We start from the raw sequence: 72,089 nt of genomic DNA on the forward strand, positions 1-72,089 counted from the left end.
TGTTTTTGGCATTTTGTAATAACGTTTAACGTGTATCATTGAATAGTGTTCCGTTGATGTACCTATCGCATTATTAAACTTCCCATCTTAAGAAAATAAAATAAATGAAAGTTTAAAGGCCACATTTAGCGGCGAGTGCGACATGTAGTGAGGTTGACACATTTAGCAGCGAGTGCGACACGTAGTGAGGTTGCCACATTTAGCAGCGAGTGCGGCATGTAGTGAGGTTGCCACATTTAGCGGCCAGTTCGACATGTAGTGAGGTTGCCACATTTAGGAGCGAGTGCGACATGTAGTGGTGTTGCCACATTTAGCGGTCAGTGCGACATGTAGTGAGGTTGCCAGATTTAGCGGCGAAAGCGATATAAAGTAAGGTTGCGATATTTAGTGGCGAGTGCGACATGTAGTGGTGTTGCCACATTTAGCGGCGAGTGCGACATGTAGTGAGTATGCCACATTTAGTGGCGAGAGCGACATGTAGTGAGGTTGCCACATTTAGCAGCGAGAGCGATATAAAGTAAGGTTGCGACATTTAGTGGCGAGGTGCGACATGTAGTAGGGTTGCCACATTTAGCGGCCAGTGCGACATGTAGTGAGGTTGCCACATTTAGCAGCGAGAGCGATATAAAGTAAGGTTGACACATTTAGCGGCGAGTGCGACATGTAAAGAGGTTGCCACATTTAGAAATTTCATGATTGTCTCCCAACCCATGCCCTGCGTAACATCAGCAAAATTTTATACAATAAGCATTTAAATGGCAATGGCTTTGTTATTCTTAGTTATTTTGACGCTTATTTGATTTTACTTTGTACGGAAATTGACGAAATGTGTCGAATTTCAACAAATCTTGATTGCCCATGACTCGCCATTACTTTTTTTTAATTTAAAAATGACTTGATTGACGTAGGTAGAATTTATTTTTCTCCGACTAATGTATCCTTAAAGAGTTAAGCATATAAACAAAGCAAAGGTTAGAAATGTAGAAAACTAAGGCCCGTGTACTTGAAAAATAATACGTTTCTAATTTGTCAAATACTGTAAATTAAAATTGTATACAACCTAAACTCAAACCATCCTTTGTGATAAGCCGTTAATTCTACTTCCGTATTAACGACTCCACCTTTGACGTAACTTCCTGTGATGACGCCATTAACGACCTATAAGCCGTCAACGTCTTCGTTTGGCTTTACTTGTGCATTATAAGGGTCACCACAGACACCACATCTACCATCATTTTGGTTCCACTGTACCTGAGAGAAAAATGCATGCTATTTGTCAAACAGACTCTGCAAAGGATATACTACAAACTTTTGAATAAATAATAATAATAATAATAATGATTATAAATAAATACATAATAATGATAATAATAAAAAGAATGATAATAATAATAATAATAATAATAATAATAATTATTATAACAATAACAGTAATATAAATAAAAAATAATACCAAAACTTCAATACATTGTATAAATGTTTGTTGTTCGATTTTAAGTCAAAAGTCATAAGGCGATTTTTTTCAGTTTTACTATTAAAGGGATTCAAACCCATATCGTAAAAGTGTACGAGTCCAATAAAATCATTACTTACACTGCTAAATTTCAAGAGGACAATGCATCACATTGAAGGAAACACTAAAAAACAAGTGTTTGTTTTTTCTCTTGTCTTTCTTTTTGTTTTATACAGAATACGAATAAAGCTACAGCAGATATAATGTGACTGATATAAGAGTCTCGAATATTATAGAAAGAGATAACTCGTACAAGAATGAAGAACACATAAACATCTAAGCCATATTATTTTATCCTTTATTTGGGCACTGTTTTCATCTGACATCTTAAATCCAAATAACGCATCGCACTAATTTGAAATGTTATCCGCCGTGCTTGCCTCTGATAAAACTTGAGAATTCGATTGTTCATCATCAATTGAACTCACTTTGTTTTGACGTTTTCTACAGACTGATATAAAATGATTCTTTTTATGACAGCAGTTACATTCCTTTCCGATAGCAGGGCAACGTGATTTATGGGGATACTTTCCTCCACTATTTAGATTTCTAGATATTTTCTACTTTATTCTTGAGGATTATTTCGCCTTCCTGACGAGGAGCTTGCTTCTGGGACATTTTGATATGAACGTTACTGCGAACTACGGAATGCCAATAGGGCCATCGCCTATGAATGTGACACAAAGATAGCTTACAGCTTCTACTGTCAAAATTGAACTACTGAATGGTGATTTATATGAATATGTTGGATTTAATTGATTTTAGAAAACTCACTTGGCCTTTTGGGCATTTTAAACAGCCATTTTGGGAATTTAACATTGGAAATTGGGAATTTTAATGTCTATTTTCTATTGGGAATGGTACCGTTTTAGGGTAGTAGTTATATAAAGAAAAAAAACCACTGCTGTGTTGATCTGAAACGTGATATTCGATAGTACGATGGTGAAAACGCGAAATCACGAAACTACGATGGTGAAAACGCGAAAGTACGATGATGAAAACGCGATAGTACTATGATGAAAACGCGATAGCACGATGATGAAAACACGACAGTACGATGATGAAAACGCGATAGTACGATGGTGAAAACACGATAGTACGATACTACGATGATGAAAACGCGAAATCACGAAACTACGATGGTGAAAACGCGACAGTACGATGGAGAAAACACGAAAGTTTATCGCATTTTCATCATCGTAGTATCGTATTGTCGCGTTTTCATCATCGTACTATCGCGATTTCGTCATCGTACTTTCGCGTTTTCACCATCGTAGTTTCGTGATTTCGCGTTTTCATCATCGTAATATCGACTATCGCGTTTCAGATAAACACATGCATAGGCGATGGCCCTTACGGCATTCCGTAACAAACGTCTCTGTCTAAATTCCTTTGATTTCTGACTAATTTGGGGATTGCTTAGTACTCTAATTTATCTTGTACTCCCAGATAATTTTCATCACAATAAACATCGGACTTTGGAAAAACAGGTAAATTTTCCATTGTCAAATCTGCTCATAATACAGAGTCAGTCTAGATTTATCCATAGTTATTTTTTTTAATATCGTAGCCAATGTAACATTTATATTATATTTCGATGGCTTACTGGCACAACAAAATAAACAAGACACAAATGATGGTTTATATATTATAATATTATATTATATTAAATTATATGCATCCAAGTATATACTTAGAAACACCCAAACATCAAATAAACATATACAAAGTTACAATAACGATATTTGATATCAAAGGCTTAATCTATCTTTTAGACTATCTTACTACACCAACAGCCCACTACGTTGAACAGGCATGCTGCTGTGGCACAACAGCGTGCAAGCTATTGCCGGTTAGAACACTTTAGCCAGCCGATGTTCTTGGTGTGGAGAATTGGGGCTGGCTAGCCTAATTAATAAAGCGTGGAAGGTTTGACCCATTTAACTCCTACTATAAAACCGTTACGCCTACTTTATATGTCATTTTTACACATGGGAAATCAGAAAACATCAAAAAATCAAAAGACAATTAATATATTAATTACATACTATATATTTTGTTATTTATCTTAGGGTTTTTCAAATAAACTTTATATTTCTAATGGTAAAACCCTGCCGATCTCGATCAAAACTGTATTAAATTCCCTGAACGCATACAAAAGACTTATTCCAGCGAGTCTAATATGTATTTTAAAAAGACGCCCGCTTTACTGCGGAATGACACGATTGATTTAGCGAGTTACCTATAAAACGACAAATACATAAAAACATTCACATACATCAGCTTTACACTTCTTGGCCAATTTTAAATTTCTGGCTTTTTTGCAATACATATTTATTTATATTTTCTTCATATGGAAATACAATATGTTTTCTAATCTCCGTCTACAAATAATTGATTGTGCAATTGTTTGTAATTAAAAGAGATTTAACATCGTGGAACAAGGATAAAATTAAATCATACGTATACACGTTGTCTCATCTAAACGGAAACTTTTTTTGCATTTTGACAAAACGCATCGGTGTAAGAGCTGTTGAATTGCATTGTCATAAATATTTCTGAATTGGTCAATATATCTATTTAATGACTTTAAGTAAGAAGGAAAGAAATTCGTTTTAAAGAATTTTTTTTATAAAGTCAAGTATTTTTCTTTTGGTTGATCTTGACAGTGATCTTGTTTCAAAAGCAGCCGCTTTTTATTTAGTAAAGCGAAGCCACAAGTGTGCAGTTTTATTTTGGTTAGATTTGGTAACGGGTCTTGTGTCTTTAATGTCTTTTATACTACGTTTATGCTCAAATTTGATGTTTTTTCGTTGCGCATTGCTTATTTAAATTTTTTATATTTTTTAATCGGGATATAATTGATTAATGTTCAAAGCATTATGATAAACCATTACGAGCTAGACTGTCTATATATAAATCAGACACATTGACGGATTCTTGGCGCATTACGACATTTACTGAAGCGTACCAGTCCAGCCGAAAGATTACTACTAGTACGGACGTATTGAAATGCTTGTGCCTTAACGCTTTCACTTTACTTGCAACAACCAGACATTCACCTAGGCAGCAGTTTATTCGGCTCTTCAAAACGTATACAAGACAGTTGACCATTCCTTGGCAGCCATTTTACGCGTGGGTAAGTCTCGTTTTTTATTTGTATTGTAAACTATATCTTTGGCGGATTTTAAAACCCGATTTCTGTTGAGAGAAAATTTTAGTTTGTTATGCGTCTTCAGTTCTTTATTGAAAATTTGTGTAAAAACAGATATCTATGTGGTAAAGTGGACCTTTCTTTTATTGCTCCAACAAACCTTATAATTGGTAAGTGTCCGTGTAGAAAAATGCAATTAAAGATATATCGCCTGTTCAAAAATATATCGATGTCTCTTTGACAAGTTTAATTAGTTGAACTAAGGGCTGGCATGCTCGATAATGGCGTGTCATAAGAATGTTGTTCACAAAGGGGAATGACGGTCCAGTTATAAGGATACAGTTTAACGAGCACAAATGATAGTAGAACTATGGTATAACAATGTATTCTACACATGATCAATCTTAAAGAAATACAAAATACTCGTTAATGTGAATAACTGTAATAACAATTGTATCATAGTTTGGGGACCTTTCTGTTGAAAAAGTGTCAGAGTTAAATCGTAAACATATACATGCACAGTGCGGTAACTGGAGTGCGGGTATCAGTTACCCGCACTCCAGATAATGCCCGTTGATTGGTTCATTTTTGCTGGGGTTTACATATTGTGACGGCAGAGAAAGGGAAAGGGGCAGAAATATCATATTCAAATGCTCGTTCATTGGTTATTTTTTTCTGGGGTTTCATAAATTATGACAACAGGGAACGTGCTGTCATGTTTGACTATGATACAAAAGAGAAAGAACACCAAAACACTCGGCAATCTGATTTATACTCGGGGGCTACGCCCCCTCGTACAAATCAGATAGCCTCGTGTTTCGGTGCTCTTTCTATTACGTATACCAAAGAAACGAACGAATAAAAAGTGTAGTCTGATAAAACATAGAAGAAGAAGAATCTTTATTTTGCTAATTAACTCTCAAAAGAGTCATGTACAAGCATTCATAATATATACAATAACATGTATGCATAAGTAAATAAATAATTACATAGCAAGATGACGTGACTGCAATTATTTCTTTTCTTTCATTATTATAATGGTTACCATTGATTATATATTTAATTTACAAGTTATTTACTTTTTGAGAGATTCTACATTCAAATATTTAATAATAAGAAATACTTCGTGTATGTATTAGGCTTGCAATCACGGGAGAGACATTGTCAGCATCTATTACATAGTATACTTTCAATTCTCTTCTATACACTGGTCTTTGTATTACATTTACCAATCTAAGCTATATGGTTTTGATTTATTGTAATAGAAATATGGCACAAAATATCGAAATTATACAAACAAAACAAAACAAATGTTATTTCTAAACTATACTTTGAACACATATAATGCTTCAAACTTGATACAAGTAAGACCAGAGTATGATTTGAAACTTACAAATTTATAGCCTTTATAATCATCGTGTTATTACTTAACCTATTATACATAATTATAATACACAAAGAATTGCAATGTATCAATAATACATCTATATACAATTACATGACAGCTAATATTCGTACATTACATACATAGAAGTACAATACAATGTGTCAATTATCTTCTATGTACGTTTGCATGGGGCTTGATATTCGATTCGCATAAAACATATATATAAAACTTTAAACTAAACATTTTTGTATCTTTACACGAGAATTGTTTGTAACTGTTGTCTAATATGGAAGGCATGGTATATAAACATAGCTAAATTTCTAATATCATGTACATTATCGCTTGTAACCAACTGAACAAATTTAAACATGCTAGGAAACCTCCAGTAATATTTCTTTAAAAATCTTGTTCGGAGTTCCTGATAAATAGGACATAAAATGACAAAATGGAACTCGTCCTCTAACTGATTACATGCTACACAGACTCTATCATTTAAAGGTACACTGTGGGGTTTTCTCCATCTACCCACCTCTATTTCTAGACGATGAGAAGATATTCTTAAACGTGACATAGCTATTCTATACTTTTTAATATCAACTATATCGAAATATCTACTAAAACTGAAATCATTAAAAGTGTGGTAAAATAGTGCTCTGGAAGAATTACTGATGCGAGCATTTAAATCCTGTTTCCATGTGTCTCTATCTCTCTGGTTAAATACTTTAAGAAAAATTTTACCATGCGTAACTCCTTGGTTTTGCCATACATTGTTAAAACCTAATCTAGACAATAATGATCTTACGTTCGAAACCCAATTTATTTTCCTACTATTATTTTCACAATCTGCTTTTAGTAGTAAATATGCATGTTTAGTATACTTGTTGTCTTCTGACATACACAATTTCAACCAATATCTGATTATTGAACATAATCTGTAAACTTCTAGATTAAATCTGCCCAGTTCACTATATACAAAATCATTTTGAGTAGGTATCTTAACACCAATTAACGTTTTACAGAAATGCAAAAATGTTCGTTCTACCTGTATACCTTTGTAAAACCCCAGACTTCTGAGGAATAACACAAAATTGGTAAAATCAACTTATCAAAAAGTTCTAAATGGTGTTTTACAGAAAGATCTGTGAATTTATATACATATTTATTCATTTTGTATATTGCTTTTTAAAGCTTGTCCTGATAACATTACATCGTGTTCTCTAAATGACCCTCCTGTGGTAAACAATGTTCCTAAGTATTTAAATTTTGAAACAATTTCGATAAGACTGTCTTTGTACAAAAATTCTAAATTTCGAGGCAACAATCCACTTTTTCTAAATACCATTACTTTTGTCTTATCAACATTTACTGTAAGCTTCCATCTATCACAATATTCAGATAAGATGTTCAAGGCATGTTGTAAACCTTCAGCCGTTTTAGAGAAAATAGTTATATCGTCCGCATACAGTAATAAACATATCTTAAAAATACCAGTATCTATGCCCTCGACTCCTTTAGCTAAAAACACATCTTCAAGATCATTCAGATACATGCTAAATAAAAATGGGGACAGGCTCTCACCTTGTCTTACTCCTAAATTACAAGTAAAAGCTTCACTAATATAATCAAAATGTTTAACTCTTGAGGAAATGCCTTCATACATGCTCTGTATAACTTTGAGAATATTACCAGTCACTCCGTATTTTATTAATTTGTACCAAAGTACATCTCTAACTACGAAATCAAAAGCTTTTTTAAAATCAACAAAAGCTACATATAGCTTTTCATTTTTGTTCAAACAATGTGAAATAAGAGCATTTAAAATAAAAACATTATCAACAGTACCCATATTTTTTCGAAAACCTGCCTGGGCCTCTACATAAACACCATAGGATTCAGCCCAGTCATCTAATCTAGTATTCAATATTCTAGTAAATAATTTTCCGAGAGAACTTAACAATGTAACACCTCTATAGTTCGATGGTTGATCAACATCACCCCCTTTATGTATTGGTACTATATAACCTTCACTCCATACATTCGGAAAATGTCCTAATTTCAAACAAGCATTGAACAATTTATGCAAATATGGTAACAGATCATCAACTCCATGAATAAATAATTCGTTCACATACAAATCAGGTCCAGCCGCTTTATTGCCCTTCAATTGTTTAATAGCTCTATATATTTCATCAACAGTTATATCTATGTTCAATTCATCAAAAATATCTTGTATATTATCATTCAAGAAATTCTCATTGAAACGTAAAACATCTTCATCAGCTTGGTAAAAAACATCTTCAGGATTATTTATAGCTTTAAAATAGTCAACAAAAGTATCTAATTTAGGTTGTTTAGGGTCATTGTTACAAACGGTATCTTTCAGCATTTGCCAATATAGCCTTGCATTTTTAACTCTTGCATTTAACAGTTTATCAGTGTTTTCTCTTCGAGATGAATATTTTTTGCTTCTAATAAGTTTTTTATATTTTTGCCTAGCCTCACACAAATTTATTAAATTTTCATCAGATTCATTATATTTAAATCTGTTTTGACAGACATAAAAATCATTTTTTGCAGTTTTACATTCTACGTCATACCATGCATTTTCATTTGTCTGCTTTTTTCGTTTCAAAACGTTTCTGCCAAATAAAGGTGAACAAACAGTATGCATGACCTGAGAGAAAGAGTTAAGACTACTATCTATACAAGAAGAAGTATCATTATTTTCTAACTCCGTTACAAGCCTGTTAATAGATTCAACAAAAGTTTCAGACTGAAGACTTTCTTTATAAATATTTAACTTAGATTTATTCCATTTGTATTTTATTCAAATTCCTTTTCATGCATGTTTGGAAATAGTTTTATAGTTTCAAGGTAAACGGTGTTATTTTGGTTTGTAACTTTGTTTGTTGTTCTTTTTCTGTCAGGAAAAAATATGGTTCCTACTTGTGCATATTTATAAATAGTTTTGTAATTGTAGTACACAACTAGGTTATCTTTTTTATACCATGGTATTTTTTTTCATTTGTTTAAACAACATGATTCCTAAAAGTATAGCCCGATATGCATACAAGATCAGTTCGGTAAACTATTTTTTTTTATCATTTTGGCAACATAATCAACATTTAAAATTTTAGCATGATGAATATAATGGTCTCAGTGGCCTCCCTTGCAAAACTTATTCATATATATCAAACAAAAAAGAAACAAAAGTAATTAACAACATAACAACCAATAAATTACCTAGCAAACAGTGACTACCAAAGGAACCAATGACTTTCATAGGAACCATTAACTTTGTCAAGCAACCATTGATTTTCATAGCAACAGAATACTTCCCATAGAATACATTGACAAACATAGACCACTGTCTTTCCATATCAACCATTGCCTTATCACCCTCAGCAGTGATATATTTTATAGATTACATTGACTTTCATATCAACCAGTGGCTTCTTATAACAACCAGTTACCAAATTGCAACCACTGATTTTCCATAGCAACCATAGACTTTGAAAAGCAACCAGTAACCACTAGTGCAAGAAATAACTCTCCATAGCAAGTATTGTCTTCAATAACAACCACTTACTTTTAATAGCTTTCCGTCGCAGTCAGTGGATTTCCATAGCAACCATTAACTCAGACTATAAGTGACTTCCTATAGCAACCACTAATTATCATAGCAACAATTAACTTACATAAGAACCATTGACATTCCTTGGTTATTGTCATTACGCCGCCTGTCAATCAAACTGGCAGGGATCACAGAGATAAGTCAATCAGCGATCGTTATCAGTTACATGCAAAGATGCCTGCTAAGTCCACCGTTTTCCTTAGACAAGCAACTTGTATAAGACAATGGCGCAGAAGTTATTTAGATTGAAATTGTTTTAATTTCTGTCAATTTAAAGGTATGTAATTGGAAAATTAATTAAGTCACTAAATGAACCGATAGAGTAAGTAAGTTTATTATACAAAAAGTCAATAAATTGTAACATATGGAAATTTATATGTTTTGTAGTAGGTACGAAACGCTTAGCTCGGCTATAAAACAGTGCATTGAAAACGGAAAAGGTTTAAATAAATCAACTTTTTATTACCATTCTATCTAATATATTATAATGTACAAGAATATCTAGAATATATGACATTTTTCGTTTATAAAAACAGTCCTAAAATGCAAATGTAATGCGTAAATACAATAAAAAAAATGGGTGAAACTATCTAACCTGAATATTTCTATTAAATGTTAAAACAAAATCAGATAAATAATCAAATAGGTACGCCTAATACGAAACTATTAGAATAGTTACGAAAAGTTACGCTAGCGCATGCAGTTTTCTCAATCAATTTTAACAATTCATGAACAAATTATTGTATTATATAAACTAAATTCCACACATACCCGAACAATTATTTTAAATTTTATTGTGTCACATATATAATTTTTTTTGTTTCGCTACTTCAATTTCAAAATTAAACAATCATATCATTATCATACTCTTTAGTACATATAACCTTTCTTTTAATTTGTAAGATATAATGATATTTTGACAGTTTAAAATTGTCATTTTCATTTTACATTTATACATTGAATAATACTATTTAATAAAACCATGAAAAGTATAAAAAAAATTATATGAACAAAAAAAATTTATAGGGTCAATTTACTCATTAGTAGCATAACAGTTTTTCAAAAACAGCGGTACCAATATTTTGTCTAAGGTTTCTTACTGACCGGAGTAGTATAGGGGTCTCTTTGGCGTCACGATTGCGCATGCGCGACGCCATATTGAATTATATTTTAAGAATGCCATCATCGTTCTATTTTTAGAATGTGATCATCCGTCTATTTTTAGAAATTTATTTTTAATATCCCGGAAGTATACGAAGCGGACTCGTATACCCGAACTAGGGCTTGAATCGCGGACATTGTAGGTCAGGTCCTCAGACCTTGACGGAGAGATAATCACCATCATTACAGATACAAGGAATGTTTGTAAATAGATACGTGCTTAACATTTTAATTTATAAATTAAAAAAAAAAACAAATAATTTCTAATATGTTCAAAATAAATAATATTAATACATTGCAACCTAGCAACATAGCAACCAGTGACTTTTTATAACAACCAGTGCATGTTTGTAGCAACCATTCACTTTGCATGACAAGCAGTGACTTTTTATAACAACAAGTGACTTGCCATAGTAACATTTGACTTCTCATGATCAGTGACTTACATAGGAATAATTATCTTTCCATTGCAGCCATGAACCATTTAAGCAGTCTGTGACTTTCCATAACAACACTTGACTTCCATGGCAACCACTGACTTCACATGGCAGACAATGACTTTCCATAGAAACCAATGACTTCTATAGTAACCAGTGACTTTCCATAGCAACCAGTGACTTCTAATAACAAGCAGTGCGTTACCTCAAAGAAACCATTGACTTTCCATTGCATCCATTACCGTTCCATAATAACCAGTAACCAATATAATATAGACTATCTTTACAAAAATTGCCTTCCAACAGGAACCAGTGACTCACATTGTAACTAGTGACTTTAAATTGCAAATTTAGACCTCTTTAGTACACAGTTACTTGAAATAGCAACCATTTCCATACACAAGCAATCAGTGACTTCTATTGCAACCATTGACTTCCATAGCAGACATTGACTTCCACCACAACAACCGATGACTTTCTACAGCAATCATTGATTCCATAGCAAACGGTAAATTCAAATAGCAATAAGTGACTATAAAGCAACCATTGACTTTCCCAAGCAACCATTGACTTTTCATATGAACCATGTGGTTTCCATAAGAATAATTGACTTTCCATAGGAACGGATCGCTTTCCATAGCAACCATTGACTTCTGTATCACCCAGTGACCTTATAGCGGCCATTGACTTTTCATAACAAATTGTACATATCGATTGCAATCAGTGACTTACATAAAAAAAACATTGGCTTTTTTACATAGAAACCAGTGATTTCTATAGCAAACATTTACTTTTCTAAGCTATGAGTGAACCACTATTGGATTTCATAGTGTTCAGTAACTGCCAAGGGAACCATTGATATCGTAAAGCAACCAGTGACTAATTTAGTAACTATTGTTTCCCAAAAGCCAATAATGTTTTAACACGTGTATTTTTTTTCAAATACAAATACAAAGTTTTTAATAACAGTTTGAGATTGATATTTTATATCTATTTTCGCTTATATTTTACAATATGACTCTTCCTTGTCTTTAAGAGTATATATATTTAGGTGAGCAATATGAGCAATAGTAGGGTTATCATGGAACTCTTGTTGTCAAAAACGTGTGGAAAAAATGTTTACTATCATGGAAAAAATCAGTCTACTACGCGCTCTTGCTGAATAATGCCCCCGTTGATACTTTGCTTTCGTATACAGCCCAACACTGAGAAACGTCGAGTGTGCTGACCGAGTACTTGTCTTGCTCGTATATCCCGCCTTGTCGCGATGTTCCTGGGCCTCCATGGTGAAACAGTTAAAGCACCGGACTTCACAAATGTTGCAAATTACAACTCCTGGAAGGTAACTAGTACGCGATTAAGCTTTCCAGCTGGTTTTGGATGGTCAGTTATTAAACTCGAGTTCGTAACATAATGCAAGGAGGGAAAGATGCCACTTGACCATTAAGTGTTGGTGTGACTTAAACGTATTGACATACTTCAAGTATAAAAGATTAACCTTACTTTTCAACATTAAAAACAAACTTATTACTAATTACAAAACCCGACTAGGAACTGAAGTACTTGAGCTCAAGCGTTGGAAATATACTTGCAGCGATATTAAAATTTATAATAGAATGTCAATCGTCTATCGTTTGTTGTCTCTAACGTCTACAATTGGTTTGTTTACGCTTTGGTGGTCATATTTTCCCCTCAATTCTCACAAACCTTTGTCAGAATGTTTGCTGTATGTAATTTCCGGGTCGAGGTTATATATGACTTCGGTGTTGTTTTATTTTTCTGGTCTTTCGGGATCATTGATGCCAGCACTATCAGAGTTGAGAATTGAGTACCTCTCAAGTCGGTGCTAGGGAAGTGAGGAATGTTTCAACTTTTTTATCCCTCATGTACAGACTCAATCAAACCGAGTCTGCAATTTTCATGTATATTTTGCGATTAATGCTTCCAAGGGTTCTCTTTGTTTTAAGATTTTTTTTACCTCGAATGACTCAAAAATAGAAAAAAAACTTATCAAAACTTAGTGGTAACATTTTTCAGCCCATCTATCCAAACAATTTGTCAGAAAAGTTGTTTTGATAATGTCAAGCTCAATAATGAATAAGGGTCATCTGGGGGGTGTTAAAAACAAGGCCTTACTGCCAGAATAGATATAAAACAAACTTGTTAACTCTCTATATGTAACATTTTATGTCTAAATCTTTTGAAAATTTGTCAGATACGATTTTTCCATTATTTTAAAGTCAGGTTTTAATATGCGTCATCTGGTATCAAAAACTAAATCACACAGCTCAAATATGAAACAAAAACCCAATTCAAACTCTTAAAATAAAAAAATTAAACTCAAATTACTTTGACTTTTGTCAGAAATGTTGCTGAGATGATTTCTAGGTTAAACTCGAATATGATTCTTACAGATTAAAAAACTAGATCACATAGCTCAAATATTGAAAAACCTTGTTAAACATTTTCAGCCCAAATATCTGTGAAAATGGTCAGAAAAGTTTTCTTGTTTTGATACTTTTTACCTCAAATTTATTGTTCATTTGGGGTCAATTACAAGGTCAATTTTCAAAATGCCATGTAAATATGTTGAAAAATTTGTTTAAAGAATTTCTAGCTATTGTTTATATATAGTCCATCTGGGATGAAATATAGGTCATTCAGTTAAAAAGGAAAAATCTTGTTTACATTTGTTGTATTTTCGAAGTAAATAAGGTTAATAAGGATTAGTCAATGAAATTTCATTTAACAGTTTATCATAGTTAGACTTAATGTTAGATTGAGTTTTGTTTTACTGATACTACTTTTCGTTTCAACATCAATCAAGTGGACTTTACTTTAGAAATAGAAAAACAAACTCTGAAACATTTGTTTTTCTACATTTAAGGGACGTTCGTCACCCTAATTTCTCCTCCTGGACCCTCCATGCCTACAGCAAAGTGATATTTCTTGTCATTCATCCATTTACCATGAATCTGAAAACAAACACACATCACAATTACAAGAAAATCAGAATTAAACAAAAAAACAACAACAACAATATAACATGTTTATGAACAATAACGAAAAATCACATCCTTCAACAAGTACAAGAGAACCAATATTTATGATTCACCATATCATACGACCTGAAATGGAGAAACAATATCAGCAAGATTACCAAGAAATAAAAAAAGTCCTTACTCGATCTTTATATTCATTTTACATACCTATACATGTCTTCAGCATCAACATGTTTATTGTTTTAATTATGACAGTTCTCTGTCATTTTAGATTATTTAGAGGAACGCAGACAACATTATATTGTATTAAATTTATTTAGTATTTTGACGAAGAAACAATTCATATAGCAAATCCATTATATTGAGTTATCGTAAATGGATTTTATAGCTTTACAAGAAAAGCATTGATGCATAGCATCAAAGGCGACGCAATAAAAATTTGATCAAGTTTTGCACCTAAATACTTAACAAAACATATATCCTTTATAGCATTGCCATTACATGTGACCTGGGGCTAGGCCCAGTTTAAGTTGAAACTTAAACCAAAGAGAATTATAGACTCTGTCTTGCCATGATGCAAAGACAATTTATAGTCAATTAACCAATCTTATAAGACTCATGCCATAAGAGAGAATTTCTTCAGATTTATTTTACCAGATACAAGGATACCTGAGTCATCAGCATATAATAAAAGCTTATAGCTTAGGGTTGCAGACATGTCATTGACATATATTGGACATAAAAGAGGACCTAAAATGAACCTCAAGGGGACACCATAGGTACTCGGAGCAGTAGTAGAATGAGTACCAGCCACATTCACCAGCTGCTGTCTATCAGAGATAAGACTTAAATCATGTAAGAATGTCATTACCTATGGCAGATTGAAGAAGAAAAAGAAGAAGCATTTCTTCATGTGCAATATAGTGTGATCAACTGTACCAAATGCCTTTTGTAGATCTAAAAGTATCATGCAATACTGCTTTTGTCCATTTCAAATTTAATACAATCTGTTAAATGAATCAAACATGTGTCAGTTGGAAAACCACTTCTAAACCCTGACTGAAATAGCCTGACCATGACTCAAATCCATGACTGTCAGAAAACCAACTTAGCTATCCGGCCGGCTACACATTTTCTCTTTAGTAATGCAACAGTTCTTAACCACAACGTATTTCTCCACTATATTGATTTGTGTCCTTGAATTTCCTGATGTTTACAGAGCGTAGTGAATTAAACTCCGGGTTATATGCAGTCACAAGATGAGAAAAACTCTCAAAACTCTCAGCTTGACCAGAACTCGAACCTATGACCCACAGAATAATGTACCACGGCTGTAGCGATTGACCTATCTGGCCCCTCATACATTTTCTCCCCTAAATAGTGAACAGTTCTAAACCGTGACAGATACTATTAGATTTTGAGATTAACAGGTAGATTAATTATTTCTTAAATTAACAGGTAGACTAATTCTTTATTAAACAAATAAGGAAAAAAATTATATACTCATAGTCTTAATCAAAATTACAATTATTATATTGTATAATTATTTTATTAAAAGGGCTTAGACAGTTATTAGTTGTGCCATTATTTATAACAGGTCAATTTGAAAGTGAACTCAACAAAAAACTAACCTTTTTTTTTCTATGATAAGAAATTTTATGAAGGCTGATTTGTATTTTGCACCAGGGGCACCGGGCGAAAACATGAAAATGCAACAAAGGAACCACTTTGTGGTAGATTGTATTTTCATGTTTTCATCTGGCGCCCGGTTACTTTTTGTACTTTGATGATTTTCATGTGGCACCCATTATAAAATTAAGTGCAAAAATTTATTCAAGGGCAAGTAACAATCTACTCTATGAAAAGTCTGTTGTCAGGTTGACTCTGCTAGAGACCTAAGACAGATGTCCCTCCGTTACAATAAATAAGACAGAAGCTGTCCTTTTCAAACTACAGTATGCACATGTAAGCAAAACATTTAGAATAACTTTTCAGAATATGATTTTTTGAGACTTTATTAATTATATTGCTTGATCCAAGTCTTAGGACTACATGTATTATCATTTATAACTTTAAATGAAAGCGCATCCCTTTAATAATAATGTCATAACTGTAACTATTTAAATACATAACTATTATAAGTCTCATCATATCAATATACTAAGATATACATGTATGCACATAACACAAATAATATATGGACATGAACACCTGTATGCATAGCTTTAATTTTCCAAATGTCTACCTTTCATTTTTACCAAAGATTATTTTATTAACAATTTATATACAAACACATAGTGATTAGACGATTCCTGTTGCAGAATACCTGTAGGTATGTATACTGACTGAACAAACTAGAAAAATCCAGTCTAAGGTATATAACGCCAGCAAAAAAAATATATCAATATTCACTTCTCAGGGCCTCTAAGCTTTTGATGACCTTACAACTGGTAAATTTTATACAACAAAAATAGTCATTAATACCTAAGATAGACAGAAAAGAACAAATAATTTAGTAAACATTAGTTACTTCCCCTTAAACTAGAGGAAACCTGAAACCCAAAAGAACACCCTAAACAGAAAAATTATGAAATGATGCAGGCTCAGTTTTATTAAGCCATGCAAAGTAATATTAAAGTATTCATAAAAAGTTAGATGGCCATGTGACAGCAGTAATTGCAGAAAATCAGATAGCTTTCAACATCCGGATACTCGTACACTTTGTAAAAACAATCATTATGTGCAATAGATAAACGTAATATGGATAAAATCAATAGGATAATCGTTTACAAAAGTTCAATTACCTATCCTTATACTCATTTGCAGGTGAACGTTCTTCTTGTAAGAAAATTTTGAAATTATATAAATGAATGAAAAAGAATACAGCATCAATGTAGCCCACAACGATATTCGAAAACCGGGTTTTAGTACTGCCAATAAAGCTAAGGGACAAGCTGTTAAACTGAGTCTGCAATTTTGCAAAAAAAATATCACAATGCACATTTTTTTTTACATAAAGTTATTAGATACAAATATAACAATATATTTGTTAACTTGATTTTTACGAATCAAAATAAAACTAATTAACACAACATGACATTAACTGCTAATAATAACAGCTTCTTCCATAGGCAAAAATAAAAAACATTTCATAAGAGATGACGCCGCTCACCGGCGTCGCCAATAAATCTTATTTTACATAATTATCCGTGTTTAATTGATAATATTAAAATTTCTTGTTAAATGTAATTGTGATCATATACACATAATTATCTTCAAAACGAACGTCCGATACTTGGCACCATAAAAACTTGTTATATTTGCCTTCATAAAACGTTGATACTGTGTCTATACAATTTGAAGAGTACCTTGTAATACGATTATTCCAAATTACTAGTAAAAACGCCTTAACATTTGCCGTGTGACTTTAATTGCTAATTTTATGCACTAAATTTTACTGCATACTTTCACTGTTTGTATACATGTATTTAAATTGTATAATCAAAAATGTATATTTATGTCATTAATTATGAAAAAGGGTGATACCTTTGTTGTAAAGAATTTGGTTATACTTTAACAATATGTATGTGTTTATAATGTTGATTATATCAGTTCAATTCAATGTAACATTGGATTAATTTTTTAAAGGTTCTTACCACTTTCCGGTTGTTTGTAAATATTAGACGCCATCTGAAAGATAAAAGAAAATCTATTAGAAAAATTCTAGTACAAATATGAAAAGCTAGTATTGTGTGTTACAATGTTATTTCATGAGTGTAATGCCTGTTCTGTTCCTTTTACTATGTGATTTATAAATCTTGTTTCCTTAAATTAAAGTCACTGACCATTAATCAGTATACAGCTGTATAACATAACTATTATTTCACCAGTCTTAACATTAAAGTACTGTCACAATAATAAAAAGCGAATTAATTGGAATTAACATTGTATGGCATAACTAATGCAGTGACGTGCAATTCGAATGTGTATGAATGATGAAGCCGCATTAATGTTTGTAAATGTGATTCTAAGAAGTAAAACCATTGGCAGCTTGTTCCGACGATGCATATTTACTTTAAAAGGAGAAAATCCGTCTCGCATTTAATACATCCCAGAATTTTTAAGACATTCATTTTAGCATCCGTGTGTTTGTATTTAATAACTTTTAGGACTAGACTTGTGTACAGATGTGAGCTTTCTATCATACCCGCTAAGTTCAATTCTTAACTCACAATTATATGTATTAAGCCTTATACCAGGTATTATGTCAACTTGTGTATCTCATAAATGATTCGGGCAACATCCGAATAAAAGTTTTAAAGATATATAAGTATTTGTTTATTAATTTGAAAGCTAAATTCATTGTTTTTTGTTGTGTTTTATATTAATCAATATCTGGCATGTAATTTATTAATTATACATGTAAATTGCAATGTATGTATATCGTATATTCAGTTCAGATGAAAATGACACAGAAATTGTATCTAGTACAGTTACTATTGTTATTAGCAAAAAGATTAGATAAATATAATAGAAAGACATAATTATTTATAAACAATTTAATAAAAAGGCTGAAGTGATTGAATATAATTAGAATAAGTAAAATTTAATGCTATTATTTACTTTTGATAATTATGATTTCCATTTTGTTTGTAAACATTTTAATTGCTTAAAGGTCAAGCATTGATAACAATAAAGAACAACACATGTTCAAGAATTGAATGGCATGTGTAAAATTATCTTCATAAATAGCTTGAACTGCTTTTCTTTTTTCTAAACAATAAAAGTTACAATATGCTTAGACTATTTTATAGTATTGATAACTTTGCTATTGGTTTCAAATACCTAAAGATTTTTTTTTCTAATTTGGCCACGACAAAACATTTATGAAAAACAGTGACAAATTGAAGTAACCCTTAACAACCTTTCTAAATGTCATCTTAAAAATCCCATAAATAGTGCAAAAATAGTATTTATAATTAATGTATGTTAATTAAAATCAAAGTGCAATTAAAAAGGAACTTCTTTCGAGTAATTATGTTTATAGATATAATGTGTGGATATATTTGTTTGGTATTTTTGATGAAACAAATACTTTAGAGTATATAAAAAATGACCATTTATTTATAATTTTAAAATGTATCAATATTTACTTTCCGAATGGTAATGTTATGGTAGTAATTACATAATTTGACGCATCATTACAAAAATACAAAACTTTTTCCACTTGTATAAAAATTGAGCATAATGGGAATGTAGATGTAGTTGTCTGCTACGTTTCGAAGTATATTTCAAACATTTTATCCTTATTGCTTAACACGTAACTTGTGTTTCACATATCTGCTATAATAATGAACTTAGAACCCCCTGCTTTTTGGTTTAAAAACAGCATAAAGGACAACATTATGTGTACCATTTACACATTATCAGGATCGGGCTTCAATATAATCTCAGGCCTTTGTTTCTTTTTCACATTAAATATTATTAGTTGAGTTGTGTTTTGGTATTCAATATTCGAATAATATTCATTCATAATAATGAAATATGATGACTTATTTGTATCATAGTTTGGGGACCTTTCTGTTGAAAAAATGTCAGAGTTAAATCGTATACATATGCACAGTGCATTAACTGGAGTGCAGGTATTAGTTACCCGCACTCCAGAGCGTGTCCATTGATTGACTCATTTTTGCTGGGGTTTACTTATTGTGACGGCAGAGAAAGGGACAAAAATAGAAATATCAGATGCTCACTCAATAGTTACTTTTTCCTGGAATTACATATAATGACCACAGGGAACGTGTTTTTATGTTTGACTATGATACAAAAGAGAAAGAACATCAAGACACTCGGCAATCTGATCAATACTCGGGGGCTACGCCCCTCGTACAAATCAGATAGCCTTGTGTTTTGAGGCCCTTTCTTTTACACATTGATATTTTAAAAATGAAAGTCTTTGTTATATTTTAAGAAACCATCTGTAATTGCAAGGAACGAGTATATCTCGTTTCTGATGCTCGCTAAAATACATTGATAATAAGTTCTAAAATCGATAGCATTTTCAGCATTTAATTTCTTTATATGTACGTCAACAAACTGAAGTATTGAATACAATATATAGCACCAGTTTCTTATAACCAGGGAGTTTTTCATTCCTCACCAGTTTGACTCTTTGTATAACCTGTTGCATCCTCAGCTTTAATGTGCAAACGAATTTTGACAAATTATATTACTTACAATACCTTTAAAGTATCATTGACCGTTAAGTTAGCTTAAACATTATGGAGTATATATTGTAAAGCAGTGAAGAAAGTAATGAAATGTAGAGGATGATTATTATTGCTGACCATGTATGTGTTGTTATATGGGTGGCTTTGAATTCATGCTTTCAAGATTGACGCTACATAAAATTATAACAATGTTTTCGAACTCAAATTAAAAAAGTTGTACATTTTTTAAACATATAATTTCAGTATACAGGACACGAATAAGAATGTAGTTTTTAAAATATAATAGTGATGGTCAAAATGAAAAGAAACAATTAAAACATCATTACAAAACTCATATGTACAACAAACAATAAATGTAGTGTAAGATCATAAACACAGCCTGAAACTAAAACATAGCTGTTGTCAAAAACTTGAAGTTAAAAAATGTGAGCAACATAAAATATCATTTATCAAAGAAACATCAATTTTGAATACAATGTATCTAGGTAAATAACTTGCACACTGGTCACAAGAACATAATTTGCCTTATCTCGTTTAATTGTATTTATAAAACTTTTTGTCAGCGGACATCAAAATAAATTAATTAGTTGTTGTTTTTTTATTATTTTTGTATTGCAAAACATAAGGTGCTGATGTAACAAATGTCAATTTGAAGAAGTAAGTAAATTAAATCATGCAAACGTTGTTTAGAATATGCGCTAAATCAAGGGCAATGATAAACAAATAATAATTCAAATGATTCAATTGATATAAATAATATAATCATTATTGGCTATGTAAAGGGTATTTTTGATCATCTGAAGACGTATACACTATTGCCTTTTAAAAAGAGATGCCTTTTTAATTCGATATTGAAGAATATAAAACATTAAATAGTATGTCACCCAAATATATTCAAGATATCTCCGATCAAAATTTCACAGATATTTTTATTCATTCTATTATTAGTATTATTATTATAGACTCTAATTATTATTATTTTATTATTATTATTATTATTATTATTATTATCGTTATTATTATTATTATGATCATTATGAAATACAATGCCATGTTTGTTTGTTTTGTTTTTTTGTTGTTTTTTTTGCTGTCGTTTTTTTTGTTTTTGTTTTTGTTGTTGTTGTTTTTGTTGCTTTTTTATGTCCATATCAAATGATTTAGAATGGTTAGTTATAATGGCTACTGATAAAAATAGTTTCAAGATATATTTTTTATGTACATTTAAGTATTGCACATGTTTATTATAATTGTCAAATACGTTATACAATTCAGTTGTATTCAATTTTATTCTTACAAAACAATATTGGTTGTCTGATTTAGTATGACTGTTTTTCTGGCATATGCAAATATTGTGCATTGCAGATATGACTGCAATTCATTGCAGATATGACTGTTGTTCACTGCAAATACGAGACTGTTATTTTATTATTATTTGAATGTTGTTGTTTTTTTCAAATATGATAGTTGTTGACTGTATATATGATTGTTTTTATAGGATATTTGCCTATTTCCTTGAAATATTGTATGACTGGCAATGCATAAAAATAAATTAACATACAAAACCGTTTCAAGAATCGCTTTGTAAAAGCGATTGGAGGTTTAATTTTCGATTAAATTATTAAGACTGATCCAGCCGTAAAACTAAATGTTAAAGAGAACGTTAATTTGTGGGTAAAGTGGTAGAATAAACAGTGATTTGTTGTTTTGTTACATAATTTATTACCTACTAAAATCTAATTGAAGCCCGCTTAAGTTAAACCCTCTGGCCAACTGAATATGTCTAAGCTTTTTAGATGATAATTTTGTCACCATAGTGAATATACATTTCATCATGGTTGATATACATTTACGTACTTGGATTAATTAGAACTGTTATCAATCATACTTAGCACAAGGACCAACTAATGTGCATTTTCATCATATTTGCATATTGTCAAAAAGTAATACAATAAAAAATTCATGTATCTCGCTCTAGACTTTTTGGTCATTCATTTGAACCATAAAATATATATGATTAATTCGACATTAATGACGAAATACCCAATCTGCTAAAGTTGCACTTTTATACCTTTATCAAATAAGATAACGTTGAAAAAAGTGAAATGTCAGTGTGTATGTTGAATTGCTTATCACATAATTCTTAATTTGTCAATGTGGTATAGATGAACATTAATTATTTACAATGTAAACTAGATGATTCTGGTAAAAACACGATCTATTTGACAAGACTTTCAATGTCATATCAACAAATCAAGTTATTGATAAACAATTTCAAAACAGACATCACCGTCTTAAGACACATATACATGCCTTGTGATAAAATTACATTATTTTTTATTTCCGGTCACAGCTGGTTGAAATATTAAACAACAAACAAGCTGGAAAATCATGTTTCTTTCAAGTCCGAGCCGACCAATAAGCAGATTTGTATATTAATCGTTGTATCTGATAAAATTTTGTAACAATAACACAAAGTTTTATGAATTTTATACCGCTCATAGTTATCCAGGTTAAGTTACATGTATAAAATAAGTATAAAACAAAATATTAGCTCGTGATTACAGTTTTAATCCGATGTTAGTTATATGTCTTTCACACGTTGGTAGCATTCATACACACATTCTCTATCTTTTCCAGCACATTATTTCTAAGTGAAACAGTACATTAACTAACAAAATTGAAAGAAAGCTACTTAGTTGGATCATGTTGTTCCAACACGCTCAAATTAAAAATTATAGTATATGCCATTTGATTGTAAATAGAATGGTAGAATAAATAATTGTAAGTATTATGGTAGAATAAAAAGGATATCACGATAAGAAATTATATCTGATTACTTGTATAGCAACACAACACAAAATGCTATATGTCGTTAATCATATTTTTAGGACATCACAATGGGGCATATTTTTATAACTTTTAAGTCGAGCTCAAAACAAACAATACTGGAAGAAACCTTATCCATTTGTTTTATGTTGAACAAAGTAAATGGTCTTATAAAAAACTGTTTAAGTAAACTAATAATTGATAAAATTGTTAAATTACGACGTTCATATACATTTATAAATCACGTAGATATTTTAGAGTATACAATTTAAAAGGAATATTTATCCTTTTTTAACTTAATTAAACAATGTTAGAAATACATAATAAGATAATGCACTCACCCCAAGTAGCTGAAAAATATAAATAAGAATGATAAAAAGTGTAAGTAAGTAACACTGAATTTATCTTTATGATGTTTATCTTCTATTATATATTGGATAGAAATGAATTGTCAAGTAATCGGTGATAAAAAATATAAAACAATATAAAAACTTAAATGTATTAGTAAGGATATAATCAAACATGACATCAAGTAATAAATCAACATATGCATAACAGTGTAAGACTAGATACATTATTAATACATCGACAGAATTTAAATCAACACTTGACTGATATTTCCATCACTGTATAGGGTATTTATCGTTAAATATCTTTAAGTAGAAAATTTCATTTATAGCAGTTAACTGCAACACTTTGGTTATTCATTTTAAAATGCTTATACGTATATTTGAAAAAGAAACTATTTAATTTCATATAGTCAATTAATTAAACACGTCATAAATGGTAAAAAAAAAAAAATAACCACTCGTTTCAAAATGTATACTGTAAGTTTATTAGCCTTCTATAAGATTGGAATATGATGAAATCAGCACATTCACTAATTATCATAATAAATAAGCAATATTATTATAATAAATAATTATCATGATATGCTGTATCGTGATCGTTATAACTAGACGTAATGAGCAACACTGTTTGATTGTCAGTTTGTCTAAACAAAATAGCAGCAGCTTCATATAGTATAATTGTTCGAAATAAAACCGAATGAGAAGCACCCTTTTATACTTCAATTGTGCTAGTGATATAACGACTGCAATATAAATCCCCTATATTTAAATATAAATGATAATGCGCGATTATTTCGTTGTAAGTTTTAAAAGCCCTTCATTACTTACTGTTCGTGATTTAAGAGTAAAATATATAGCTAAAATTAATCGGTCTGTGTCGTAAAATAGTTTCTTGCTTTATCATGTCTCTTCAAGGATCTTCCTTTCTTTTTATTTGGAAACAGATATGTTACATTACATTAGGCACAGCAAATATAATGCATTAAAAGAAATCTACGGTAAAAAAAAACACTAGCTAAACAGATATTTTGAAGTACATATTGAAAGCAGGAAATGGCAGATATACGCTACCGTCCCAAATACTGACAAAGTAAACTATTTTAAAGTTTTATAGCGATTTTTCAATTGCTTACACCAATAACTATCTTAGTTAGTGATTATATGCACGCAAATGTAATGATGAAAGGAGTCAGATGGACAGTAGATGGTAAAAGTACTTTTTAAACATCAGTCACTATGTACGAACATTTTAGCATATCATTACTTCATAGATGAGACATTTATTGTAGCAACAACAAGCGACAAAATAAACAACAAAAAATAATATGAAAAATATGAACATTGGTAACGATACCCTTATTACCATTCTTAAAATATTGAGAACATCACTGTCATTATCATACTAACCTTGGGATGCAGAGGTTAACACATGTAATTTTATTTATTATGTTAATGCAATTAATTTAAAAACCTATTTCTTTTGTGTTGTCTATTACTGTAACAATATAATTCTATATTAGTGTCTGTTGCTTTAGACATAATGAATAACGAAATATCACATGATTTGCACTGTCAACATGTTATTAAAACCATTTTTGATTTGAATGTATTATAATGTGTTATTGGGTGATATATATTAGAGGAATAATGATATATAACTGATAATATTTTGTGATAATTCATAACATATAATGTTCAGTATAAAAATGTTCATACAATCAGTAAAAGTATTAACAGCGTTCAATTTCTATAACTAAGTAAATAATTATATAAAACATGTACAAGCTACCTTTTTGTGTGTATTGAATTGATGTAGCATATCATATCACCTTAAATGAGTTTCATATGCTATGTTGATGTAAAGATATCAACATCAGAAAACTTACTTAAAACAATTATAAAAACGTTGTTGTTTTATTATGTTCTATTATTCCAAATACAAAGTTAACCTTTGTATAGAAGTTGTATTACAACAAAGTATATTGTGTTAGATATATACCAGTGTAACGTTATTACAAATTATATTAATGATACCACTTATTTATGTCTTAAGTTTGTTTCAAAGTACAATAACGCATATTAAATCATTTAAATGTATTGTTCCCGAATAAATTACAAAACAAGTTAAATGATAAAAAAAAAAATTGAAGCAGTTTAACAGATTATTAATGTTCCATCAAAAGAGGAAACAAAAGACAATATGCAAATATGTAGTTAATTAGATGAAAGTCATTAATCACATAACGTTATATTTACATTCATATGAATTAAATGTAAAAAAAGTGTCGAACATGTCAAGAGGATCCAAAATAATTATCAAGCAAAAACAGTGATTATTTTTATTAATAAAAGAATAATGATAACAACAGTATACTTGTATATTGTTATTACAAAAGAAGCACAAATGACAACCTATTAAATCATCGCATTATAGGTCCTTGATAAGTGAACTCATTGTAAAAAAAAACAATATTTGTAAAAGTGAAAGTAAATCATTTTCTCCTGAGTTGATTTCTTTTATTTCCATAGAAATGTACGGGGGATTTGAATTACTTATTCCATAACTCAGACATGTGCATAGGATGGAAAAAGAGAATAACAATGTCCGCTTCTATTAAAGTGTAGAGCAACATTTACTTTACAACTTTTATATTATGTTTGGCTATAAGTCTTTTATCTCGTTTAACTAATTCTTTTTTGAAATGACAACGCCTAAATGAATTTTATTAAAATTTGTTAGTGTTGCAATATTTATTCGTCATTTAATTAAACTACATTCTTCCAACATAAAGTAAAATGTTATATTGTGTGATTTACATTTCCCAGCATATAATTTTAATGTTAAACATAACGTACAATATCGTTTAAGATTGTGACTAAGTTACGATATATACAAAAAACACTCATATCACGATGTATATCTGCTATTGATTGTAAATATTAGCTGTTATATTGAGTGTTAAGAATCGTATCCTTCATCTTCCAATAAAACGACATGAAGACTGATATATATTTTATCTAAATATACCATAAGTTACTGATGCACGTCGGTAATTATAATTGCATTTAAAAGACATCACACTTTGGCATTTTTAAAATATATCAATTATGCTGTATAGTATTACTTTATTTCAAACAAAACACAATACCATTAAATATCAGTTGTCACGTATATTATGTCATTCAAATACGTGATTATAAACAAAGTCATTTAAGGGTCATCATTTTTATGCATGTAGTTTATTTAAGTAAATTATAACATGTACATTATTTAATTTTAATAAATTTTCACATTATACATACTTCAAGTCACTGAAAATAGACAAAATAAAGAAATGTATCAATAGTTATCGAACTCTATTGATGGCTTTACTTGAAACACACCGATCAGGGAAGTATACTCATTTTGTCTAAACAATCATGTATAAATGTTCAATCCGTCACCGTCAATGCGGTAATTTATTTAGCGCATCATAACACAATTATCTTGAGGAAATCTATACGGATAATAAACACCAGGCATGTGGTATAATCCATATACAGTTAATTCTGTTAGACAATATTATAGCGATATGCACCGACATAATTATACCCATGGATATGTTGTGACTGTAACAGATAAACTTTTTTGTGAAACTTGTTAAAACGGAACTGTGAAAAACAAAGCATTTCATACAAATAGTTCTGAATTACTTTAACAGTATTTTATTTGCTTGAAAACGTTCCAGTAGTGTAATATATAATATTATAGTAAAACGTATTAAGGTAATTTATAGCACGTTTCTACTGATATTTTCCCTTAGATTTGATTCCTTGTAAGCATTGTTACCCTGATCATCTTGATATATTATTTTGTTATTAATGTGGCTACACGTTATGAGAGACACTGCTTGTTTAATAATGTTGGGACAACTTAAGTAAGTGCTAGTTAGCGTTAGAGACGTCGTACAGTTAAATAAGGAATAGATAAACGGAGAAAATAAATGCATTACAGCATTAAATTACTAGAATACTCACTGATGTTTTTGTTTTTGTTTATAGGTGCGTCTCGAGGTTTACGTGTTAACATATGTGGCTAAAATAATGATTCATAATCAAATTTAAAGTATCAACAGACATGGTACTCGCACGGGAAAAGTATGTTAGTTTTTGTATACGAAAAAAAAAAAAGAGTAGCTAAATGCGTATTTTCCGAGCCAGAGTTCCATTTTTATGCAATAGTCGCGCATTTATTCGTGACATTACAACTGCAGAAACAATCAGACTTTAAATACCCGCCTAGCAAGCTTGCGCTTTGAAAGCATATAATTATGTGTCCGATATTTACGAAAGAAGATAGGTTAATTATTTTGTACTTATTACTAACTTATGCACGTAATTTTGTTTTCCTTATTTTAACAATGAAAAAAAAAACCACAGATGTTGCAGTGTATCATATGTTTCGTATTTTCACTGATGTCTTGCAGTACTATTTTGTTCTGAATCAAGCCAATACACATACTTCAATGGTAAGTCTTTTGGATCGCAATGTCAAAAAGATATGTGATAAATATAATATAACTGCAAAGCAAGTTTATTTCTTATAAAAAACAACAACAAAGTTCTGCTACTATTGGGACTAGCGTATACGAACGGGATACACACGTAAAATAAAGAACTTATTTCAATTCGTTCGAAATACTTATGCAATTTGAAAACTGGTTTTACAAAGTTTGAAACATTTTGTCGCATGTTTTAAGTCATCGATTTAAGAAACGGTACTTTCAATATAATAAGATTAACATTGAATAATGTTTGATGTCACACTGTTCTGACATATCATACCGTATTGATAATGTCAATTTAAACAGGGGATTGCATTTTTATGCTAAAAAATACAAAATAAACAGTCTGTTTAAATCTTTATAAAGCAAATCATTAGAAACCAACAACGCTAAAATACTAAATACTTACAGAACAATTTTGCACTTGATAATATCGCCGACTTTCCATGCATCTCCAGATTTTATACCGGATTCGCTTTCTGTATACACCCTTTAAAATAAATTATAGATGACATGTTTAAATAAACAAATATGGTATTCATAGTCCTCTTAATCAATTTCCTAGAAATCAGAATACAGCTATATAAGACTCTTAGCTCTAAGCAATGGGAGGAAGGTTTTTGTCCATACTATTTTACATTGTTACTGAACTAAAATGCATTGTTTTTAGTAGTTAATTTACTGTTATATTTTTTGTCAATTAAGCTCATGATTGTGTGTGCAAATAAGAGGATTTTCTTGTTAATAAAACAAATAACGCTTTTCATAGTGAATAAATTGTGACAAACTACAATAAGATTATGTTTATACTTTGATCATGATTGAACATTATTTCAAAGTAAAAGTTGTATGTATGCGAATGGATTCACACTATCTATCAAATCAGTGCTATTTCAAGAATATTTATCAATTAGTATGTATTCTCCTGAGATGGCTCCGGTGTATTTTGCCATATTCATCTATGAAGAAACAGACACACCACAGGAAATGCAGTTTTGGTCCATTCAGGATTTTTGCGGAGCTAATGGTAAGAGTGTTATGTTACCAGCAATGGTTTCCAAACAAAATATTCATTGCAATGAAAATAAGTCAAACATTTATTTGAATGAAATAAATGAATGTTCTGTTCTGTTCTGGCCGGGTAGACCACATTGACAATTTTGTTAAGTATGTAGTTTCTCAATGACTTGTTATTTTGTCTTATACTTGTAAGAATTTGGTACCTTGATAATTTGCTAATTTAATTCATGATGCCATTACTTCATATACGATATGTTGAATTATATATCATTCATAGCAAAAGTCCACATTAGTATTGATCATCTCTCGAATGATATCAAATCGCTGATGTAGTTTGACTTTTTTCAGAATGAACCAGTTAATTACAAGACTTGACAACAGTGTTTATTTTAAGAGTAACTAAGTTCATCTTTTTTAAGATGTACAAGTTCTTCCTAATTTGGAACATATAACTCACCGAAAGGTCTTAAATTACAGAAATTATTTCGTATTTAAATATTTAATGTAGATGGAAAAAATACTGTATGAAAGTATTTTTTTAAAATTTTAATGCAATTGTAGTACACAAATCGAATAAAATAATACAGGGCAGATGCTTATACTACAGATACAATAACCTTATAGTTTTACCTTATTCAAGCATTTATTTAATTATAATAATAAAACAGATTAAGTTCAATATTCACAACATACATTTGAAACAAATGTCGTTGTAAAATTTGTTTTCTAGACGCTTTGCAAACCGTGCATCGTTTTTTAAAGCGGAGGATGACAGAACACGATATTCATGAAACATAATTGTAATTTATTTTCAGCAGTTAGTTTAATTATATATCATACTATTTTTTAAATCTATTATAATAATGAATATTGACTGAATGCACATTTATATTTGAGGAAAATTACCGAATGATGGAGAAGCATAGTTCACATAATATTATTTTTACATCTGGATAAACTATTGTGTAGCAAGGTTACATCTTATGTGACACATGTAACCCTTAGTCTGCAAAAACCTTATGCAAGCAAAATTAAACTTTAGCATCTGGTCATGAGGGAAACAGACAGCAATCTCTCCAGCATGCGTAGGTTTAACTGTAGTTTGCCGAATAATATTAATTATGTCAATGAATTGCATTTTAATACAATATTAATTCCTTTAAGGCTAACGATATGATAAAAAGCAATGAAAGAAAAGCAATATTTTTCACCTTTTTGATTTCAGAATGTGCTGATATAATTCACTCAGTTGTAGGCTAATTATTGTATATATTTACATTCCTTTTTTTCTTTCAATCATACAAATTTACAGTTAGACTGAACAACTCAATTAATAACTAAATAATTAAGCTGTCTATACATACCTGCCGTCTGAATTGTATCCATAGGAATTTTGGCCTAATCCCGGTAGAAGATTATCAGGAAAACCGTCCGGCACTAAACCAATGGCTAGAATAAAATATGCAACACGTTCTATTTTACTTTACTAACAACTTACTGTGACGAAAATCATTTTTCAACATTAATCAAGAAAGTAAAAAAAAAACAAAAAACAACAAAGAAAAAAACGAAACAAAAGAACAACAAACAAACAAAAACAAACTTTCCCAACTTTCATTTATTGTAATACATTTCTATGAATCATGGACCATAATTGAATTAAAAGAAAGCGGTTGGACATGGCAATGCAACACATCTCATTTTGTAAAATTGTAGATAAATGTCGATAATTCATTGAACACCAAAATAGATGTAACAAGAGTTTTAATTTCGTTCTAGCAAAAAGCGTAATGACATTATCGTTGATTTAACGAGCAATATTGAAATTACTTTTCAAATGTCAACAAACTGACTTCACAAGCAAGGTGATTATATATACAATAATGATATTTATATTACCTAATGATCCGCTTTTACCCATGCTTAATATCTCAATTTCAAAGAATGATCTTCTTTGCACGTTCTCCTTGAACACATACAATCCAACGCCAGAAGTTTGATATGCCGTAAAACTGTAAAAAATGTGAAAACACATATATCACTCGCAAACATTTGCAAATCACTGTTTATAATTCTGATTGTTTTTTCTCTTTTTTTTTCATTGTGTCTTAAACCATGCATATTGGCTAGTACATCAAAGATCATTACTTATTTAGACTATGTTTGTATTTAATGTAAACGTTAGTTATTTTAAACGTTTATATAAAGTGCCGATGATTATCTTAATGTTTTAATTCACGTTGATTTTACCTAATTTGCAATGCAAACATAAACATAGTATTTTTAGCAATACCGTGTGTCTATATTATCCATATGCCTGTACAGACTCAATCAAACCGAGTCTGCAATTCTCTTGTAATTTTGTTGTGATTAATGCTTCCGAGGGATCACTTTGTTTCCAGAATTTTATAAGAAAAACATATGGATATATGAAGTTAAACACAGTATCGCTATATTACTTTTTAAGAGTTTATAAAATTAGCGAACGTATATAATATACATTTTTATATCACTGTTTAACATTATTTCACACAATCCTTTATTTCTAAATCAAAACAAATGTGTCAGATTTCAATAATAATTCATGTAAAATAATTCCTTTAAGTGTTATTTGCATCTGTATAAGTTTGTTGTAATATATATTATATATATATAATTGATTTGAAAAAATGTCATCAAATACATTTAAGTTGTATATATACATACCTTAGACATTCGCCATCTATATTAAGATTTTTGCAAACCAGTTGTCTCTCGAGTAATGGCTGCAAATGAAAAACACAATTAATTCGTTAACGAAACTTTAATGAACTACTGCTACATCTATATTTGAACATAGAAAAGTATACATGTGGCATCATTTTATTAATAAACAACTAACCTTTTGCATTATCTAAAATAAGCAACATTTGAACAAAACATACATTGAATTGAAACCTCACGTAACACCCCATTCACTCCTTTGTTGTTGTTTATCAGACACCAGATCCGTGTCAATTTAATGTTGTTGTAATTATGCATAAAGAATATGAACTTTTTGTATGAAAACTTGTTTGAAGGAATATGTTACAATCATAGATTTTTTTACGACGATACATCACTTTTTTCGCCAAAAGTGGCTGGCGTTTACAAGACCCCAGCATTTTCCATGAAGGTTGTTTGTTTATATTTAACATTTTTAGCAGGTCAAGCCATAAAAAGAGATGTGGTTAAAGACTATATGAAAGACTTTTCATAAGCATTATGCATTTAATTTGCAATCAAAAGATTATTTCCTCTAATGATCAAAAAATCACTTTTGTTGTTACCAAATTACTTTTGTGTTCCAGTTAAAACTAAATACAAAGTCTTTCATTACACGTAGGTTCAACACAAAACACGTGATATAAAATATACATGTTTTGTTTAAGATGTAAAGTTGCGTTAGTCATGATAATAAAATCATTTTTTTTTAAATTACTGAATAAGAATGTTTCGTATTTGCTTTTTTAAAATGGTATTGGTAATTATATGTAAAAGTTTTAGTTGACGCATGTGATACGGTATAATATACCTCAACATGATTGTTATTAATTCTACTTTTGGTATTAATTTTAACTGTAATTAAATATCGGATATACATTTTGGATTAGACCTGTCTTTATCTGAACATAAATTATAATTATGTTGCCTAAATGGATATGACACATGCTTTTTACATCGATAAATCAAATTATTAGAAACGGAACATTTGAAATTGAATCAATCGTACCATCTTTTAACGCATATGTATTTGATATACATATTTTGGAAGATTTTTAAAGTGGTAAAGTGGTGAAAAATGATAAAACTTAGTTTAATAAACCAAAACAAACACTAACAAACAACATAAAAACCAACATTTAAGGTATCTCAGGCACACTATATCCATATTGTTTTAATTATTAAGAAATATCAAACGATAGTTATTTTACTTGCAGACAAAATTCTAATTCCCTATAAGTATACTCGTTGCAAACAAAGCAAAGGAAGTAAACGATGGTCCATATATGTGGCAAATGACTATTTTTCTAGTTGAACTGTAAAAAGATACCTAAACCAAAAAAAAATCTGTTTTTGTTCAGCAAAAATGATAGCAATTCAGATAACCTATTGTAATATAACAAGTATATCTTGGCCAAAATAATAGAAATAAATAGAATATCCATCTGACAAGGAAAACCGGGGTCTTATTAGCACCTAGCATATCTATAACAATTATGCCAATTTATAACTAGCATACAATTTTCAAATATGTATCATTAAGTTCTGTAGCATTTATTATAATAAATTTAACAATTTTATGTCTATAATCAAGAAGTAAATAATGTAACATTTCTTTGAGCAAAGTATTCGTAATTGTTTATTTTTTATTTATTACCACGAGGACACGAAAATCATAATCAATCAAACTTCCATATTCAAATGGTAACTTGATTATAAACTATTCTATACACTATTAAAAACATTCTATCCCTTACATCCGTTAAGCTTTAACAGTCCAAAAATATCCGAATTTTCGAAGAGGCTGTTTAAGGTTTTAACTTGTATGTGAGGTGAGGTTAACTTTCATTGTATCTGACAACTGCATATTGCCATATATGAACATTGTTTTAAACATCGTATTTAACGGACATTCATAAATTTTATAATGACTCTTCTTATCGATCACCATATTGTCAATGTTTGCTGGATTTATAAATTGTTCAGTAATTTAAATGTGATAAATAAATACAACATGTCCTTATGATCATAGACTTGTTGGTAGGGGAGCTAACAATACGTTTTATAAATGATGCCAAATCGCCAACAACATGCTTCAAACACAAACGCATAACATGCTAATATTATTGCATTTATTTATCACAAAAATAAAAGGTTTGAATCAGTTTTTGTTTGATTACCGTAAACATGTGTAATTATACTGTAATCACAACGAAATAGTTTTAGATGTCACTTAATTCCATACAGCAGCCTTTCTGCCCAACACATATAAGATATTAAATAACTCACTTGAAGCTTTTGGGGCGCTATGGTCTCCATCGTATGTTCTCTTCTACATGTCTCTGCCACTTCTTTCTCTATTACAATTACAGGTCTCAAGATTAGATAAAAAATACTCATGACATAACAGAACAAAACAGTATTATGATATTAGGGCTATTTTTGTTTATACTTTAAAATACCAATGTAAGTAATGCAAATTCAATATACGTGATGTGAAATCTCGTATATAGTATCACCCGTGCGTGTTGACATGAATATAAAGCAAACTGAATAACTAAGCATGGATATGAACATGTTTATTAAAGATCGTTTATTAAGTATTTTTTAAACATGCCTATCAATCAAATTTATCAAAAATTTTCGCTAAAACAATGTTAAAAAGTATAACTTACCAATCTGTGTGTTTCTGTTTACACTTTGTGCTTGCTACATTATAAATAAAGACGATATTTAAATCGAAAATTGTCCTCTTTCATCATCTTATTAGAATGATTTCTTTGAATGATCTTGATACAAAATAAATGTATGAGACAATTGTATTTAATAAAAGCATTTTTTAAAGCAATTTTTTAATATTTTTCCAAGAACAGCAGAACTAATGTATAATTATTGTAACAAGATCATGAGTTCATCTTAGAAGATATTCTGAGTCTTTAAGAAAAAAAGTAATAATCCAGTTAAATAAAATAAAGCAATTATTCTGCGATTTTCGTATCAATGTGAACATCGCTTACATAGATATCAGATTGCCCTTTGTAGCAAAAAATAGGTCATTGTATCGGCTTATGCATCTTTGAAGTTGGTACATATATACATGTATTCTGTATTCAAAACGTACTACTGTTTACTGTATATCACCTTATTGCAAACTATTTACGTGTATTTTTCTCAGGGGATAATATATAAACATGGAATTAATCAGACTACAACCTTACTATTAAGAACATGATATCCCATTATATGGAAAGACCGGTATTTCAATTTTAAGCTGTAGTGTGACTTATGTGTCCAATGAAGCATATTTAATATTTTGTTTTGTGGGCATTAAATTGCCGCTAAAAAGTCAATGAGTTTTTTTATATATCTCCGCATTAAAGGTCTTGTTGTTATAATAACAGTCTATCATTATATACTTTGCTACTGTATGTTCCCTATTTGTTCTTTGGTTCTGAAAGTAAAAGAGCTACATGTGTCATCACTTGAAATTCTCAAAGGAAGCGTACACCACCTTAAATTAGGTTTTTTTAATAAATCGACTGACCTGAGGTAAAAGATCTTCATCAGCTGAATTAGATTGTTTAAATTCGTGTTGATGATGTTCACCTAAAATGAATAATTAAAACATTAAAATAATCTCGTAAATTAAATATTTTTTCTTAAATGATGATAGCCGAACAACGTGTAGCATTAATCTTAACTACAAAAAACGAGGCAATTGTTCATGTTTAAATAACGAAAATCGTTACAGGTACCAGATCATATTTAAACGATTTTAAAGTATGTTTATGTGATGATCATTTGCAACAGTTACGTGTTTAGTTTTTATTTATCTTTTTCGAATTATTATGATATGCATCATAAAAAGACATTTATGAGTAAACGAAAAACTTACTCCGTTCAAACGGCTGTTCGATGAGCATCCCAATCACCTTGCTTTCTGTTATTGTTTGTGCTAGAATTTTGTCTTCTATGAACTTATACTGAGTCACGTGATTTTTGTTTCTTAAAGTTTCAAAATGTTCCTGGGTCTTTTTCAGTTCTGGCTTTATAAGCATGGCTGCTACAAAGAGGTTATTTGGAGTGTCACTTTTTGACTCCAGTTCAATGTTTTGGCGTGTCAATTCAGCTATTAATTTGTCGATATCCTTCTGTAAATCTTCGGTTTTCCTCTTGTCATTCAACATAATGTCCTTCGCCTGATTAAGAACCTTCTTTTTCATTTTATGTATACGTTCAATTACATGATCTGTGAATGCCTCTACGTCGCTAACAAATTGCTCATAGAACTCGTTAAGCTGTTTTCGGTTGCTCTTTATCAATGATAGACTGTCTTCAGCCTCTTTCATGCATTTCTTCATCTCCTTTCTAAGATGTCTAAATTCTTGACTGTTATCATATGCAGCAGCCTTGTCACGGATATGTTCCAACTTGCATCCATTATGATATACAAGAATGCATTCTGCACAGCCAACTTTGTCGTGCTTTGGACAATAGAATTTCACAAATTCTCCAATGTGCTCTTGGCATGTTTCATATGTATCACCAACCGTTACCGTCACTGTATTCGAATCATCGACTCTTACTAAGGAATGATTTCTACTAATTTTACGTCCTTTGTGTTTCACGAAACATGAATTACAAAAGTAAACTTCACATTCTACGCAAAAACCATCTGCATATGTTGTTATGTCAAAATCTTCACATAAACAACACAGTTTTGCATCTTCGTCCTTCGACAACTTTTGACCAGGAACTTCCATAATGTATTAACAACACCGTACCTATAAGTCATATAAGTCATAAAATATATAAAGTAGCATTCACAAATAGTTCATCTTAATTCAACATGACATATAGTGTATCCTTTGTATATCATTTGTTATCTGTATATACAAACAAACCTTTATGATAACATATCACTAGTTGTGTATGTTCACTATTAAAAATCTTTGATACTGTCATAAAATGAGTGCTAAATTGATCTTAAACCATGCTGTAACTGAATACTCCAATAATTTCCTGGAAGTAAGTTGAGGAATATCTGTATGTAAGTTAATGATTATTTGCTCAAAGGCAGAATTCTCAAATAACTAATGAAATAAAGAGGACATTACTCATCATAATTCATTTGTCTTTTCCTTATATACATATGGTATCAAGCTATTGTTTTGAATTGATATTTAGTAAAATGGAATAGATTTGTGGAAAAAGATTACTGATATACAGAGTGTAACATTCCCGTTGATATTTGTTAGTCATGGTTAAATTATTTGTTAAATGCAAAATATGAATATAACAAGTCAGTAGATTTTAATTTCAAGCTTGATTGCCTACTTACAAAGGATTACATACGACCTTCGGTGTATTAGTTCAGGTACAAATGAGCACCAGCATAAATCAAACAACGTTCTGCATAAACATTTTGACACAATTATGTAATGGAGAGCTTACGAAACAGCTGTTCATGTGTGAAATTACGGGACTATTTGCTATTCTGTAATTGACTCCATGAATAGAAATTTCTTTTGTAAAACAGTCATACATGTATATGAACGATATTGAATTGTATATGACTCATGCTTATTTAAGAAGCATATTTTCTGATTTATGTGCTAAACAAATTTTTATTTGACTTAATCGTTTAGTAGACATATTATTTTTTGAAGGAATTACTTCGGAAGATCATCCCAATAATTAAAATAAAAGGAATAATTTTTACATATTAAAGAACATTTATCCGATTTATTTAGCAAAAACTTAAAAGCTGGTTCTCTATTTAAAGAACATTTTGTATATTTATATTTGATATAAATGTTGTATTGATACACATTTGAAAACATGTGCCAAACTGTATAATTAGCCATTATTCGTACCGCAGTTTGCGTTGAATTACAAACGTATATTCATTCATTGGAACAAATAGTATTGTTTAATGCGCCATTGAATTTATATGAAGCGACATTCACCGGGAATACAATCCACAACGGTATCCTGTTTTCATTGTAGCTCGGGAAAAGACGCACGTAAACAATATGATGTCTGACGTACAACAACTTCTCGTAAGCTGTGAAAACCAAGGCAGTTTATGTTATACCTTTCAATGCAGTGTTACTTTATCTATGATATTTTATTCGAGATAATTGTCATAAAAACAAAACATACACATTTTTATGTGCAAGTTTAAAAAACCCGTCTACAGTATATGACCAATGGACATGATTCTCCTTATTTTAGAGTAATTTTGGAAAAATTCAATCCAGCTTGTGAATATGATATAACACCCGTGAATATTGTCATAATAAAATGTTCTGTTCACTACTATTTGGACCAATGAGATTGCAGATATGTTAGATCATCTAATAATAACATTTTATTATAAGATCTATAAAAGCTTTAAAATGTCTTTCTCCGTTTGGTTAAGGTATTAAACTTTCGTTTAAAAGTAAATATCAGAGTATATTCACTATTTTTCTAGAAATAGATATTCTGAGTATATTCACCGTTTTTCTTTTCTTTTAACTTATTTACGACAGCGTGTTTTATAGACACTACGTATTCTTACTTTACCCACACATTCACACACGATCCTGCTTCTATAGAAATTTGATTTTGACAAGTATTAAGAATACTTTTAAGAAGCAAAACTGGTAAAAACAACGTTAACGATTTCTCGCATTAATGCATGCGCAACTGGTTACTTGTTTTGTTAATTTCGTATGGTCAAACAATGATAACGTGAATACGTACATTGACTTGTGTAGAGAGATTATGATTTTAGTACCTTCAGCATCTTTAGATTTTGATAGCCAGTGCAATGTTTGAATATTGCTTTCTAAAGCGATTTACCCAACAGTGACCTTCTGCCAAGCAATTGGACTCCAAACTTCAAAACAAACATCTGATTAAACGCGTATTGTTAATGCATGCATTCAATACATGTAAATGCATGTATAATCAGATTGATTTTCTAATCTTTAAATATTACGAAAGTCAAACACTCAAATTATATAAATGTAAACGGTGTTTTGAAGTATGAGTATATATCCTATTTCACAATATACACAGCGAACACTATCTTTCTTTATAGTATATATGCTACCTTAAAGGACGTCAGTTTTGATAAATGTAAACAGTTGTGCTCATGTGACGTTAACAAATAAAGTCATTCTGCAAAGCGGTTTGTAAACGATAACAAATGTATCAATTTGTATCTCTATTAAAATTTATTTTATCTCAATCGAATCGTTTAATTATATTTTAATTGTACAGTTAGAAGGATTTTAAATATTACGAAAGTCAAACACTCAAATTATATAAATGTAAACGGTGTTTTGAAGTATGAGTATATATCCTATTTCACAATATACACAGCGAACACTATCTTTCTTTATAGTATATATGCTATCTTAAAGGACGTCAGTTTTGATAAATGTAAACAGTTGTGCTCATGTGACGTTAACTAATACAGTCATTCTGCAAAGCGGTTTGTAAACGATAACAAATGTATCAATTTGTGTCTCTATTAAAATTTGTTTTGTCTCAATCGATTCGTTAAATTATATTTTAATTGTACAGTTAGAAGGACTTTCGTTTACTTAATTTAACTATATTTTTTTAATAATTTCTTTTTTTTATTTGCGTTCTATATGCTAGACAGATTGTTCAGATTTTATAGTATCAAACTAATAGTATACTTCGTTATCTAACTGTCCTCGTTAACTATATCTGAGTTATCAGTTTGAACTATAAATTAACTTCTTAAACCGAAGTAATATATACATGACATGGTATAAATGTTAAATTTAAAACTAATTTGACACATACATAAGACAATTAAGTTCCTACAATTAATCTAGGATACCGAATAGAAATATGAAATATATTTATAAGTAATATAAGCGTGTCTGTAAAACAACTATTCAGATATAAGATTAAAGTGATTCAAAGTTATTTCTTTGTTTACAAAAATCGAAACAATCCAATTGTCTTCAAGAAAAACGGTTATATAATACATGTTATATGTATCCAAGAGACAAAAAAAAAAGAAAAATAATTTGCAATATATTAAACCATACAAATGACAGATACACAACAATCTTACTATTGCAACGATCAATTAAAGTTACGCATAAGTCTATTGCCACAAGCACAAGCAAATATTCTGCAACCTACAGAGTTGTTTTATCTCATTTCTGTTAAACTTAGACTTGTATTTTGAATCGTGTCACAGCAATCTGATTCAATATTCTTATAACAGATAATATTCAAATCCTTAAATTTATTTAGTGAACTAATTACAATTTTGTTGTTTTATAAGGGAAACGTGAAATATTATAACCCTGATTTTTCTAATTATATAGAAAGGGATTCAAATAAACTTACTTTGATACGCTTACCGGTGTATTATCGTAGCTAAGTTAGCACTTAAACCCCTATGACCCGTAATCTATCTGGATTGCTTAAGCACAATGTTGCAGTTACGGATTGACTGCACTTTCCGTTAGTTAGGTGTCTTTTCGCTTCAATGAGATCTCTTCCCGCGCTCTCGAAATTCTCGTGATTTCGGTTGCATGCTGGGTAAGTGAAGTGACAAGACGGGTTTCCAGTGCTCCAGAATAAAACTTTATATTTTACTATCCTAGGATGATAACTTGAGCCTTTGTTTACATAACAAAGACCAATAACAATGCGAAAATTAGGTTAGGCAGATCAATGCCACAACCTATAAAACTGAAAATAAAACTACATATTATCATATGACTTGTTAGCGTAGTAGGTAGAGCAACCGTGACAGTGATGTGTTTTACCCGTACAGGCAGAAGTTCGACTACTGGTAAGACACATTTTTTTTTTACCTGAGAACAGCCAATTGTTCAGAAAACAAGTTTGACCGTTTTTTTCATATACATACATGAATGTGATTTCGAATATTTTATTACACTGCGATAAAAATACAAAAAGAAAATAGAATGGAAATAAAAAAAAAATAAATATGTACTATAAAATATAATTATATTATAAGAAGAAAACAAAAAGGAAAACGAAAATAAATAAAGTATAATGATAAAAAAACGAAGTAAGAAGAAAGAACTGTGGTTATAAAATGACACTAAGTGGGGTTCGAACCTATGAGTACAAAACACTATTAGTTACAACTACTCCGACCTACCGACAGAGCCATAACGGTAATACACAAACGATTCTGTAAGAAAAATGCTATATAGTATCAGTAAGTATTTACTTTTACGATATCGGATAATAAGCTGGATAACCCCGTTTTTCGACTTTCCCATGTACCGTTAAGACCAAATTATCATCTTAGGACAGTACTTAAATATTATTTGAACTACTGCTAAGTAAAGGTTGTAAGATGGTCTAGGTGGTTGAACCAATACTTACTAAAGACCAGAACAAGAACAAATTCAAACACCTCAATGCGTTTAACCCATCGTAATAAGGGACGAGTGGTTTAAATACAAAAATCATAAAAAAATCTGTATTTGACGGTATGTGACGCCCCTTGATAAAAACTATGATACTAATTGTTATTATATGAGGTAGATAAACAAAAGTCGTCAATGTCTACACTCCCGGTTGTGTAGCAAAATGTTGCTATCATTTCAAGATGATATGATGGAGCAAATGATGTTAAAACTTAATTAAAATAACTAAAAGTAATTAACAAAAAAACTTGGTGTAATTTGATTTAAATTATCTTACCTATTTATTCGTATCCTTTAGTTTCTGTTCAGGTAGGTTTTAACAATCGTTAACTTATAAAGTGACTGTGTACATGAACCAGTATCTATAGATAATAGTTTATCATGTACTTTCATTAAACTTTACATTATAGGTCGATTTTAATATCTAGTTCAATGACACTATTATTAAACTATTTAGTCCATTAGCTTTTTAAAGCGATCAATTTAAATTGTTATAAATTTTTAGACCCTTAGTGAAGCGCATATGACGCAGTACGAAACTAGCACTACCCATGTATATTATAAACAGTACTACAGTTGTGGCATAATCTTAAGTTCAAAAGTTTTATATGTGCTTTAGGCACTTTTATGCCGGAAGTTTCAGTTAGTTTCCAAAATATGTTTCTTATAATATTACAAATAAGAAATAATCATTTATTTGTCTGATCTACTTTGTTTTTGCTGCTGTTTGTTCTAACGTTAAACTTTATGATAAAAAACATATTGATAATATAGTTTACAATGTTTGTAAAAACTCTTGACCTTAAATTTTATAAACGATATGATTTTTTCTAGATCTCTGCGTTTCTTAAAATGTTTTAAATACAATTGATTTGCTTATTTCTGATATCGCGAATAGTTTATGCGCCCGCAAATTACGTTGTTTTTTATTTGTGCGAAAAGTAAATTGGGATAGAAAGAAAATTAGTACAATCAATATAAAATAATGATTACAAAGTGATAAAACACTGAAATATGCATTGCGTATACATTTAAAATGTTAAAATATATAAATTATTGTGACCGTTAAGGTTTTATATTCTTATATAAACACTTAATATAAAGCGGGATTCTTACTGTCTTTCACCAAGTAAAGAGTCATCAGTATAAAATGGATACAAAGTCAATGTGTTCTTCAAATCTTTGGAATGTCATGATTTTGTTTTTTTCTCTAGTTTTATTTGTTTTCAGAGCTGTGCACATTTGTTTTTTTTTCTTTTTGCTTTTGACACTGAGAACATGTTTTATATATCTTTTTTGCAATGACTTGTAATTAGGCATTGCTTCATCTGCACTTTATCAACATAATACATAAGGTAAGTAGAACACTTCAAGATTAACAAAGATTATAAATGCTATGTACGAACGCAACAAATATGCAAACGTTGCAAAAAACGCTACTTTTAACCGATTTTGAATTCAGATATATCCAATATTGTACATTAATTTACCTGCAACTGACATTATAACTGGATTATAAATGCAACAAATATGCAAACATTGCTTACACGAGAATTTAAAACCGATTTTGAATTTAGGTGTATTCAATATTGTACTCGTACATTAATTAACCTGCAACTGAAATTTTATATAGTGAGTGTTTTGTAGATACACCTCACATCTTTATTTTATAAAACTGCTACATTAGTTATTGCTTTAACGCATGACTATATACGTGTGAGAGAGAAAGGCCGAATGTCTGTCCATTTCCGAGATATAATGGAGAGGCAATGCATTTGCTAGCTTTCAGAAAATGCTTTAATGATCATTGTTTTACGAAGCATTTAAATTTGAATAACAATTAGATATGACGATTTTCTAGCTATTCTGGTGGAAGAAACAATGCTGACACAATAAAATAATTAAGAGTCTATACAAAAAGCATCTCATGTGTATAGTGACAGGATAAATTTTTATTTTGTAATTGACTTTTTCAATCAAATAATCTACAGAAATTTTGAAGAAAAAATCAAACATAAATATGAATGTCATTAATCAATTAAAATGGATTGCCAAACTTCAGTGTAATATTTCCGGATGCTTGAGCTGAAAATTATGTAATGCATCAGAAGCAATGTTTGTTAAATATTTGAAGATGAATTATTTAAAATGATCATTTCCATTAAGAGAAAACACATATTTAAAGTGGTTTATCTAAATGTGTCAACACCTTAAAGAACACTTTGATATTGTTTTCTATTGGTATCTATGTTAAAACGAAAAAATATACCAAATTGTAACGGAATTTGAAAATATGCGTTATTCGTACATTCTTACATTCGTATTGCACTGAATTACAAAGTATCAACAATTCAAACATACATTAGTATTCAATATATTCAAAGTCATCACTCATTTTATAAGATGAATGAAACCAGTAATGTGCATACGATATTTCGCTAAATACACAATATTTATCATGAATATACACAATTTTAATGTGTTTTCTCTGTTCTTATAAATTGATTGTCGTACCGGAAACATCATTGACTTCGTGTAAAATGTCTAAAATACATTTATTGATTTCTAGGTAAAACATAACTATTATTAAATCAAAAGTATTTGACTCTTCCAAAATATCTGTCCGTCTAATAAGTATTGACCACTGTTTGATTTGATAATTTGAGGACAAATACATTATGGTAAGATTTGTTAGATTTATTTTTGCATTTAACTATCTGATATATGTCCAACATAAATATTACCTTACCTGTAACTATTCCTTATTCAAACACAAACGGATACTTTTCTGTTCAAATGACAGACAAGAAATCTTTATAATCAAGTTAGCTTGTTATTGCTTGCATGTACAGCTTTATAAACAATGAACATCTTCTAATTTATGAATGAAGTTGTTGATACATGCATTCTTCTTATTTACTTATGCGTTTGACAAGTAGTCATGATATGATGTTTAAACTGTTTTGTCCTGAAAAATCACCATGGATTATGATTGTATTTACGTTTTATGGGCATGTTTGTGTGTGTTTATCGTGCAAACTATAATATCAGAAATACGAAATGAGCAACTGCAACAACTTTTTTTTTATTCTTATCTAATTTGTACTTGTTTTATAATGTTAAATAATGTTTTTAGAACATGTTTATCTTAAACAACCGGAAAGATAGCCCTGAATATGTTAATACAGCTGTTTTTTGGATTCCATAAACAACATCTATATTGCTAAACTTAAATTATACAAAACGATAGTTTATCAAAAGTGGCCATTAAGTAACATTTTTTTGAAACTGTTACATCATACAAAACATAAAGTCTTTGATAACACAATAAATTTCGGGGATTAAATGGGCTTAGCATATTTACACGTGTGTATAGTTAAACATTTAAAAAACGGGTCTCCTGGCACATACTCTTTAAAATTCGTTTAAACACAAGGTGATTTATTTGTATGGAAAATAGATGAAGAATAATAAACTGTCGTAATCTGAAACAAAATAGTTGTCATTTCCTTAATAAATTAAAGTAGCATAATGTACTTATTTCAAAACCTTGAAGTTATTTCTGTAAAATTGATATAACTAAATACAATAAAAGATATATTATTTAAAAATAAACTAGAAATTATACAATTATAAAGCTATTAAGAAATTGTATTATTGTACAGGACCTATTCGGTTAGAGATTACAGTAAATATTAACGTTTACAAATGACTCTTGAAATTGAAGCATATTCGAACATCCTAGAACATAAGGGTGATTATATATTCACTTTAAGTCCCGTTGAACCTACACAATACTATCATTTTAAATTCTAATCTTTTTTAATTTTGGAATTATGTTACAGTAACTAATAGATACCCATTGGCCAACTAGATAAAACCACTCTCTTTTGTTCTTTCTATCTCGTAAATTGGTATATTTTTATTGATAAAGTATCTTACACGGATACCAATCGTCTAATTTGTTAACATTCTGCTACCTACTTTTAAGACACATGCCGTTAAGTAGAACTGTTTTAATTTGTTTAACATGTAATATGCTCTAAATCCATTATATAAGCAATATGAAACAAATGTTTGGCGTTTCTTAAGAAGGAAAAACAAGATGTGTATTGATGTCTTACTGTAATTTGTGTCATCATTGAGTAGACTGAGTACAGTAACATTTCAGTCAGCTGATACAATGTGAAAGAGACTACGTCGGAAAGCAGTTAACATTTCAGATATAGAGTGTGAAAGAGACTATACTGTACTGGATAGAAGTTTAGTGTATATATTGATAGAACAAATGATGGTTTGTTTCTGGAAGTCCACAGTGACACAGTGGTGTGTTTGATATATTTTGTCTGAAAAGGTGATTATTTAAAGTTAAAGGCATTCAGTTCGTAGACGTGCATAGAATATATGTCCTTTTTAAATGTCTGTATAAAACATTGGCCACTTATTCAATTTGTACTATTCAGAAGACATTTAGAGGCATAGGGATTTATTCCTATGCATGTGCCGTTTATATCGTTTGAATAACGAAAAATACGCCGTGATGTTTCCACTGCAGATGATCGGCATTCAGCAAAAATATAAATTTGCAATTTATTCTTTTAAAGTCTTAATATTCGTTGCAGTCTAAATATTCGCAAAGGATAGCTCATGGATAACATAGCGTTAATGCAACAGTTAAATTTACTACAACCAATGCCATTTATAGGGGCTTTGTCTCTCCCTGATTATAACAAGTTCATTTGCCTTGTATTGAGTACAAATAAATCAACAACGGCGTATTCTAGAATATTAAAAGTCTGATATAAAAATATCGAGAAATAGTTAGGTTTGCAAAACAACAGGTGGGGAAAAAAGGTTTAGGATTTTACGTATAACTGATATTGTTTCATATTTAGATAGATTGGACATGACTCACCGTTTGCTTCTCGTAATCAAGCACACTTATTAACGACCGCGTTTATTAGTGACACTCTTTAATCTTACTTATCATAGTGCTTTTACCTGCACTCACACCTTATCGGGCTACTACAGATATTTAATTTTGGTAATTGTTAGGACTGGTTTTAACAAGCAATACTGATAATAACAAATGGTGTTAAAGGTTTTTTTGCATGTCAATGCATGCACTATTGGTAGTTAATTTGGATAGTTTTGAATGGTTTAAAAGTAATAACGTGATTACGTACATGTATAATCAGATAGCTTGTTCAAATCTTTACTATATTGCGAAAGTCAAGTACTCAAATCATATAGATGGAAAATAGTGTTTTAAAGTACGAGTATATACCTTATTTTATAATAAAGCATCGAAGATGTATTTGCCATCGATTTTATACAGTCGTTTTACTCGTATTATGCTATTTAAGAAGTAAATATAAAAATGGTTATGTTCATGTGACGTAATCTAATAAGGCCATTCCACTAAGCGTTTTGTAAACGATAACAAAAACTTAAGTGTTTATTTATCTCTATATTAACTGTAAAGTTAGATCGACTTTCGTTACAACCAAATTTAACTACAAAAGTTTTTTTTTTTTATTTAAGGGTTAGGATTAGTAATAATTTTAATTTTATTTGCGTTCGATATGCTATACAGCTTGTACAAATTTTATAGTATCAAAGTTACTTCGTTGTCTAACTGTCCTAGTTAACTATATCTGAGTTATCAGATTGAACTATAAATTGACACATTAAAACAAACTAATATATACATGACATGATATAAATGTTAAACTTGAAAATAATATGACACATCTATACGACAAAGTAAAGAATTATCTGTTATTAGTTAAAACATTTAAGTTTCTGTCATTTAGATAGGGTGCCCAAAAGAAAACTTAATTTTTAAAATTTAAACGTGCCTGTAAAAAGTAAAATGGTAAACTACAAAAATTTTTTTTTGTTTAAAAAATCGGCAATTCCCTTTTTAAAGCAAATAGTAAAAGTTAAAATTTTTTTTTTAAAGGGAAAAACAAAAAAGAATTTAAATTTCTTGTACTTGCTAAAAATTCCTGAAAAGCAGATAAAAATAAAATTTAAAGTTTGTAGAGTAAAAGTTGGATTTGTTTTATTAATATCTTTGCAAAGTAAAAGAAAATTGTTTAAAATTGTTTCATTCTTGTTATAATAAGATTTGTATATTGACTTATATCGTAGCTATCTGATTAAATATTAAAAGAAAAATCAACCTTAAATTGTTAAAAAAACGCAATATAAAAGGGAAGCTGGAATTTTACCCCCACTTTCTAAAATTTTATTTAAAAAGTTACAATAATTTCTTTTTATACGTTTCTTATATTCCCCACCCAAGTTGTTCACGTACCTTTATTAATAAATAAAAAAAAATGTACAGTTTTCAAAGCACAAATCATTTGTTGATTTACCGATTTGCGGGTTTTTGGAAAATTAGTTTTTTTTGTAAGCTGGTAAAACCGTTTATGCCCCGTATTTATCTGGTTGTTCCTTAACCAAAAAAAAATTAAAAAAACCGTAAGGGATTTAAAACAAAAAATAAGGGCGGGGATATTAAACAAATTTCGGATCACTCGATCTTTTAACCGTTGTTTAATTGTTATATGTGGAAGTAAAAAAGTCGTCAGGTACCCCCTCCCCTTTTAGCGAAAAATGTAAACGAAAATGGTTTTAAATGGTTATGAAAAAAATGTGTTAAAAAAACCTATTAAAAAAATTCTGGGGTGACTACCATAAAAATGTTAACTATTGAATTTTTGTTAAAATTTTTTTTCCCAAAAAATTTTTGGTAAATCAAAAAAAGCAACCGATTTTGGTTAAATTTCATAAAAGTAAAATTTAAATTTGTTTATGATAAATTATCCTGGGGGTTTGTTTAGGGTAGGAAATGTATGCCTTTCATCGCCAATTTGATAAAAATTTTTTTTCTTTCCCCCTAATAAAAATTTAAATTTTAGGTGATTTTTATTGGTTTTTAAAAAAAAAATTTAATATAAGTCCTTTAATTTATTTAGTATAATTTTTTAAATTTTTGTTAATTTTAGTTCCCATTGCAACCCAGTTTTGGGAATGCGAAAAGTTTGAACGCAATACAAAATTTAACCCCTCTAAATTCTTGTAAACTGTTTTTTACCGTTGTGGATAATTCCCCGTTCAAAAATTATTTGTGTTTCCGCCCCTTTTAAAAAGAATTTTATTGTTTTTTAAAATTTTATTATTATACAAAAAAAATTAAAAATTTGGGGGATTTCTTTGTTAAAAGAAAATTAAAAATTTTACGTGTTTTGAATAGTTTAAAACGTATCTTTTGTGACTTACTAAAAGTTTTCGTTGTTCTATTTTAATTTGAAATATGTTTGCAAAAGTTATCTCCTCTTTTTTGTTTCCACCAAAATTTCCCTTTACAATTTATTTTTTTTAGGCCCCGTGAAAAAACAGAAAACTTCGATTTTTTTGCGAACTTGGTTTGAAAAAGAGTGAGGCGGTAAATCCTCTCGTTCTTGTACAAAATTTTTGTTTTTAGAATAAAAGAAAAAAGTAGGTAATCAAAATTTAAACTTTAATTATCTTGCAAATTCACAACGCCGTCGTAACATGACAGAAACATAGCATCAAAATACTGAGAAACGGAAACAAGAACTACTTTATGGCAGCGGAAGGATTCTTTCTGTACTATGTCCTCAACATCGATATGTCATGCGGCAAAGTACGTATCCTCTAAAGCATCGAAAACCTGCATTGATACATTCAAGCGCAGCGGGTATGCAGGAGTCTCTATATAGAAACAATCGCGAATCCATTGTTCTTGTTCCTTATGGAATATTAGATTACGCGGCTATTATTTACTAATATTACTTGTCTAAAAAGTAGCCATACTTTATTAAAGTTCTTCGCTCGATATCAACAAAAGAAATTTAAACAACGGGAAAAAAATAGGCGAACTCGGGTAATGTGCACAAACTTGTACTGCTTATAGATAAACAAAATCTTGATACGAGTATGTGTATATCTGTCTATACATGTCTACAAATAATCTCTGATAAGTGGCACAATTGACCGAGTTCACGCAACTTTAGTTTGGCATACACACCTGTATTAAACGTATAACAATTGCTTCAATTGCTTGTTCGAGTAATGCTCTAAAGAGACACTTAAAGCAGAATGCCTCCAGATTCAGATGCAAAGTTTTAATAAAATTTTGAAAATGTATTTTAAAAGTAAAATTTTGTGAATTAATCAATAATGTAATTTTAACGTTGCAAATTGCTCTCAGAACGACACTTACAATAAACGTAAATTAACAAATAGAGGTCATAAAAAACATGTAAAGTATTAATTGAATCTGGAATAATTTGTACTTTTTTATCACATGTTTGATTATCAATGTTTAAGTTGCTCTTGAGGCATACATATTTAACAAAAACTATTGACCCCTTGATCATTTTTAAATCAAAGTACAGGAAAAGGGAAAACAAAAGTGCGAACATAATAGTGCAACGCTTAATTCCGTGGAAAAAAACTAATCCATTCATCATTTAGCAATGAGTCATCGTATCTCCAAACGACGTCACAATGTTGACACAGTTAATGTGTGTCTCAAACATGCATTCGAAAGATGCGTTGTTTGATGCTCAATTAAGTTTAAAAAAAAAACATGATAAACATGTTATTTTACAATTGTTGACACAGTTCTTGCGACACAGTTACGGCTAACCAATATAAAACAGCAACGGTTTACCTATGCGACATAGTTTCGCTAAACCGTTGTAACACAAATGCGATTGAATTATGCAACACAGTTATGGTGAACCGATGCCACACAATTATTGTTAACTGCAACAATACAGTATGAATGATTGGTCAGTTCAGCGTGAGAACAGAGAATTGTAGAAATATTATATAAGACAAGCGTCAGTATATTGTCCAGTGTAAAAATGGTTAGTACAGAAATAGTAATAAGAACTAGCGTCAGTATGAATGATTGCAAAGTACAGCGTCAGTATGATTAGTCAGTATAATTAGTCAGTCCTACGTTGGTATGAAAGATTAGTCAGTCAAACGCTAGTATAAATGATTTGTCAGTTCTGCGTCAGTATAAATGATTAGTCAGTCCAGCGCCAGTATAAATGATTATTAAGTCCATCGTTAGTATGAATGATTATTCAGTCAAGCGTTAGTATGAATGATAAGTCAGTCAGCAGCCAGTATCAATGATTTGCGATTCCTGCGTCAATATAAATGATTAGTCAGTCTAGTGTTAGTATGAATGAATATTCAGTTCATCTTTAGTATGAATGATTATTCAGTCAAGCGTCAGTATAAATGATAAGTCAGTCTGGCGTAAGTATGAATGATAAGTCAGTCAACCGCTAGTATCAATGATTTGCCAGTCCTGCGTCGGTAAAAATGATTAATCAGTCAAACGTCAGTATGAATAATTAGACTGTCCTGCTTCAGTACGAACGATTAGTCGGTCTTGCGTCGGTATGGATAATTATACCTCCCTCTGTCAGTATATATAATTAGTCAATTATGCGTCGGTATGAGTGATTATTTAGTCAAGCATCAGTATGAACGATTATTCTGTCCATCGTTAGTACGAGTGATTATTCCGTCCATCGTTAGTAGAAATGATTATTCCGTCCATCGTAAGTATGAATAATTATTCCGTTCATCGTTAGTATGAATGATTATTCCGTTCATCGTTAGTATGAGTGATTATTCCGTCCATCGTAAGTATGAATAATTATTCCGTCCATCGTTAGTATGAATAATTATTCCGTCCATCGTAAGTATGAATAATTATTCCGTTCATCGTTAGTATGATTGATGATTCCGTCCATCGTTAGTAGAAATGATTATTCCGTCCATCGTTAGTATGAATGATTATTCCGTTCATCGTTAGTATGAATGATTATTCAGTCCATCGTTAGTATGAGTGATTATTTCGTCCATCGTTAGTACGAATGATAAGTCGTCCTGCTTCGGTATAAATGATTATTCAGTCAAGCGTCAGTATGAATAAGTCAGTCCAGTGTTAGAGGCTCGAATAATAATAATTTCATTCAACTTAATCTATTATTTCAGTATTGAACCTATAATATTATCTGTCACAAAGAAGACATGTCGTCCGAATGATAATGTTCAAGTAATGACTTTCACCACGCGCAAGATGTAGCTTTCCAAAAATTTATCCGACCAGTGCAGTGAAGTTAATACGTTTGTTTCTAAAATTTCATGTGTCTGTTTGTTTGTTAAACACAATGTGTGGACATTTGTCTATTTTTTTCTTGTAAATTCTTGTTTTCGATCCCATTTCTATCTTATGTATTTACCAAGTTTTGGCAAAATTATACTAAAATATGTTCAAACAATAGGGCGTTCAGTTCTTATTATTGAATGCACACTTTAATAAATAGTGTATTTTTAATAAAGAGTAATTGTTAAAGGTTTCATATTAATTTAGTTTAAATATAGTTTATTTCAAAGAGCTTCACAGAATATTAATACACAAATATCAATAAATAATGTACAAAATACAGGCATGGATTGTAGAAAAAGGATTGCATCCGAAAGCTGACCTTATCAATGCCTTATAATGCATAAACTACGGTATTGCTTGAACTTATTTTTAAATAATTGAAGTCAATAATTTTTTTTGTTGAAATCTAGAGCAAAAATATAAACAAACAGTCTTCTGTTTGCATAATCTACGTAAGTAGCCGAATTCTAATTCTATAGAATTCTGAATCAGCGATGAGGAGACAACTGAAATTTAGAGAGAAATAACATCTAGCCTGAGGATCGCTTCCTATTTCAAGATAAATGATGTCAGGTCTTTTTAATGAGCATATCAGAATGAAAACATGTCTCATTTACTCTTGTATAACAGTATAATAATAGGCATTATTATTTCATTAATGCAGTTTATTAGAAGGGAGACAAGCCTGGCTTGTACCAGTGTCATGTTTATACCAGTTCTCTCCCTTTACACGTCAGATGTCTTCTGAAGGTTATGTTATTTAACATCTGTTTTGAGTTAATTCCTTCATAAAGTTTAGTTTTAAAATTTAAAAATGTCTTATATTGTTTATGAATATAGTACATGCATTTATGTTTACGTAATATTCAAAGTTTTAAGATTCTTTTATGAGAGCATTAATTTATATTTTTTTCTCTTTTAACATCCGAAGCACATGTTTCTTTAAGGAATACAATGACTGCCAGTTAAAATATGATGCAATGATAAAAAACCGTTGTTACATCGAATGACTTATTTCATATTTACTAAATCAAGCTTAAAGTATTTGCACACGTATAACCCATTATGCCTCAGAAATATTTTCTTGTTTTATTTCTTATTTTTTTTTTAATTTTGGTATGACTTATATAGTATCAAAAAAGTTACCCGTTGGCCAATAATCTAAACCATCGTATTTATCTTTCAATTTTGGCAATACGTACAGCTGTAGTGAAAAAGTATTTTGTATGGAAGTGAAAATACTACAGTGTTTACATTTTGCTACCTTTAGGACACATTATTTCACATCTATCGCTACTTTCTTCAGGTAGCAAGCATCTAACATTCTCTAAAACCATTACTTAAACATTATAAAATTCATAATTGCCATTTCTTATGAAGTGAACATTTATTTATTTCCGAGGCATGACGTGACTTTAATATGAAAATACTTATACAAGTGCCTGTATCCTGTCGGCTGCTCAAAAGTCACGTGTTAATCACTTGACTACCACATGATAGACTGACCTATGATGTAGGCGACGTAGTTTAGATTTATTAAGTTAATTAAAGCATGAGTATAATCAATATTGTTTCAAGAATGCATAGTGTTTGTGAGGTATACCATGAGAAACCCTGAAGATATTCTGAGGTTTCTTTATGGTTTCTGTATTATAAATGAATGACTTTCTTTGTGGACCTTTCGGTTGAAAATGTGTCCGAGTTAAATCGTATACATACATATACATGCACCGTGCGTTAACTGGAGTGCAAATATTAGTTACCCGCACTCAGAGCATGGCCATTGATTGGCTCATTTGTGCTAGGGTTAACTTATTATGACGGCAGAGAAAGGGAAAGCGACAGAAATGTCATATTTAGATGCTCGTTCATTGGTTTCTTTTCTCCGGGGTTTTAATATTGTGATACAAAAGAGAAAGAACATCAAAACACACGGTAATCTGGTAAAGCTCCCTCGTTTAAATCAGATAGCCTCGTGTTTCGATGCTCTTTCTATTACTTGTTTCTCGAATGCATAGTGCATTTGAGGTATACCATGATAAACCCTGAAGATATTTTATGTTTCTTTACTGTTTCTGTATTATAAATGAATGACCCTTCTTGTGATAGGGGCAGTAACTCCTGAACTACTTAATATAAAGAGACCATGCAACAAAGCACAACATTTGTCTCAGTGTTTGGTCTTACAGTAGGGTGAACGTCTCATTTTACACGCAAAACACACGCTCTGGAAAAAACGCACGTACTTTACACGCTATAGGAACGAACGTTACACGCCAGCTTTACCAAACGAAATACGCAGACACACGCAAAACGATATACGCTAAACAAAATATGCTAAACGATATACGCACGCTAAAACGTACGCTAAATAAAAAAAAACGTTTCTAAACGTTTAATAAAATTTCCTTATCATTTTAGTTTGCAACAACTTAATTAGCGAGATTGTTTAGCGATTTGATAAAATGATAGCTGGACATGTATTCTAGACGTATTTATGCACATCTTAGAGTTGTAATGCACTCAACCTGGCACAAAATTACAAAATTACTTTTTGTCGTGCAGCCTCATCAAATGATTTTATAAAATTGCTATCATGCGCAAATATTAAAAAAATATATATTGACGGGTTCGTTTTTATGCGCATTTCTGAAAAAATACTTTGCTTTAGCCCAGGAATCTCTAGATAGACGTTTATTTCGTCGACACCACTTCTGGCGTAAATAAAAATAATGGTAGAAACTTTAGCAAATCAACGATCAAATCATCGAGTCAAATACACGGAATTTATATGACAATTTTAAACAAAAAGAAAACATACATTGCGGACCGGCAGCTCAACATATTTTCAAGACAAGGGCTAAATCTATGTGTGAATAACGCGTGTCCATGTACGGTGTTCATGATACTTAATCATAGGGTCGCAAACTAGATCGCATGTTAGAGTTAACAGCACTAAATGTATGTTATTTATAGAAAAATATTTACTTAAAAAAAGAACTGAAATATTTTCATATAAGGTTTACCATCATTTCGCTTAGATTATATGTTCTAAACTAATGACAGAAGTAGACGCACGCTATTTTAAGGTTCTTAACCAAACGATACACGGACGCATACACACGCTGAATGATAGCAAAAGCACACTCTCAAACGCACGATTAACTTAAAACGATACATGGATATCGATAAACGTTAAACGCTTGTAAACGATGCACACTCGAGAAAGCGTTTCATCAAACGCACGTTAGACGATATACGCACGCACGTTACACGCAAAACGGACGCACGAAAATCGCTATTTTTTGACAACCGAAACGTTCACCCTACTGTAAGACCGATATCAGATTGTACCGATTCTAAGCATGCATCTACAACATTATAACAGGGAACAAAATAACCCCAAAATGAAAACCAAAGTAGCATACTTATTTCCCATAATGTGTATGATCTTCCGATCAAAGTTTTCAAAATCAACATAAGCTTTGAGAAAATCACACAGTTACATAGTAAGGGAACTAATTAAAATGAATTATTACACATATAATCATTATATACTCTCCCTTTAAACATAACTGGTATCTAGTTAACGTACAAATTGCACATTTCTATCTAGTGAAGGAAACAAAATATGTAGAAAAGGAAATTAATGATTGAAACACTTTTATTGAATTTAATAACACTGATTATAGTGATACATACTTATAAATACATCCGGACATCTTACATGTTTCCTTTACCGCATGAGCATATTGTGAAAAATGGCTGTTTTCATTAAAAAGCCTCCTGTTAAAAGTGCATACTGCTATGAAACTAAGAAAAATGCTTCAGTACTGATAAGACTTGGCACAAAATGTTGACTGGACCATAGCCTCTGTGACAGCATGCTTAATCATTAATTTCCTGTTACCATGGCAACGGGGGTTGATAGAGAATAAAGGCTTTTCAGTGTTGGTTACACGTTACCTTACGATCGACCTGAGGCAAATTTTAGCCTGTCACATGTCCAAAATTTCTTGGCGACCAGGTGGGCTGCCGCCCCCCTTCAAACCCTCGAAGGGGACATATCACCCTTCTGGCAACACCCTGATGTAACTATTTCAAGGAGGGTAAAGCGGCAAAGTGATCACTTTTTATTAACATTTCTCAAACAAAAACATGTTTGGGGCCCTAACAGGCCTTTATTTCACTATTTTAGCCCAAAAAAGGGGGGAGGCGTCGAAAGTAAATTGTTTCGCGTATATATGAGGTAAGGGTTAATACCTGTATGTTTAAATGTTTGTATTTTGTATGTTTTAGGTTTCCTTTAAAGGCACATTATGCCCCAGAAATTAATAATGTCTTAGTTCTTTAGAAATGTCAGATATGTGTTTGATAATATTTTGATAATGAATTTAGAGAATCTAAGATGTGAAAAAGCTGCAGAAAGTAACAAGGAATGCGCAGTGATGTGTTGCATTTTGTGTTGTAAAGGTAGCAAAATGTAAGCAAAGCAGTATTTTGACTTCCATACAAAATACTGACTTACTATAAGAGTACCTATTTCCAAAGTTCAAAGGAAGCAAAGTTCATCTTTTGGGTCAATAAGTAACCTGGAACATGTGATACGATACCAAAAGTAAAATAGGTTTTGAGGAATATAAAATGATATCATTAAAGGAACTTTAATTGTGTTACTTAATTTTTATAGGAACACACAAAGTTAAAAATGTACTATATTTATTGTTATTGTGAGTCACATATTACATTTTTCCGTGATATCTGTATATAAAAAACAAGGTATTCGTGCAGCTCTTGAAGATCTGTTTAATTGTTCAAATGGCGAGAAAGTAAGAATTTCTGATTTGAAGAATTGCATCTGCAAACAATAGCAACATATTGGATATTTTCGACAGTCTCCGGATAAACTCTTATAATGAATACTCGGCGAGTTGTTTTGAAGTAAACGGACAAGCAAAATTGTGTGTATGTGCTTGTTTTTTCAATTTCGTGCGCACGAGTTACTTAGTCGTGCAAACGAGATAATATGCCATGCGCACGAACTACTATGTCGTGAGCAAGAGATAATTAAGTCGTGCGCATGAGTTACTATGTCGTGATCACGAGGCTCTATGAGGGCGCACGAGATAATTAAGTTGGGAGCACAAGTTACTAAGTCGTGCGCACGAGATTACTTAATACATTATAAGAAGTACTATAAGGACAATTTTGAGTAGACAAATCAAATGTCATCTATTCAAACGACTTTTGAAATTGACTTTGCAACTTACTGAAAACAATTTAACAATTTAATTAATCCAGTTTCAAGATGTTTTCTAAGTTTTTCCCTTTATCTATTGTAACATGTCGCGGCTGGTATATATAAAATGGAATAAACAATTAAATGTAAATAGATTAAGGAAGATATCGCAGCACGTTGCTATCATTGTTATATATATATTATTTAAGAGAATCGTGAAACGATTGTTTTGTGAAGTGGGCATGCGCGTCAGACACTTGAAGTTGTTAAAATCACGCCCTGCTTTATCTAAATTTATAAAACTTCTTTGTCATGTTTTTATTGATTTTAAATTTGTTTATTGAATATGCCAGTTTTCGATACAAGTGGCTTAAAGAGTAGGAAACTGGATAAACTATAAATCTGCCGAAAATATAACGAGGCTGCCCCAGTCTTTTTATAAATTGTCCACTACGGTAAATTTTGAAAAGGAAGGGGAAATATCATCCTTCTGGCAACACCCTGATGTAACTATTTCATGGGGGGTAGAGCGGCAAAGTGATCACTTTTTATCGACATTTCTCAAACAAAACATGTTTGGGGCCCTAACAGGCCTTTATTTCACTAGTTTAGACCAAAAAAGGGGTGGGGTGTCGAAGGTTAGTTCTTTCGCGTATATATGAGGTAATATCCATGTATGTATAAATGTTTGTATTTTGTATGTTTTAAGTTTCCTTTAAAGGCACATTATGCCCCAGAAATTAACAATGTCTTAATTCTTTAGAAAGGTCAGATATGTGTTTGATAATATTTTGATAATGAATTTAGAGAATCTAAGATGTGAAAAAGCTGCTGAAAGTAACAAGGAATGCGCAGTGATGTGTTGCGTTTTGTGTTGTAAAGGTAGCAAACTGTAAACAAAGTAGTATTTTGACTTCCATACAAAATACTGACTTACTATAAGAGTACCTATTTCCAAAGTTCAAAGGAAGCAAAGTTCACCTTTTGGGTCAATAAGTAAACTGGAACATGTGATACGATACCAAAAGTAAAACAGGTTTTCAGGAATATAAAATGATATCATTAAAGGAGCTTTAATTGTGTTTCTTAATTTTTTATAGGAACAAACAAAGTTAAAAACTGTACTATATTTATTGATATTGTGAATCGCATATTTCATTTTTCCGTGATATCTGTATATAAAAACAAGGTATTTGTGCAGCTCTGGAAGATCTGTTTAATTGTTCAAATGGCGAGAAAGTAAGAATTTCTGATTTGAAGAATTGCATCTGCAAATAACAGCAACATATTGGCTATTTTCGACAGTCTCCGGATTAACTCTTATAATGAATACTCGGCGAGTTGCTTTGAAGTAAACGGACAAGCAAAATTTTGTGTATGTGCGTGTTTTTTAAATTCCGTGTGCACGAGTTTCATAGTCATGCAATTGAGATAAAATGCTATGCGCACGAACTACTATGTCGTGAGCAAGAGATAATTAAGTAGTGCGTTAGGGTTACTATGTCGTGATCACGAGGCTCTATGAGGGCGCATGAGATAATTAAGTCGGGAGCACATGTTACTATGTCGAGCGGACAAGATTATTTAATACATAATAAGAAGTACTATAAGGACAATTTTGAGTAGGCAAAACAAATGGCATCCATTCAAACGCCTTTTGACATTGACTTTGCAACTTACTGAAAACAATTTAATAATTTAATCAATCCAGTATTTAGATGTTTTCTAAGTTTTTCCCTTCATCTATTGTAACATATACATGTATATATTGTTGGTATATATAAAATTGAATAAACAATTAAATGTAAATAGATTAAGGAAGATATCGCAGCACGTTGATATCATTGTTATATATAATTATATAATTTAAGATTGTTTTGTGAAGTGGATATGCGCGTCAGACACTTGAAGTTGTTAAAATCACGCCCTGCTTTATATAAATTTATAAAACTTCTTTGTCTTGTTTTTATTGATTTTAAATTCGTTTATTGAAAATGCCAGTTTTCGATACAAGTGGCTTAAAGAGTAGGAAATCTTAACTAGCTGAAAGATGCGGGAAATAGATAATATAAATCATGAGTATTAAATGAGTGTTTCTGACTAAATGGGCTATTTTCAGTAATAGTAAAATTGCCGTTATGTGGTGAATAATCCCGTCAAACATTTGTATAATATCAAGAGATAGCAATCAAAGTTATTCTTAAAATTACATCAGAAAATGAAATATCATAATTTCTTTGAAATACCATCGTTAAACAAAGTGTTATGATATCGTTAAAGCAGCATGCCTCACGATACATACTTATTGTCATAACAATTTGGAAAATGCATTTAAAAGTAAATAATAGGAAGTGAACATAGGAAGTCATTTACATATTGTAAATGGCTCTTACAATCCATGTTAAATACTATCAAAAATCGAAATAGGCAAATTTGCTCGTTGGTTTTCGACAAAACTTCACAGGAGTGATCAGCACCAATCTTAGTAGTGCATATTACCAGCATGTTCCGCTACATAGCACATAATGATCGCCATAGCTAAAAGAAGATAAACCTTGTCCGACTTCCACAGCTCAAACTGCTGTTGGGGTTTCAACAAAACTTCAAAGAAAAGATTTGTAACAACACTTGTTGTGCATATCGCCGGAAAACCTTAAAGTAGAAAAAGATAGTGCCATTTTTTCACAGATCAAACTGATGTAGAAAATTCTTGGAAACTTCACAGGAGTAGTCAGTACAAATCTTCGTTGTCTTATGTATTGATGTTACATGCTAAGCATTAACCTATAATTTTCCAAGTTCACAACGGGCTATCTATCAGTCAATGTCAATGTCAGAGTAATGGTCCATGGATAGTGGCCTTTATTTATGGTCACGAAGACATGTTTTTATTATGCCTCAGTAAGTTTACAAAGGATCATAATTCAATAAAACCCATATTACAGTTACGGGTTTTGATTCATGTTGAATAAGATTTTGTCTTCAGTTGGAAAGTAACATCCAATTATGATCACGAAGACATTTATGTGTAGTTTCAAGTGAATACCTTAAGTACAAATGTTCACCAATCTTCAATGATATCAGAGACTTGTATTACATGCAGCTTTATACATGTATTACGTCTGTAATAAAATTATGTGTATAAAGCTCCATGATTATATTACACAGAAAAGTTTAAGCAGGATACATTTTAGGGTTCAAACTAGGCCATAATTCTTTAGAGTTATTGGCTTTGGATCTCCAATTGCAGAAGATATGTGAAGTTGCAAGCAAATATCTTAATGGTTCATGAAATATGATGAAACACAAGATGATGTTGCAGTCACATGTTCACTGTGTCTGAAAAATAGAAGTGTAAGCAGATTCCGTGATACCACTTTTAAGGTTGTGACAATTTTATACTATACTTTATTCTTGTTTTCTTGTTTTCTTATTTTCAATAAAAGATACTGACAATATTACAACATACGAGGATTGATGAAAAAGTTATTGGCCGATGTAATTCCAGTAGCAAGAGAACCCAACTAATGCTCTCTTACTTTTAAATATAATCACCCTCTACATCAATGCACTTTGCCCACCTGTGCTCCAACTTGTTTAACTCTTCAAAATAGAACTCTCTACTTTGGTCCCCAAAGAACTTATTAACCGCCTCCATAACACATTCATTGCTTTCAAAACGTCTACCTCGAAGCTTGTTTTTCAGTTTCGGAAACAAAGTGGACCAAATCCGGAGAATATGGGGATGAGGGAAGAATTTCAAAGCCACCGTCAGTTGCAGCAGCAATCGCAACTTGGGATGTGTGATGTAGCGCATTGTCGTGCAAGAAATACACTGGCAATAACAAAAGTTATCATAAGAACTCTGTGACATTTTCAGAGTTATCACAAGAACTCCAGGACATTTGAAAAATCGGGTATAAAACTGTTAGCCTGTGCTTTATGTTTGCAATGTTGCATTATAATTAGGTAATTATGTATGGCAAGGAAAAAGACCAGAAATAAACAGGTTCATACTTGTGAATTGGCAAATAATTTGCAATTTTTACATAAAACTACCGGATTTTGAACAAGAGGTGATGAAAAATGGCCTATGAATTAGTTTTTGACACATGATGCATGATATAATGCAAGCTTAATCAGTTAGGTTTAATTTAGAACCTAACACTCATTTTTAAAAGATGAAAATATCCATTTTTGACGAGTGTTTTTGTAGTACATACAAATGTTTTCCGACGATCTCCGTGACAGTTATCACAAGAACTACTGAACAAGTAATCATAAGAACTCCATCCTTCGCGTCACAGTTCCTCCCCCGTGGTAAAACCGCGTGTAATTCGGTCAGTAATCTTCAATAATATATCGGCATAGAGGTATTCTTTGTAAATGTCAGTTTAGTAGTGCCTAGAATTATATCTGGCCAATAACTTTTTGATCATACCAAGTATGTAACGCCAAACGTAAGAAGAAGTAATAGGGACACCTACAATGTTCTGTAAAGTTGAAGTTGTCTTACTGTGAAGGAACATCAATATCAATATACTTATTATTCAATTTCTTTGTTTATCTTTTCTTTCTTAACTACAAGAAAATATGATGTCATTGTCATGTATATATGATCTTCTTTTGTTTATTTCATCATTCAGACAACAATTAGACTAGAATATGAACACTGTCAACATATCCCGACATAATATGTGCGCTTTATATGATTAAATATTGTACAATTTGTTTGAGTATTATTTGGCTGTAATTATCTATATTATCCGTTGTTCGTCGTCAATGCATACGTAGCTCCATACATTGTATTTGATAACATGTTTAGGTTTTTAGCGTAGGATATACGTTCATTCATACACTTGTACTCGAGGGCCGATGGAAATAGCCGGAGAATGCGACAGATGTTCCGATTGAAATATGAGTCTATTTAAAATAGATAAGTAGGGGTTCAGATAACTCAAATGGCCAAACATTCGCCTTTAAAATCGGATTTTTAAAATAATATTCACCCTAAATCTATTGGAAGGGAATGCCATGTAATAAGTTTTGCTGTCTCACCAGGATGTATACTTTTGTCTCATCTAGATATCCCTAGAATTGATAACATACAGTTCAAATACTGAAACTTGGAATAGACCATTTCAGAAATTCAGTAGTTTAAAAGCTAAGTACCATCAATAATTTAACCTTTAATCTGCTGGCGACAACTAATATTACCCGTGTAATCCGTACAGGCCAAGATAAGCCAACACATCCGTTCTTTTAATGTTAATCTCCCTAAAATAATTAAAGGTTTTGTCAAGTATTAAGAATAAAGTTACTTGGCGTATTAAGGGTTAAAGGCGCATTTTGCAATGAAATCCATATGTTTGTATATAACTTAGAAATGCTAAACATGATTTTGATAGATAATGGATAAAGAGAATAAAAGATGTTTTTTACCGGAGAAATAGCACTGAACATGTAGTAATGTGCCTTAAAGGTAGCAAACTGTAAACGAAGTAGTATTTTGACTTCCATATAAATTACCAATTCAACATAATTAAACCAATTGCCAACATAACAAAATCACCAAAAGATAGTTTATGTATATGGCAAATGAGTATTGATTTGGAAACTGTATAATTATAATAAGAAAATAAAAAGTTTTTTTTTTTGAGAAATAAAAATGATAGCATTTCTGACGTATATGTCGTGAAATACACGATTATTTTTATTTATGCCAAATTATTTATTTTTGTTTTGAATATATAGTTTAATTTGAACTTGTAATAAAGATTTTCATTTATGAATGAGCTATATGTTATTTCCTACTCGTCTTTGTACATAATAATTTCCCACCAAAAATAAGAATGGCGGGAAAATTATACTTTTACGCTTTCCTCCACGCCACACTTTCTCACTTTACTTGCTTTTCTTGTTATGTTACTTTTTGGCGGTAAATTAGCCTATATAAACACGCCCTTTCACAGCATTAGATAGATTCGGACATTACAGTTTTTGGAATATACAAGGTGTGTTATGTTTAGTTATAATAAGAATTATAAGTTTTATAAAAGGTTTGAAATTATAAATAAAGTGTTTATTGAAAATGTAATAAAAAGTTTGTCTTCAATGTTGGTGTAAAACCTGAATCTCCACCACAGCATATTGTGCCTTTAAAGGATAATTATGAGTTCGCAAGTTCAACCTACGCTTGATTTCTTCATCATGCACCAGGAAACCTTCTGGGTTTACTAACTTTCAACGATATAACATGTAAAATATTTTGTCACACTTGTATTTATTTCCTGTATAAACCTATTTTAAGCACGTCGATCTCTTTATCTATTGTATATCTTGTATATCCCGGCTAAGTTATCGGTAAGTATTTACTGCGTTTATATAAATCGAATTATGAAGGTTGCGTTATTTAAAACAAAGAAAAAATGAAAGAAAAACAAGGAGCCCGTCGGAGGACCGAAAGCCTTAAAACATAACATTTGGAAACCTCACATAATTATATCAACTGGGGTACTTAAAACGGAAATCTCTAATAAAGATAATAAAATGTTATGTGAAAATCGATATCTTATCCCGATTTGTGTTAAAGGGTTTAAATACTTTTTATTTTTTCACAATACAGATGATAACTCTAGAGGAAAAAAACGGAGTAAGCGGATAATATGAAATTATTAGTACAGACCGATATAAAATGAGTATAATATCCCGAACAAATATGTCCAATGCCGTCATATTAGTAAACCTCGTGGTGTATTGCACTCTTCAAACTAGAGAAGTGCGCTTTACAGGCAATTTAAACATTAAGTGTGTGCGTCCTTGAAGTTGTTGAACAGATCGTCATGCTCTTAATTTTTTTTTACTACAATAGAAATGTCCCTATCAAAAGAGTCTTGGTATTATTGTACTTGATCTTTGTGTCTTGTGTTGTTTGTCTAAAATTTTGACCATTTTTAATTTGCGGTTCTTGTTGTCATTTGAAAAATGCATTTTCATGCCGTTATAAGGTGGTTTTAGTTCATGTCATTTCTATAGTAACTGAAAGGGGCTTGTAGTTGTTGTCTTGGTAAATAACGATTAAAAATTTGCGCTTTTTTTCAAACGTTTCTCATAAATAGGTAATAATGTGCATGTATTTGGCAGAGAAACATCACACAAAACATATATAAAATATTGAAAAAGAACGAAATCAATGATACAAATAAAATTACAAAACAATGTTATGTACTGATGTACATAGAATTGCATCACAACAAGAAGAATGGTGTATCACGATATTCTTAGAATTATATCACAGAAATGTAAATTAATGTAAAAGCATCCTTAAAATTATTTCACAAAATGTCATAGCATCTTTACAATTATTAATAATAAAACTTTATGTAAGACTGTATTCCCTCGAATAACATAGAGCTTTACAGTATACCGGAGTGATCGTGCAGTCAACTCTGCCATCGTTACCAAGCAACCTGCCGGAAACTTAAGATCAGTTATGTTAGCATATGCATTAAAAAACATATTTCTTAGAAACAATCACCTTAAGGCAGCATGCCTCACGATCTATGCTTATTTTCGTAATGATTTTGAAAATGTTTAGTGTGAAGTGAACTAAGGAAGTGAGTTATACATTGCATACGGCAATCACAATTCACGTAAAAATATACAAAATGGCACCTACTGCATTAGTTGTTTTTAAGTGAATATGCTATAATGTTTATAATTATACAACGACGTGGTAAATATCAATATGTTCAGATGTACTGGTGAAAATTATTGTGAATCTCTCGCTTCTTGGTGTGATATATCATAGCATATTTACTCAAAACAACTAAATATCCTCTATTTATACGTATGCATATTTGGGGATAACAAGTTTATAAGTAAGTTATGTAATTAACGTTCGCAAAGAAAGATTAACTCTCGATTTACTAAATATTTCCAGAAATAATAAATTATAGATCGTTAAAGTAAGATAATATTAACCGCAAGCTTAGACGGGAACATTCAGATTAAGTACAAGGTTGTCCTAAAGTGACATGCCAAGTAATAATCGTACACTAAAGTATTTAAAGTGTTATTTTGTTATTTCGTGGGAATCGTGATTTTGCGGATTTAAGTTGCATGCCTCCATATATAAGCCAAATTATTTCCCAAGAAAATCAAAGGCAGTAATCTTAATTGTATGTTTATATTATCTTTGAAAAAAGGAAAGCTTCCATATGTAATACAATTTTGTAGGAGAAGTTTAACAGAAAAACGGAATCTTCGTATTGATACGGTTACTCTTGATCAAAGTTTTTGTAATAAATGATAATGAATAAAAATGTGAGCTAATGTTGTTCATTATTTCCATATCAATTTTTGTGCGCGATTTAAATACTTAGATACATTTATAGTGTTTATAAATTAAGTTTTCCTTGTCAAAAGTAATAAATTTGCCTGGAATTATCAAGAACAGATTGCATTTTGAGAATGTTTCAAAATGATAAATTGTCAAATTTGACCACTATGTTGAAAATGTCATATCACGGCTCTAATAACATAATTATGAAAACATTGATTTGTACGACAAGTGAAATCATCATCGTAAATGGGAGAAAACAAAGGGTGAAAATTTCAATACAAATACTTTAAAATCTTAACAATGCTCCTTGGTAACAGACACGGTTCCTTGGTAACCGACAATGTTCCTTGGTAACAGACAATTTTCCTTGATAACAGACAATGTTCCTTGGTAACAGACACGGTTCCTTGGTAACAGACAATGTTCCTTGGTAACCGACAATGTTTCTTGGTAGCAGACAATTTTCCTTGGTAACAGACAATGTTTCTTGGTAGCAGACAATGTTCCTTGGTCACATACAATGTTCCTTGATAACAGACGATGTTCCTTGGTAACAAACAATGTTCATTTGTAACAGACAATGTTCCTTGGTAACAGACAATGTTCCTTGGTAACCGACAATGTTCCTTGGTAACAGACAATGTCCCTTGGTAACAGATAATGTTCCTTGGTAACAGACAATGTTCCTTGGTAACAAGACAATGTTCCTTGGTAACCGACAATGTTCCTTGGTAACAGACAATGTTCCTTGGTAACAGACAATGTTTCTTGGTAACAGACAATGTTCCTTGGTAACAGACAATGTTCCTTGGGTAACAGACAATGTTCATTGGTAACAGACAATGCTCCTTGGTAACAGACAATGTTCCTTGGTAACAAGACAATGTTCCTTGGTAACAGACGATGTCCCTTGGTAACAAGACAATATTCCTTGGTAACAGACAATGTTCCTTGGTAACAAGACAATGTTCCTTGGTAACGACAATGTTCCTTGGTAACAGACAATGTTCTTTGGTAACAGACAATGTTTATTGGTAACAGACAATGTTCCTTGGTAACAGACAATGTTCCTTGGTAACAGACAATGTTCCTTGGTAACAGACAATGTTCCTTGATAACAGAAAATGTTCCTTGGTAACAGACAATGTTCCTTGGTAACAGACAATGTTCCTTGGTAACAGACAATGTTCCTTGGTAACAGACAATGTTCCTTGGTAACAAGACAATGTTCCTTGGTAACAGACAATGTTCCTTGGTAACAGACAATGTTCCTTGGTAACCGACAATGTTCCTTGGTAACAGACAATGCTCCTTGGTAACAGGCAATGTTCCTTGGTAACAAGACAATGTTCCTTGGTTACAGACAATGTTCCTTGGTAACAAGACAATGTTCCTTGGTAAACAGACAATGTTTCCTTGGTAACAGACAATGTTCCTTGGTAACCGACGATGTTCCTTGGTAACCGACAATGTTCCTTGGTAACAGACAATGTTCCTTGGTAACAGACAATGCTCCTTGGTAACAGACAATGTTCCTTGGTATCAAGACACGGTTCCTTGGTAACACACAATGTTCCTTGGTAACAGACAATGTTCATTGGTAACCGACAATGTTCCTTGGTAACAAGACAATGTTCCTTGGTAACACACAATGTTCCTTGGTAACAGACAATGTTCATTGGTAACCGACAATGTTCATTGGTAACCGACAATGTTCCTTGATGACAGCTTTTACGTACGTATGAAGATCGTTTAGTAAGAACTGTCATAGAAAAGATTTGAATGATTTGTATCTGGTTCTTTCTTGTGTTTTTTTTAATTGTACTTTTGTTACATTTAACTTGCTGGCGACAACTGAATCAAGCCTATGCTTCCGCAATCACATGGCACACCAGCTTGTTAGTCACTTCTTATTCTGAAAATTTTCCCTAAAGTTCATTTATGGTTTTGTCCAGACTAAAATTGTTTCTAAAATGCTATCCTGTTTCATTCCTGACTCTCTTATTAATATATATTCAGTATTTTGACATACAAAAATGACATTCCTGTGCATGTGAATCTCGACACAGACCACTCAGATCAGTTTTAATTTAGGTATTCTTTAAAGACCCATTAAGCCGCAAAAATGCCAGCTGTTAAAATGTGCGTGCTCTTTTAGTTTAAATATCTTTATCTGCATGTGCATATTAAAAATCAGTATAGATAGAGTGATTTAGTAATTTTATATGATAATGAAAAAAAAACAGTTTATTAACATTTTGCTACCTTTTGACAAATATTACTAGAAGTGGTTATAAGGATGATGACGTCAAAACATTTGCCATTCATTGCTGTGGGTTTGAGTCCCGTCAGAGGGTTTGGATTCTTTCATGTGAGGAATCTTATCTAGTAAGCTTATGAAACGTTCGTGATTCTATTCATGTGCCTGCATCGTTGCTTCTAAAATGATTCACGTATATATAGAAAAGCTGGGAGTCGCCATATTACCTTTTCTTTATTACTGCCTGAAATAATGCACGTATATGTAGCAAAGCTGGAAATGCGCCATATTACCTTTACTTTATTATTGCCTGAAATAATGCACGTATATGTAGCAAAGCTGGAAAGACGCCATATTACCTTTACTTTATTATTGCCTGAAATAATGCACGTATATGTAGCAAAGCTGGAAAGTCGCCATATTACCTTTACTTTATTATTGCCTGAAATAATGCACGTATATGTAGCAAAGCTGGAAAGTTGCCATAATACCTGTAGTTTATTAGTGCAACGTAAAACCAAAAAAAAATAATTACGTAATAAATTATTTAATTCAGTATGTAAGTAAATATAAACAGCATTCAGTGCTATTTTTTGCAGGTTGATATAAGCATTTCACACATTCCAAATTTGTACATGTCATAACAAAACTATTTAACATATTTATGTTGAATTTTTTCAACATTCATTTCGGAAACATAGTGTGCTTTTAAGAATAATGTTTTAAGTAAAATACAGTGCATTCATCACAAAAACCTTCTAGAAATTCAAAGAAAAAAGGCCCGGCAAAACTAGGGTAATTCATGTACCGGTAGCTAGAAAGACTATTGCATTACCGAAAAAATAATTTAACAAGGCTGTCTGATTTAGAGCTGCATGCCTCCAGATGAGCCAGAATGTTTCAAGAAAATTAAACTTGAGAATAATGTAATTAGATTTAAAAAAAGTAAAAAGATTTAAGTTAAGATTCAAGTAATTTACATGTTATGTACGATTAAATAATGATTTTTTTGTACTTATCACAATATTCTTACTGCGTTAATAACGCAGTTACGGATATTGTTGCTTATTTTGACATCTTTTTGGTAAATTACGTGGATTGCAATGCGTAAATTATTTTCTTTTAAGAACTTCACAATATTTTACTTGTTTTTTTTTATTTTTTTTTTTTTTTTTTCATTTTTCATGAAAAGTAGCATGAATCTGGAGGCATGCTGCTTTAATTTTAAAATTGAACAAATATTCCACTATTAAAATGGCTCATTTTGTCAGTCTTTGAGCATTATCGAGCAAAATAAAATAATAATTATTATAATAAAGTGAAGAAAGTGTTTTTACTTTTCAAAAATGATTATAAGTACAGCTGTCCTTCTGAAATTGTGTCAGTTTTTTAGGTTGAACATTTATATCCAGTTTGATAGTTTGAGAAAAAAGACTCTTTTTTATTTAATGGCAACATGGAGGGCAAATAATATTTTTAGGAGTATCTGCAAATTCAAAATGGCTTTTTCTTATGTATGGGGTTGGTCGGCGAGTCTGTTTGGTAGGTCGTTGGTAGGTTAGTTGGTCGATGTTTCGGTGAGTCTTATAAATAGCAAGAAAACTAACTCTAGAAATAAGCATTGGTACATTTAAATCAAATTATCAGATACTCTCCCTTTAAACATTTAGAAACTAGATCTAGCGCTAAAATCAAAAGAAAAATACTGTTTGAATGTTCCATTATTCTATACTCTCCCTTTATGTGTAAATATAGTCCTGCAACACAAAAGTTCGGTGCATTTTGTCTTGTTATATTGATTGATAAAATAACTAACTAACTAACTATCTAACAAGCAAACTAATGACTTACTAACTAACTAACAAACCGTAAATAACTCATTTCGTTGCAAGCGATTGGCTACTAACACACCAACCAGCCTATTAACAAACTAGCTATCTAACTAACTAACAAACAAACTAATGACTCACTAACTAACAAACCGTAAATAACTCATTTCGTTGCAAGCGACTGGCTACTAATTCTACATGATTTATAGACAAATAACTATATAGACTATATATAGACTATTCAGTAGGTTAAAAGCTCAATCCCATCAATAACTATGGCGATAACCTATATTACCCGTGCGATCCGTGCAGGCCAAGATCAGCCGAAACATCCGTACTTATTCTGTATATCTCCCTAAAATAATTAATGGTTTGTCAAGAATTAAGAATGGACAAGTTCATCTAGATATTTAGCTTTGAAAGGGTTAAAATTATTATGAATCGATAAATCTTTTATTATTGTTATTAATATTATTATTATTGTTATTATTATTATTATTATTATTATTATTATTATTATTATTATTATTATTATTATTATTACCGACGCCTTATTTCTTCACCATGAACCAGAAACTCTTCCGGGTTTACTAATTTAAACAATACGATATACATGTATGTGTAAACTCAATCTTAACATTTGTATTTATTTCCTGTATTAAGATGTTTTCTAAGTATTTCTCTTTGTATGTCCCGGATGATATATCTGTACGTATAAACTGCGTCTTATAAATATAATTGGTTTAAAAATATTTATTCGATATGTTTACAGTATGATGGAAAAAAATACACAATACATTTGGGATTGGGCAGAAATCAATGAAAACGTATGATGTCATATAAATATAATTATAATTAAAAAAGTATCACAAAAGAAGGACGCATTGTTCAAAGAGTTATGATCTTAAATTTTGCACGTGGAGACTTATCTCACTACAGTATATTTGTGCGTTTTTATTTATCTCGTGCGCACGATATACTATGTCGTGGCCACGAGTTACTTACTCGTGGGAGCGAGATAATTAAGTGGCGCGCACAAGGTGCTAATTCATGGGAACGAGATAATTAAGTGGCAGCGCCACGATATACTATGTCGTGCGGACGAGATAATTGATCAATCAGATTACACAATTTATTTGAAATTTCTGAGCTAACTAGTAATGTGTACGGTGGCAGAGATATGACATTGGTGTGTTTTAATGTATCTCGTACGCGCAAGATAACTGATGTCCGGCCACGGTTTACAAAGTCGTGCGCACGCGATAATTAAGTGGTCCGTACGATATACGTCTTTTTTAGTCATTAAAAGGAGCTTTTGGTTGTAATGTTTACAATTTTAGCGCTTTTGACCAAACGTAACTAAGATAGCAAATGTGCAGATACTTGGCAAAGAAACATCACACCAAACCTGTGTAAAATATTGACAGAAAAACATCAATGATATAACTTAAAGATCACAAAAATGTAATATAAATGTAATGTCATGAAATTAATGGCATTTATTTAATTTCACAAGCGTAATGTATGTTTCAATAAGGTTTTGTTTGAATGTTAAAAACAAGAGAAAAAGAGAGAGAAAACATATTAAGGTTATCTTGAAACAAACAATGTATTTTGTTTCGTCATCATTTGCTTCGCCATTTATGAACTTCATATCAAATTACTAAAAACTCATTTGATAAGTGAATATCACAATTGTTATTATTATAATTATGTGACAAGTATTATGGATGTTATAATAAGACAATTTGTCCCCTAAACCATTTATCTGATTTAAAAGCTGCATGCTCAAAAATAAATTTGACACTGATCAAGCATTTTTAATGAGAAGAATGAAAAAAAGAGGTTTGTTAATTAAGTTTTATCTTTTGTTTCACATACTTTCCTGATATTAGTCCGATTATATGAAAGCAAGGTGTTGCAGGTTTTACTAGTTTCTTTATTTAAGTACCAATCAAGATTTAATTTAGTACAAATCAAAATTTAATTTAGTACCAATCAAGATTTAATTGTGTACTTAGTATTATATTTGTCATGTAAACAGGTTTAATATAAGGCATATTTTGCAACTTGCATTTTAAGCACAAAACTTTTAACTCATAGCAACCTCACTTTTCGTTGTGTTGTTAATCGAGCACTAAAAATATATTTTAAATGCAGGGGACAGCCGGCATTGCACTTGGGAGTTTTTTGGGAAAATTTCTTTATGATGTGAAAGCGGGGTTCCGAAAAAAAGATAAATTTTTCCCGCGGAGGAAAATTTTGACAATAAATTTGCATTTTTCTAGCGGGGATTTTAAAAATGTTTCTGGGGTGGGGATTTTTACAAAAAAAACACTAAAATTTAAAATAAAATTATTCATGGGCTATTCTTAAACAAAATTTTCATAATCCCCAAATATTTTCTACTTAATATTGGTGTGTACACTCTGCCCACACTACTGCAGATTCAGTAGTTTACCAAATAAATATGTAGTTTTAAGGACGCCCAAGCTCAGTTTGATTGAGTATGTTCATTGATGGGCCTTGAAAGTGCAAAATACGGTCCGTGCCCTCTGGTACAGGTATTATATGATGTCCGAAACAGATTGTTGTTTTGTTTGTGTTTCCTTAGTCCATTGTTACTGCTCTTTTTTTTTCACAATTGCTTTAAAGGAATTATCACATAAAAATTTCAACATTTAATTAACGCCGCAAATAGTATAATACTGTACCAAAATTTATAGTATAATACTTG

The 72,089-nt window shown here is 30.9% G+C and overlaps 2 protein-coding genes across 2 annotated transcripts; both read right to left on the minus strand.

The window, feature by feature from the left end:
- Positions 1–14,168: 14,168 nt before the first annotated feature.
- On the minus strand, positions 14,169–34,699 carry LOC132727314 (ran-binding proteins 9/10 homolog). The gene is made up of 8 exons (XM_060712747.1): positions 34,676–34,699; positions 34,290–34,357; positions 31,965–32,023; positions 31,158–31,270; positions 30,623–30,707; positions 28,648–28,728; positions 17,945–17,978; positions 14,169–14,261 (listed from the first exon to the last, which is right to left on the minus strand). Exons 2-8 carry the CDS (start codon positions 34,317–34,319, stop codon positions 14,169–14,171), a joined length of 495 nt encoding a protein of 164 aa, XP_060568730.1. The 5' UTR covers positions 34,320–34,357; positions 34,676–34,699.
- An 803-nt stretch (positions 34,700–35,502) lies between these two features.
- On the minus strand, positions 35,503–36,788 carry LOC132727313 (E3 ubiquitin-protein ligase TRIM33-like). The gene is made up of 2 exons (XM_060712746.1): positions 35,896–36,788; positions 35,503–35,606 (listed from the first exon to the last, which is right to left on the minus strand). Exons 1-2 carry the CDS (start codon positions 36,761–36,763, stop codon positions 35,518–35,520), a joined length of 957 nt encoding a protein of 318 aa, XP_060568729.1. The 5' UTR covers positions 36,764–36,788; the 3' UTR covers positions 35,503–35,517.
- Positions 36,789–72,089: the final 35,301 nt, after the last annotated feature.

This window comes from Ruditapes philippinarum, unplaced genomic scaffold (genome assembly GCF_026571515.1).
Source record: "Ruditapes philippinarum isolate M1 unplaced genomic scaffold, ASM2657151v2 ctg3248_1_1_1_1, whole genome shotgun sequence".
NCBI classification, from domain to species: domain Eukaryota; kingdom Metazoa; phylum Mollusca; class Bivalvia; order Venerida; family Veneridae; genus Ruditapes; species Ruditapes philippinarum.

Bases quoted from the DNA above. Each gene is read 5' to 3' on its own strand.
- LOC132727313 (XM_060712746.1), bottom strand. From the start codon at position 36,763: ATGGAAGTTCCTGGTCAAAAGTTGTCGAAGGACGAAGATGCAAAACTG. The intron at 35,607-35,895 runs GTAAGTTTTTCG...TATTCATTTTAG, and splicing joins CGAACAGCCGTTTGAACGGA to GTGAACATCATCAACACGAA.
- LOC132727314 (XM_060712747.1), bottom strand. From the start codon at position 34,319: ATGGAGACCATAGCGCCCCAAAAGCTTCAA. The intron at 32,024-34,289 runs GTGAGTTATTTA...TTTCATTTGCAG, and splicing joins TAGCGCCCCAAAAGCTTCAA to CCATTACTCGAGAGACAACT. The intron at 14,262-17,944 runs GTAAGAACCTTT...GTTTGTTTTCAG, and splicing joins TTACAAACAACCGGAAAGTG to ATTCATGGTAAATGGATGAA.